Genomic DNA, 67,712 nt, shown 5'->3' with positions numbered 1-67,712 from the left:
GCACTACATAACACAATGAATGCACTACATAACATGATGAATGCACTACATAACACAATGAATGCACTACATAACACAATGAATGCACTACATAACACGATGAATGCACTACATAACAAGATGAAAGTACTACATAGCATAGTAAATATACAACATAATACGATGAATGCAGTACATAATAACATGAATGCACTACATAATACGATGAATGCACCACATAACATGGTGAATGTACTACATAATACGATGAATGCACTACATAATATGGTAAATGCACCACATAACATGGTGAATGTACTACATGACATGGTAAATGCACTATATAATACGATGAGTGCACTACGTAATATGGTAAATGCACCACATGACATGGTTAATGCACTACATAATACGATGAATGCACCACATAACATGGTAAATGCACTAGGTAATGTGGTAAATGCACCACATAACATGGTGAATGCACTACATAACGTGGTAAATGTACTACATTACTTGGTAGATGCACTACATATTACGATGAATGCACTACATAATATGGCAAATGCACCACATAACATGGTGAATGTACAACATGACATGGTAAATGCACTACATAATACGATGAACGCACTACACAATATGGTAAATGCACCAAATAACATGGTGAATGAACTACATAACACGGTGAATGCGCCACATAACATGGTGAATGTACTACATAACATGGCGAATGCATTACATGGCACGATGAATGCACTACAAAACATGGTAAATGCACTACGTAATATGGTAAATGCATCATATAACATGGTGAATGCACTACATAATACGATGAATGCACCACATAACATGGTGAATGTACTACATAATACGATGAATGCACTACATAATATGGTAAATGCACCACATAACATGGTGAATGTACTACATGACATGGTAAATGCACTACATAACATGGTAAATGCACCACATGACATGGTTAATGCACTACATAATACGATGAATGCACCACATAACATGGTAAATGCACTAGGTAATGTGGTAAATGCACCACATAACATGGTGAATGCACTACATAACGTGGTAAATGCACTACATATTACGATGAATGCACTACATAATATGGTGAATGCACTACATAACACGATGTACTACATAGTATGGTAAATGTACAACATAATACGATGAGTGCACTACATAATACGATGAATGCACTACATAATGCGATGAATGCACTGCATAACATGGTAAAAGCACTACATAATATGGTATAAATGCACTACATAACTAGATGAAAGTACTACATAGCATAGTAAATATACAACATAATACGATGAATGCACTACATAATAACATGAATGCACTACATAATACAATGAATGCACCACATAACATGGTGAATGTACTACATGACATGGTAAATGCACTACATAACATGGTAAATGCACCACATGACATGGTTAATGCACTACATAATACGATGAATGCACCACATAACATGGTAAATGCACTAGGTAATGTGGTAAATGCACCACATAACATGGTGAATGCACTACATAACGTGGTAAATGCACTACATATTACGATGAATGCACTACATAATATGGTGAATGCACTACATAACACGATGTACTACATAGTATGGTAAATGTACAACATGATACGATGAGTGCACTACATAATACGATGAATGCACTACATAATGCGATGAATGCACTGCATAACATGGTAAAAACACTACATAATATGGTATAAATGCACTACATAACAAGATGAAAGTACTACATAGCATAGTAAATATACAACATAATACGATGAATGCACTACATAATAACATGAATGCACTACATAATACAATGAATGCACCACCTAACATGGTGAATGTACTACATGACATGGTAAATGCACTACATAATACGATGAATGCACTACATAATATGGTAAAATGCAACAAATAACATGGTGAATGAACTACATAACACGGTGAATGCGCCACATAACATGGTGAATGTACTACATAACATGGCGAATGCACTACATGGCACGATGAATGCACTACAAAACATGGTAAATGCACTACGTAATATGGTAAATGCATCATATAACATGGTGAATGCACTACATAATACGATGAATGCACTACATAATATGTTAAATCTACTACATAATATGGTAAATGTACAACATATCACGGTGAGTGCACTACATAACATGATGAATGCACTACATAACATGGTAATTCACAACATAATATGGTAAATGCACCACATAACATGGTAAATGCACTATATAATACGATGAGTGCACTACGTAATATGGTAAATGCACCACATGACATGGTTAATGCACTACATAATACGATGAATGCACCACATAACATGGTAAATGCACTAGGTAATGTGGTAAATGCACCACATAACATGGTGAATGCACTACATAACGTGGTAAATGTACTACATTACTTGGTAGATGCACTACATATTACGATGAATGCACTACATAATATGGCAAATGCACCACATAACATGGTGAATGTACAACATGACATGGTAAATGCACTACATAATACGATGAACGCACTACACAATATGGTAAATGCACCAAATAACATGGTGAATGAACTACATAACACGGTGAATGCGCCACATAACATGGTGAATGTACTACATAACATGGCGAATGCATTACATGGCACGATGAATGCACTACAAAACATGGTAAATGCACTACGTAATATGGTAAATGCATCATATAACATGGTGAATACACTACATAATACGATGAATGCACCACATAACATGGTGAATGTACTACATAATACGATGAATGCACTACATAATATGGTAAATGCACCACATAACATGGTGAATGTACTACATGACATGGTAAATGCACTACATAACATGGTAAATGCACCACATGACATGGTTAATGCACTACATAATACGATGAATGCACCACATAACATGGTAAATGCACTAGGTAATGTGGTAAATGCACCACATAACATGGTGAATGCACTACATAACGTGGTAAATGCACTACATATTACGATGAATGCACTACATAATATGGTGAATGCACTACATAACACGATGTACTACATAGTATGGTAAATGTACAACATAATACGATGAGTGCACTACATAATACGATGAATGCACTACATAATGCGATGAATGCACTGCATAACATGGTAAAAGCACTACATAATATGGTATAAATGCACTACATAACTAGATGAAAGTACTACATAGCATAGTAAATATACAACATAATACGATGAATGCACTACATAATAACATGAATGCACTACATAATACAATGAATGCACCACATAACATGGTGAATGTACTACATGACATGGTAAATGCACTACATAACATGGTAAATGCACCACATGACATGGTTAATGCACTACATAATACGATGAATGCACCACATAACATGGTAAATGCACTAGGTAATGTGGTAAATGCACCACATAACATGGTGAATGCACTACATAACGTGGTAAATGCACTACATATTACGATGAATGCACTACATAATATGGTGAATGCACTACATAACACGATGTACTACATAGTATGGTAAATGTACAACATGATACGATGAGTGCACTACATAATACGATGAATGCACTACATAATGCGATGAATGCACTGCATAACATGGTAAAAACACTACATAATATGGTATAAATGCACTACATAACAAGATGAAAGTACTACATAGCATAGTAAATATACAACATAATACGATGAATGCACTACATAATAACATGAATGCACTACATAATACAATGAATGCACCACATAACATGGTGAATGTACTACATGACATGGTAAATGCACTACATAATACGATGAATGCACTACATAATATGGTAAAATGCAACAAATAACATGGTGAATGAACTACATAACACGGTGAATGCGCCACATAACATGGTGAATGTACTACATAACATGGCGAATGCACTACATGGCACGATGAATGCACTACAAAACATGGTAAATGCACTACGTAATATGGTAAATGCATCATATAACATGGTGAATGCACTACATAATACGATGAATGCACTACATAATATGTTAAATCTACTACATAATATGGTAAATGTACAACATATCACGGTGAGTGCACTACATAACATGATGAATGCACTACATAACATGGTAATTCACAACATAATATGGTAAATGCACCACATAACATGGTAAATGCACTACATAATACGATGAATGCACTACATAATATGGTAAATGCACCACATAACATGACTGTAACAACACGTTGTTTAAATAAAAGTGTTGACGAGAGAGTAGTCTGAATTGAGTTATGGACTGGGTACCACCTCACAAATCGCACTCAAAGTTGCTAGCAATGGGACACTTGATGTCCACCTGATCTCATTATGAGATTTGAGGAGGCTTTGATCGTCTGCTTCGTACCTTGCCATGCCGTGTTTTCTGCTGTTCCACCCATCTCGGTTAGGACAGTTCCTGTCTCAGGAATATATTCTGCTTGTATATCAGACCTTCCCAGGGAAAGCAATGACATGCCTGTATGTATCCCCTAATGTGAGCATTCTCAACAACACATATTAATAATATATCTAACTGATACTTATAGAGAGTATGACAGTCACAAAACATATTCAGGTGAGAGTATGCAAATCATTAGTACGATAATGACTATTACCATTCGATGGCGCACTATTCACCTTCTAATACCGAAAGGAACCAGGCCAAATAATAGAATGACTAAGGTATAGATTTTTGCATAATTAAGTGACTTAAATTGGTTTTAGCAATTTTTAAAATATTAGCCTGTACATTTTACACAACCCACAATTACTTAATCCACACTGGACTAAACTGGCGAATATTTAATATATTGAATAATACGATGAATGCACTACATAACATGGTAAATGCACCACATAACATAGTGAATGCACTACATAATACGATGAATGCACTACATAACATGGTAGATGCACCACATAACATGGTAAATGCACTACATAGCGTGGTAAGTGTACTACATAATATGGTAAATGCACCACATAACATAGTGAATACACTACATAACACGATGAATGCACTACATTACAATGTGAATGCACCAGATAATATGATAAATGCACTACTTAACGTAATATTTTACGACTTCCATAGCTGATGGTCGATCACATGTTTAGTCTGCCATGCCTTTTATAGGAAGTATGCAAGACTTTGAAATAGAAGGGAACAGTCGGACACTACCGTCCCAGCCTTGTTTTAGGAATGAAGATAAACTACTAGTATCCGTTAATGAGCTATTGTGTATTTGTATCGGTAAAACCTCGCACCTTTCCAGTGTAGAAGTTATCTGCCAAGCGTGTCGAAATTATTACACGGCACGTTCCTCTCATAGCATATGTAAACCATAGACCCCGATCAAATGTAAAGTATATGTGTACGATGACGTTAGCGTCCGGCATTACAACCAATTACATTCCTTTGTTTTAGGCCGTCATGTAAAGTGTGTATCATAGAAATACCTAATACACTAGCATTTCAGGCCCGTAGCCAGCACTTTTGAATAGGGGGTTCGATAACAACAATACATTATATATTTGATGTGAAACGTGTGAAATTTATAATATTCAAAAAGTGTGTTTGAGCTCTGTTACACACATTTTTATATTCTCGGTTTTAAATTCAATTGGTTTACTTTGTGTTACGTTGGTAAGTTGTTCTACATAACATTTTTTAACTATTTTACCATTTTAGAGAAGGGGTCCTAGGCCATTCCCCACCCACAGACAAACACACCCACACCCTTGATCCATTACGGCAAAATGTTGTACACAAAAAAGAGAAGACTGTACGTATCTTAGCATTATTGTCTAATTATTTTAAGGTAGAATGCTACTAACGGGCTTTTTCACTCTTCACAGATGTTAGCGCACATAAAAGTGACACAATTTCATGTCGAAATCTGTCTACAATTATGCATTTTAGTATTAGTCAATTATGTAATTTTATTTCTGTACAGGGCCTCAGCCCATCGTACAAAATGTAATGGGTAGAAAAGTGCATATCACGTTTTAAACACAATACAACATCCATGTAAACACATGGTACTAAGTTAAGCTGAATTCATATTTATCTCGTCGCTTGAAAACTTTTAAAAGATACAGAGCTAGTTGATATATGGTGTGGCAGTTTGTGTAGCGACGAAGTAAGCCCAGACTGTCAGTATTTGCATAATTGCATAAAATTATTGACAAAAGATCAGCCCTTAGATCATTATAAAATGAACATTTAAAAACAAAGTGAATTTCAATTGTCTACCATGCTAAATGCAAACGTATCACTGCAAAAACTAAAAAATTATTGATCTAACTGTATTTTTGTGTGTCTGCCTAATTCAACATTATGTTTATGGCCAAAACAACGAAAACTCGTCAGTATATATTTTAGTCTATAATTGCTTGCCAATAAATCTCCCAGGTTATAATACTACTTTGATTTTTCCAAAAGTACACAGCCTGGATGATTGTGAAATTGAGGCATGCCATTCTTGCTGACAACAATTTTTTTATTCTTTGAGTAAATATCCCTAAGAAATTTGCAGTATCTGCAACTTGTTTTCAAACCAGGCAATGCCGAAACCATATTTGAACAGGAGATTTTTATGTGGGTTTCCCAAGTAAGTCTGTCGGTCTTGTCTAATCGTTTAAGCATGATATAACATGTTTTGGTGTTCCAGCTATTTATTATTTAATTTTAACCAATATAAGATACAACGCTTGAAATAACCACAGCATAATGGCAGCCTTCCAGATTCGTCCAACATCGCTACATTGTTTGTACAACTATTAATGCTAAGTAGATATCTGCAAAATGTTGTCTGTACCCTCTCAATTTCCGAATTTTGGTACCCCCATATCGCTACCATAAGAAATAGCTGGCACAATGATTGCATCAAACAAATTAAATGCACTAACCAATGGCATACTACCAAGTTTCTTGCAGTACGTAAATTTGTTGGTTCTCGATAAATCTGTTTTTAGAGGCCGGTAAAATAATATGCATATAGTAGCAGTTTAGTAGCGGTCTCAATAAACTTCAATGACTACATCTCCTTTTTATGAACCCACAAAAAATATAGAAAAAATTCTAAAACATCAAAAAAAAAAAAAAAAAAAACGTGTAAAAAAAAATATGTTTGAAAAATATGATTTATCGCATAGTTTCAGTGCTGAAGCAACACTGTGGGATACATTTTTGGCTGCAAGAAGCTTTTCGACCTATACAACTCGTGATGATAAATGTTTTCAACCCTTAGCTGTACACTATGTCCAATAACACTAAGGCTACACGTACTATTACAATAAGTTGACTACATTTGGCTGATACACTTTGAACAAAACAGTATATATGCCATCATTAACTTGAAGAATACAAAACTAATGAACCAATATGAAAGTACAGTGTCGTGTTGTCGTGTCAATCCCGTTCGATCTCCACACTTTACTAACTGAGCAAACACTAGCACAAGACACACGGACCTATTCAGGACCACCACATCCTTCAGAGAGTGACTACCATTACATTATTGGGGGCAAGGGTTATTTTTGTTCAACGTAATTGCAATATTTTTTTGTTCGTACAACGAAAATTGAAAAAATAAATTCCGTAATTCTGTAATCACAGGATAGACGTACAACGTAATCAATCAAATATTTTTTTCATACACTGTAAAAATGTGTTATTTTTTACGGTACGTACAAGAATTTACATCCAAATAAAAAAAGTCGTGAAGAATAATCCAGGTAAATTACATTTTCGAAACTGTAAAACTAATAGATGACACAATTCACTGCAAAATTCAATTTTCACTGTAAACTGTAAAAACGTCTTTTTTTCCTTGTAAATTTTAAAAAGCCTTTTTTATTTCCCGTAAAACTGTACCAGCTACCCCCTGCCCCCCATTATTGTTTCAATGTTGCTTTAATATTTAACATCAGCTGCTTGAACGCGATCTTCATTACACCATCGCGGAATCACCGAATAAAAGCTTGCCCATTTATAACAACCTGTTTTGATTGGCTGTTGTTGAACTGAGACGGTGTAACTTCACGATTGACATTTAAAGCTCGTTGCCACCTAAATGCTCATTACTATGCAATTTCTACCGAGTGTGATAGTTACTTCACTGAGTCAAGTGATTTAAACGATGGTAATTATTTAAATTAATACTGTTTGTTTTATTATTTTTCTAATCTACGATCATAAATCTATTCACTTCCAAAATTTAGGGGGTTCGACCGAACCCTCCTACCCCCCAAAACTACGGGCCTGCATTTGTTATTCCATGTCAAAGGGCCAATGTTACTTAACTCAGACTGAATTTCAGAAATAATCATTATAGCCAATATTGTGTTAATAAACCAGTCAGATTGTCCCATTTAGACTGGCCCAGCTGTGGTGATTTAAAAAAAAAATAAAATTGGAAAAACAAGTCATTGTTAATGACACAGTCTCCGTCCAAAATTTTGTTATCTGACATATCATTTTACACGAGAATTGGGCATTGGGCAGTGATATTGAATCAAATTACAAAAATAATGTTTATGTTGATGTATCTATTGGTATACTGTGTTTGTACAAAATGTAAACAGAAATATGCATTGATGGGAAAGTAGGCATGGGTATCATGAAAAACAAAATGGCCACCAGTCATATTAGTTTGAATCACAGAAACAAATATGACATGCAACTATAACCCAATATGTATGATCATCATACCAACTTTGATCCAAATTGGCCTAGTCATCTTTGAGAAACATCTCCGGACATGCAAAAATGACGATTTAGCACTTTTACATGAAAATTGGGTATTGGCCGGCCATATTGAATCAAATCACAAAAATAATGATGGTGTAATTGTATCTCTTGGTATAACTATCTTTGTACAAAATTTAAACAGAAACGTTCATGGCATTCAAGAGAAAGTAGCATGGGTACCATGAAAAACAAAATGACCGCCAGTCGGCCATATTTATTTGAATCACGGGAAAAGTATGACGTGCACTTATCACCAAATATGTATGATCATCATACCAACTTTGATCCAAATCGGCCCAGTCATTTCCGAGAAATTGCTGCGGACACGTTTAGGTATCAGAAATAGCAAAAAATGGCCGCCAGTCGGCTATTTTTGCTTCGATCATAAAGTAACTTGACGCGCATATGTAAGACACTATGTATTGTCTTCATGTAAAGTTTGAATGAAATCCGTCAATGGGTGTCCGAGATATAGCTCCGGACGTACGTACGTACGGACGAAACGAACCTAAATTAATAGTTTTGTGAAGGGTGGAGTGAACGCGAAACCACCACAGACTGGTCTTATTTGCAGCAAATCTGTTGCTATTATTTATTCATGATATCACCAAACGGGTACAGAAAAGGATTGGGGCGTGCGCGCTGCATAATAAGGTAAACATTGTATTCTTTGGAGAGTAACAGTTTTCTGTGAGCTAGAATGGTTTCCGGACTGCTGAATACCCAGTTGAAGCAAGGACGTACTAGTACTAGTACGTCCATGGTTGAAGTTACCTTGCTGAACGTCGTCTGGTATAGTGTTTGCATGAAAATAACACGCCTTTAGTCCAAGTTTCTGCAGCTTTGATACTTGCTATTGCATCAACGCAACCAAAGGAGAGATGAAAATTACTATGGTTATCAAGTATGCTCGATATCGACATGCAACAACACGTTGTTTCAATAAAAGTGTTGATGAGAGAGTAGTCTGAATTGAGTTATGGACTGGGTACCACCTCACAAATCGCACTCAAAGGTGCTAGCAATGGGACTACTTTCAACTATGACAACGACACGTGATGTCCACCTGATAACATTAACCGATGTTACCAGGCTTCGTGCATCTGATTCGTACCTTGGCATGCCGTATTTCTGTTTTCCTACCTGTCCCGGTTAGGACAGTTCCTGTCTCAGGAATATATTCTGCTTGTATCTCAGACCTTCCCAGGGGGCGTGAAAGCAATGACATGCCTGTATGTATCCCCTAATGTGAGCATTCTCATCAACACATATTAATAATATATCTTAACTGATACTTATAGAGAGTATGACAGTCACAAAACATATTCAGGTGAGAGTATGCAAATTATAATACGATAACGACCGTTTAGTTTTTTCGCCACCTGTATTTATATTTTTATTTGATGACGCAATATACATCCTATGACTCTAGAGTAATATTATAATATTCTTCATATCAAGTAATCAATATATTTTTTCCCAAAGAGGTACGTTAAGCGGTGCGCTAAATCGTCCGTACTTACCGTTCTAAAAGAGTATATTCGTGTATTAGTTTACAATATAATAATAACAGTTTCCAGTTGTTAACATTTATACTAAACTGTCATGGAGGGTTATGTCGGTCATGCTTACCTAGACCGTGATCTAGTATTGAAAATTAAACGATGACGTCACCAACCAGAGTTGTTATTTTCTTTACAATATCTATGAATGTGTCATTCAAGTATATAAACCAGAAAACTAGAGAGGGAGTGAATAAATTAAGGTCAACCGGAATTGTATCGAAGATACATGTCAATTTAAAATTCTGGATTGGTGATAGAGGGTAATACATTATACCGATCTTTGTTATTTTTTCAAGATATCAGTAATGTAACACAAGACACATTCATTTAATTATTATACAATCTCTCGTAAATCAATTTTTTTCAGATATTTTTGCAGATTGAGAACACTGTACATCAGAACTTCCTCTTGAGAATGTAATTGCTTGTTAGGGGCATGTACAAACGACATGTCATTAGAAAGTTCATTACCCTCAGTGTATTTGTTTTTCCATCTCGGCCATTTGAGCCTGCATTTCTTTTCGGTCCGCTGAAGCCAATGATACGTGACTCGGTGTTTATTATTAAAAACAATATAGTATTTATCAACCAATCGGAATGCCCCATTACTGGAGTTTATATACACCAACTATCCTGTTTCCAAGTCTGACTCATATTCTTAGTATGGCCGCAACTGGGATAAATTCTTCATTTTTCTGGTTACCGTACGTTACACCTTTTTTTTTACTCATTCAGTCAGTTATTCCCAATTTTACAAGAAATAAAAGAAAAATACGGTCTTTCAACAACATAAAAATCGGTGCCCGCGTGTGTAAAGTTTCGAAACAAAAAATCCAACATTTGTTAGATATAGTATCACGTGACAGAAGAAACCCGGACGTAAAATAGCGGTACTGAAGAGAAATTTATCACGATTGTGCAATTGATTGTCAAAGAGAGCTAATACCACGTAACTCGGTGTATATTACTGAAACGTCTGCACACCGTACACGCTGGTACTCGTTATCGTAAAGCTAGGGGAACCGGTGCTGACCATAAATGTATATCATAAATATAAAAGTGTATATCAGTAATCCTAGGCTCATATTGTCGGCACCAGCTCAGGAGGGTTAAATTTCCAGATTAATATTCGCTATCACTTAACATTCACAGACACATTATATGATGTGTCGTTATTTTTAAAGAGCGACTTATCCTATATGTACGCTAGGATAGCATTTCAGTCGCCAGGACTATCATATAAACCAATACGCCAGCCAACCAACCAACCAACCAACCAACCAACCAACCAACCAACTAACCAACCAACCAACCAACCAACTAACCAACCAACCAACCAACCAACCAACCAACCAACCAACCAACTAACCAACCAACCAACCAACCAACCAACCAACCAAACAAACATCATTTTTGTATAAAACACATTTTAGGAAATCCGAGAATAGAAACAATCGCCCAAATAGTGTATCTCTCGTCAATCACAGTAACGTCTCCTGTATCGATACTCAATATCGATTAGCTATATCAGCTATTCGATAATTTGTTTTAAAAATAGTACAATAATTAGCAATAGCAAGAAAAAAAGATCACACATGGGTTCGACCTCTGAACGATAGTTCAGTTCCCTAATATATCCTGAGTTCGATTTTTGACACTCGGATTATGTCAGACTATAATGTTTTTGTTAATTTGAGTAGCGATGGTGTATATGGGCACCTTGAAAAACTATACTTTTAGTGTGGCGTGTGGTTTACTTTTCAATTGTAACGGTTATTGTGTATGTAGGCAAATAACTGGTTTGTTCCCAAAAACGTGAGTTGTTATCTGACTGCCTTTTTAATTTGTTATTAATCGGCATTTTTTTTATTATTATTATGAAGCGCATTTTGGATATGATGAAAAACACGCCCAATGAGGTTGCGCAAAAATGTAATTGGTTGTGATTAAAATCGCCGAAGGCGGATGAAAGACGCAGGGGTGAATAGTTTGACGCCGGTTTCCCTCATGGCGTAATGGGATGATTCCATTTGAAAATAGGGGGTATGACCTTTTCACCAGAACGAAATTTGTACAAGGCTGTTGACAGAAGAGATTGATTGAAATGTTATAAATAGATGCGTGGCAGATGTTTACGTCAGATATAGCACCTCATCTCCTGGCCTCGTCCGGGAATGCAAATTATTACTACAGGCCGGATTTTATAGACCCGTACGATGAGTTCATTCAATACGTGAATGCAATACCCGAATTAATCAGAAGTTAAATATTGTTCTCATCGTTTTTATTTCACTTTTATATATCGTGAAACATATTTGTGTGACGTCATGTTATATACGCCAGTTGTGCCTTCAAGTATGACGGTCAATATTATGAGTAAATATTATGTAAATGTGATAACAAGCCATCAATATGGTATCATAACGTCTGAAATTGTTTTAAATGCAATTTCATTTTTTTCTGTTTATATTAATAGACGACATCGAATATTTTTTTATAATCTGACGCTCCAACAAACAAGACAATTTTATTTACGCGTTGTCGTCGCCTGATTATTATATCTAAATATAAACTGCGGATAACAACCCCCACCATATGTCAACGTGTTAGGTATACCAGCCCTTTCACACCCACGCAATTAGCATGACATATCAATAACACATTTAATATTCAAATTGATGTAAATGCCAGAATACACACCGAGTAGAGTCTACCCCAGCCCTAGGCCCCTATTTGACTTGTTCCAGCTGCTGAACGGAGCGTCGTGTGTGGGAGGACGATCGTAGACGAGAACAGCAATTACTTCTGGAGTGATCGTCGAAGGAAGTAGTTCTACCAAAGTATTGTGAAGCACAATTAGTGACGTGTAACTCTGCAAAAATGACCATAATAACAACATGCTGCTGTTGCATGAATACTCGTACTGGAACCATAGTGTCTGGTATCTATACTACGGTAAGATTGTTTTACCAATTTATTTTCAACCCGAATAAATGCACTATAGATCGATGAACTTCTGCAAGTATAATATTGCCTTGTGGTTGCCATAGCTACATATATGCCAAATGACACAGTAATCATCAAACGTTAAACACATTAGCTGTACATGCACTTTTGAGTTACAACTGTTCTTAGTAACCTCCTTTTTAACTTCGTAATAAACAGTAATGAACACAAACAGAATGCATACTTGCTGCAAAGTTACTCATTGTGGTGATTTTTAAATAACTTGCACAAATACATCAATTCTGGGACTATTTAAAATAACAAATTGTAAAATTCTTGAATTGGGAATTAAATGCAATACACCCTAATTGCCCCGAAAATTATGCTACTGTTACCACATAGCAATTAAACTAAATTCAAAATAATAATTTCTGGTTGAAAACTGACAAATGCTGTATTGTTTTTCAAAAAAAAGATAGATCATGAATTGTTTATGCAGAACTCTAAATCAGATAATTAATAAGCAGATCTCAGAATGTACACTAACACGAGGGTGTGTCTTGATGTTTCACCGCGAGGGCCTCATGTCACCCGATATGGATGCTTAGCATTGCATTACATTATTGTTAACTATGGGTGACCTCAGTGATTCATAGTTGTATCCACTCATTAACAATATTAAGCGATAATATTACTGCACAACAACTTTATTGGTTAGTTACACAAGTACTTCATTTCGATTGCACCTATTGCATATATACAAATACAATGCGGATAACGTTGTATATCTTTCGACCGAATGCAGCGAACATACTAATCATATATTACTAGCATTTAAACTGCAACAATACGTCGTTCTGATTGGACGAGAGCGTGTTTTAATTATTCAAGCCATGGTAAAATACACCGTATACAACGATTTTTCCTGTTTCGTGTCAGTAGAAGCGGTAAATCCTGTTTTCAACTGAAATGGACAAATCCATTTTTTTAGTTACGGGCGTATAACGTAATGGGTAATATTGCGACCTGTTTTGGTTTCAAAAGAGGTGCACGAGAATTATTTTAGAATTACGCAAACGACGCCAAAACAGTGGTTCGCGCGTGAAAACGCAATCTAGCGTGCGGCAACTTTTCGCCCGAGAGGATCACTTGTATTATTTATATACGGGTGAGCAAGGCACCAACCTTTAGTGAAAATCACGGCCCGGTAGAAAAAATTCCTTAAAAATTCGCCCCTTGAAACATACTTTCAAGAAAAACCCGCCACTATCATTGCAACATATCACCCATTACATGCATTATTAGTTTATCAACACAGCTTTGATTCTTGTAAAAATTGAAAAACAGAACCCCTTGCCCATTTTAATACATAATTTACAGTCCCTTGGGTGACTCGCATACTCGTTGATAGTTTTCTACCAAGTGACTACCCGGGACTAATCGGCGTTTGTATTTCTTTGAAAAACAAAACAAAACACATCGGGCAATAATATATATAGCATCAACATGGAACTTGACGGGGAGACAAATAGCCTAACTGAATTTGTCGGATGATTCAGCGTGACGTGTTATTCAAGTATTCCAGTTATTTGCTATTCGAACTATTTAAACCTATGTATGAGATGGCGTATAACGATCGTAATGGTATTTACAACTGGGATGCTATCAGTTACCTCGCCTAGTCGGTACTATGTCAACTGTCCACAATACAACGACTCTTTGTGGGTATCCACCAGTTGACGTGTTACCAGGGTAACTCAAAAGCATGATATTAACTACTTCAGTTGAGCATTTATGTAAATCCGAATTGCTTACATGACTAGACGAAATGTGATACCCTAGTAAACAAATTTAACTTACGTTTACTTAATTATACTTCAAATTCCTTGAACGAGGTAAATTAAAGCTAGTGCCCTTTTTTTGGAGAGAAACAATAGCTTTGAGAGTCAATTTACTGCCCATTTTATGATACAAGTAATATCAAATGTAAGTGTGCAACACGTCGCGGATTTATCTAAACATAACTGCTACTATCTATGACGCAGTTAACGTTGTGTACACCTGTTTAGCCACGCAGAAAGTGGATGAAGTTTTACAAACAGCTGTCACTTTAGCATAACAATGGTTGAATGTACGACCTTTCACAATCAGTACATATTACAAACATTTATCAACGAAACCTCGTAATGTGTATACAAATGTCAAATCCTTAATGTTATATAACACCATATTATTAATTTGTGACGTCACATTGTATAGTAAGGATTGTAGCATGCGGTGAAATACTGTATCATAACTAGATGCAATCACATCCAGTAATGTGTCAATTTCATTCATTACATCCATGTGCAAACTACGATCTATAGAATGCTTATATTCAAACTATATCAAAACACACTCAGAATTGTACACACAAAACGAATGTCAACGTGTTAGCACACACATGACGGCTATACATTTTTTGTATAAAAACAAAATATTATTGCAATTCAAAAGGCATCACCAAATCCTGTTTTTGTTAACAGCTGTCAACGTATTGAAACACTATTATGCCATTGATAGGCAGAACTGATTTTAGCGGCCATCATTTATAAGACTATTGTTACACTGATAGTCTTAGGCGTTTGTCTTAGATACCACAGACGAACTAATTAACGTATTGGTTGTATAGTGATTTATTTATGAATTACTCGCCTTTTGTTTCCCTTTCATTGTCGCTTTATATGTATTATATATTTATCTCAAACGGTTAAAATTCGCGACGGTTTATCAAAATGTCACATTTCACATCCAATCACTAACAAACGTATAGATCTGCCACAATTTGGGTTATTTGTTTACCATTGAGAGAAATCAATGTGTAGATAAGAGTATATATTCTACAACTTGTAATGTATACATCACGCATACAGTGCGTGTACTTTGAGGTCACTTGCACTTTTGAAATATGTTCGCTACATCACAAGAAGCTTATTAATTACATGTGTATTATTTTTTCCTGCCACATTGAAACAAATATGGCGATGAAATTTATTTAAAAATAATTTAACATTAAGAAGACTTTAAAATCATAATTACATCTGCAAGTAACTGACAGGGGTCAATGTCAGTGAGCATAGGCGTACCAACAAGGTACCCGGTAACGTTATTAGAAATGTACTAGGCTAATTACCTTGACACGTAGAACATAGAGGGAGAGATAACGTTGTAAAACAGTAGAAGACGTGCGTGGCAATAAAAAGAGTAATAAAGATATATTTAAATGCAGACTGTCAATACATAAAAGATACAGTGTACTTGTGTGTAGCTATGTAAAATGTTTTTGATGTTGCTTGAATTTATTTCGCAATGTTACTAATATTGGCCAAGTTCAATTATGCGGATTCGAAATAAACACAGGTGATGCAACTCGTTCGTACAACTTACAACTTACAACTTACAAAGATACATTTTTACACATGAATTTGTATGTGTCGAAATATGTTAGTTTTAAATTAATGAATTCGCCCTGAACACCTTATAGTAGGACATTTTGTAATAATTAACCTTTAAGAAGTTATTTTAAATGACACAGAAATCTGCTTTCAACTTTTGAAACAATAACTGCGCATTGACCAAAAATTGTTAATTTCCATTACCAATACAGCACATAAATGTACGTGAAATTGCCTGCATCTGAACTTATTATGTAGTACCACATGTAGTCCGAGTTTAACATGATTACACAGAATGTATTGTCGTCAATGGTTACACACTATGAATACAGGAATGCATATATCTAGTATCAATGAGTACAGTGCCAAATTTTATTTTCAAAAAATAATATTATTATTAAAGGGCAGTGGTCGTCGCGCAGCGCGTGTTCGAATTTCATAATAAACAATGTATTTTACACGCGTTGTATACGTCGCTATGACTCCCATATTGAACAGAACGTGGCGCGACAACCACCGCCCTTTCACAATTTTATTTCAGATAATGAAAGGAGCAGGTTAAATATGATTGAGGTAGACTTATATTTAAATCACGTCTGATGATGTGGGTTTAAAGGTTTGTGTCTGAGAGACAAACCGGAAGGAAGGATATCTTGAATGGATATTGAACAAGTTTGGGAAACATGTGACGAATGATACGTTTTTCTAGGAATGACTATCTTTGACATCATAAGCATATGAAATTGGCTATCTGTCATTTTATTTGAAAAGTTTAGCAAGAAAGGCATATCAGGAACAATAGATTTAAGAGTGATTTTTTTTGTTTTTGCTATTTATTATCCAAACAGTCTTGGTTATATTCTGTTAAAATTTTGTAGAATTGTGAATAGTGGAACATACTCAAAAAACGATTTTAAAATATAGATAACAGGTGCAAACATTCTCTCTTTTGAATGCTTAGCAAGATTTAGCAAGGCTGTACATAAGTAATAAAAAAGAAACATGGTGAAAAAAGAAATGACGGGATCTCCATATTATGCACTATATTTAACTTTTAACAAAACAATAATACATTTAAATTTGGAACTGTCACAGCCATTTTAATTATGAGCATTAGCAAACTTCTTACTGAGTGAATTGTTATGCAAATTAGCAATTATCTCAACTTCTTTTTAGTGCACATCCCACTACTTTAAAAAAATAGCTCCTAGACGCTTTGACCTTTGTTTTGAAATTTGCACAAATGATTGACAATGTGTTTATCTTCAAAACGCCGTCGGGGCATTGTTTTTGGTTGAACAGTGTTACAACAATCGTCCATAAAAAAATACTAAAAAAAATTAAAATTAATACAATAAGCTTTCCGAAAATATATAATTTTGTGGACAAGGGAGGTCATCTTGGTTTCCTAATTAACTAATTAAAATACCTGTCAGGTAAACTCCATCTCTACCTTAACTGATTTTGTTTGAAACATTCCTGACTATCAATATTGAATTGAAAAGGGCATTAAATTCCATATTGTACAATACCTAGTGATTGGAAAGAGCACATTTATGTTAATATCTATAAGTGGTAGTGGTTTGTGTTTTAAAAATTACCCCGAATTGTAAGCGTGTTTAAATGAATATCGTGAGAATCCAAACAGTTAATAAAACAAAGAACCAACTGTTACCAAAGATTTCCAGCATTTATATTGGAAGCAACAGAGTACTTCTATTGTAATTTTCAATTTTTCAAATTTCAATACAACAAACTGAAAATAGTCAATTCCCCATCAGTTCTGAAAGAAACATTAGAACACAAATGTCAATTTAATGTTGTAAACTGAAGACAATTTCAAAGTGACCGTACACTTATGGCTAATATTGTTCGTAATACCAAAAACCTTATATAGGTTCATATGAACCTTAAAACATATTTCACTATTAATAAAGTATGTATGCACTTGCTGAACAAAGAACTTTCGTCTACCAAAATATGCATATAAAAACTAGTTTCAATATATTAAAAATTAAGTATTTAGGTGAAGCAACAGCTGCTTAAATGTGTCCCACTAGAATGGCATTCAAATGTTTACCCTAACAAGCTTACAATAATGATAACTCAATTAAGTCTGTATGACAGTATAACATTAAGACATGATATTTACGCAGTGGGTGGACATTTTCTTGTTTATTTTAATTACATTGTAATGCAGTATGAATACTCCCGAACGCTGGAAACTAAATAAACCAATACATTCTGAAAAAAAATACGTTTGATACAATACAACAATATTGATAAAATATCCAATTTAACAATGTGTGGTTTTGACAAAATATATAATATTAAATTATTGTCTTTATATCATAGTCCTGTAATTGCTACACAGCGCCTGAAATAGAACAACACACGTGATATATATGTATGACAACGAGGTCACATACTGCAATATGAACTCGCTGCGAAAGGTCAAACATATTGGTTACAGTTGTATATTTCATACCCGTAACAATGCAAAACCAATGAAATGATATGGACTAGCTAATAATAATGACCAATGTTGCCGATTTCTATATCGAGAACGATTGTTTGTTGGATGTGTAATTAAACTTTATACAATTACGTTGTTTTGAAAGACTGACTGATATAGTCTATAGCACCTAATATAGAATTAAATCGTGTAACAGTAAGCAAGGCATGCCAATTATGTTTCATATATGTTATACTGTGAACTCGAACATATTGCTAATAGAAAATAATCCCGTTAATTTGTTTTGTTGCTATCGGGAATAAGTTAGTGGAGAGGGAAATGTCTTGTCATCGTCGTTGTCGTTATCCTTCTTTGTGGGAAAAACGTTTTTATGTGTCGGGTTTCAAATTATGATATGATGTTAAGTACTCTCAATCACGTTCAATTTTAGTATAATTGCATGTATATTTTTAGTGGTAAAAGTATGAATAAATTAATAATAAATGAATAGATTTCTTGTTTATACAATAACACAAGACATTTCTATTCGATTATTTTCAAACTTGGGTATTTCCGTCAACGGAACCAATACGAATGGTTTGAATAACATTCATATGCACTTTTCAAGGTCAGAACTGGTTAAAACAGATGAATAAATGCATGTACAAACAATATATACAACATACATCTTGTCACATATATACGTGTATTTGTTTTTACAATCCGATTCATGATGGCTGAATGACGGTCATTTTAATGTAAAAATTCATCAAAGTCAAGCATTTATGCCATTCTGGACCAAGATCTCAGTTACAAATTACACATGAACTTGATACATGCATTGAACCTATATATGCATACCTTTATAAGTTAACCTATATATGCATACCTTTATAAGTTAACCTATATATGCACACCTTTATAAGTTAACCTATATATGCATACCTTTATAAGTTAACCTATATATGCATACCGTTATAAGTTAACCTATATATGCATACCTTTATAAGAAAATACTTACATATAAACACGGTGATAATATATTTTATAACATTATGCACCAATATAAGTCGGAAGGATATTTCAAAAACAAAAGCACAGATGTGTAAAGTTTTATAGTCCTGGTATATGACATAGTATACCAATGTAGTCACGTTTATGGGGCACTGTTAAAGTTAAGTTTTGCTTTCAATGAAATCAACCAACCATCCAACTCATCTCAACATATACCTTCATTTCAGATACTAGCAGGTATTAGACTTATTATGATGTTATCTGCGTTGGCATCAGCGGGTGACAAGGCCGGAGGTAGGTTATCTTGTCAGCTCATGGCAGCACAATGCTGAATCGAAATGAGAGCACAATCCGGAGGACAGATGTTTTAATACGACTGAATACGAACACGGATGATCAACAATGACGGACGTGATGTCATACGCGTGACATAACCCCACACATTGCCTATTGTTGGGATAACATTACTCGCTCACCCTAACCGGATAATTTGGTCATGAATTGTATTTTTTTTTCTGCAGGTTTGATATCGTCCTACATTATAGATCTGTTGTTGCTTATTGGCTTACTGATAGTTTCCATTATTCTTATCTATGGCGCTATCAAGGTAATGTATTGTTTGCAAAACGAGGGGTTAATCGCTCCAGTCGCACGTTGCTGTGCCACCAAGACCAGTCCCAACATAACTTATGATAATAAGTAATACAGAGTGATATATCCTGACAACTAATTCATGGAGCATATCTCATACTTCACAAAATCATATTTATTAAACGAGTGTAGTAATTTTCATTTTACCCACGAGGAACAAATAGAAATTACAACACATGTTTAATAAATCTTGTAGAGTCACGAATTGGATGTCCTGTTTATTCCATTTATTAATTTCGCAGCTTTAAATGGCTACAAACCAACATGGTAATTGTAATTACGTATTCAAGACATTGCCGAGCGTCCTGGTTCATTTGCATAAACGATCGCCGTTCACGAATATAGATTACAACATATTGCCGTAGCAAAAACAGGATCACATGGGCATCACAGTTGCTTTTATGGGAATGGAAGTTATCCAGCGTGACATTGCCACATTTGAGGGCGCGCTTCAAAATACTAAAAGCGTACAACTAATACTATAAATAAAATAAAATGCTCGAGTGACCCAAGGTATCATGTAATTATGTGTGAAATAACCGCCACGTTGTTTACTTTCATTATAGGATAACCGTATTCTGTTGGTGCCATGGATGGTGTTTATGGTTATTTTCATTATTTTAACCTTAATTACTACAATTATAATCATTGTATATGCGGTAAGTATTGTATATGCCATTGCTTTCAAAGTACTTATGGCGCGGTAGCCATGGCTAATGTGACGGCCAAGGTAATATTCTAACATTTTGGTTTTTGACTTAATTTAAATTGATAAATTGGTGGTAAGTAACCACAATTTGGATTTTAGACGTGATTCTCAAAGTTATGCCTGTGGTGGCGACATTTAGTTTTTATGAAAAGAACGACAAAAATCAGAATCCCATTTTCAATGTGGGACGTTTCGTTTTATTATTGAATCGCTGGGGGCCATTTTCGGTTACTTCTACCTTTTTAGCCGACTGTGAGCGTAATAACAAAGGATTACAGATCAAAGACAAGCGCAAAATACGATGTTATCAGTCAGTTCTGTTCTTATGCTTCATTTACATGATGACCCCAGGATAACCTGCAATGTGACACTAGAACAGTGACATTTGTTTATTGTCTGTAATGCAATTTAATGTAATTTAGTTGTTTACCTAGAAAATACGTCAGCATAACGCTGGACACGTTCGAGTTATTTTCCGCTACGTTTTATGTTTTGAGGCAACGTGTGAAGGTTGTTACAGACTAGACATCAAAATTAACGAATACAAAACAAAAGTCGCCGTTCATACGCGGTGAATCATCCGATCGCTTGGTCGTCACGTGGCTATACCACAGCCACTTCATTTGTTGAATAATTGTTCACTGCGATTATCAATGTTATTCCATTTTCGAAATAGTTACTTCAGTGCTTGAAAGTGTTGAGTGATGGATTATTTCGGGGCTGTCATCGGAATTCACATAGTACAGTAATTCCCACAGTCCCATGATAACAAAACTGACTGGTAGTATTGAACTTTGCTTCTATCTTTAATCGCCGTTCACTAATCTGAAACTAACCAAAAAAATTCCTAGCGATTCAATAAAATGAAAACAGGATTTTCAATTTTGACGTTCACAGCTAAAGTCCAAATTGTCGTTACTTAGTAGCGGTAACATTTTAGAATGATTCCAGAAAGTCATTATCCATGGACCATTCATGTAGAAATTACAATATCACGTTTCTACCTTACATTGCGTGTATATTATCATTTTATTTGTACACTCCTTTCGGACATGATTCGATCATTTTATTCAGATATTTTATCATTTATTTCTAATTAACCATCATTTCGTATTTTTAAGTATTTCATTCATACAGTTTGCTTTGAGACAACACCCATTTTTCATTTGATTTACCACTCGTTTGAGTGCTACTTCCATTTGCGGGTAAACTATTCGACTTTTTTTGCTCAGTATTTCCTGCGCCTAGGAGTTTTTAACCAGAATCGTTTGCAAAGTAAAATATGGCGGACCAAACTCCGGCCCTTCGTTGTATGCTCGAGAGTGAAATATGGTGGACCAAATTCAGACCGACCGTCGTATGCTCGGGAGATCAGAAGTGCGATCGCGTCGCCGCCTAGGGTGTCATGGGCGCCTCTAGCCTGTCAAGTTTTAATCGAATGCTACGCGATATCACAACTTGAGCTTCTTTTTTACCGCCCTGGTCACAGTGCTGGGATGTTTTGTGAACAAGAACTATACGCTCCCCAATATCCCTATAGAGGGACTGTGCGTTCCCGTACTAACACGACTTACTCGGAACTCTTTTTTCTTCCACGGGTAGTGAAGTTCACATTAATTTGTTAAAAACCATCACAGAACTCGAAAAAAAAATAACATTGAAAAACAGCAATGGAATAATAACCCCACTTTCAATCAGGACAGTTGACTATACATTCTTCCGTCATATCACTCTCGTGGCATCCGAGACAGCGACGCGAACCGTAGACGCGCTAAAATGTTAAGATAGTTCAGGTCTAACCTACTGCAATGACTAGTTTGTTTAAATATTAACTCCGTTCGTGTAGAGCGGGTTCGCAGTTCGATATACGCCGTAATTTTAATCTATATATATTTTTATAATAAGGTTGCTTGAAGCTTGCATGGACTGTTTGAATATTATAGCTATATATTTAGTACATTTTTGTTACAAATTCGAATTCTAATATTCTGACAATGATATTCTAACCAATCTGATTAAAATAAGAACCTTCTAACTCCCGAGCATATGACGGTCGGGCGGAGTTTGGTCCACCATATTTTACTTTCGGGATTAGGCGCCAGAAAAATAATAATGAAAGTACATTTTGGGTGTTGTCTCATAGCCCGAACAAACTGTATCAGTGAAATATTTGAAAGAAAAGAAATGCCCGAACGAAATAATAGCATATCTGTATTAAATCTGTATTACAGAGGATCGAATGGAATGATTGAATGTACGAATGAAATGACGTGGTTTTAAGAAATTAAAACAATATTTTGATTGTTGTAACCTGTTTTCAATAAAACGCTATCTTTGTTGTTTATGGAAATCTAATAATCCATGAAGTGACTTCCGTCTCACACAAAGAAAGCATTGGCGCCATGTCTTCGTACTTAAAAACAAACAAACAAAAACAAAGTAATGCGAATGTTTGCTCGGCGGAGGGAGACACACATGTCGGTGTTTCATAATTGCCATGATGTGGTGTTTGGCTTACGTACTTGTTCAAAATAGGTGCTTCATTTCACCTAGTTCACATCTTGCCACTCAGTCACCCCTAGAGGCAGATCCGTGATGTTCATTGAGAGAAGGCGTACCGTTTCAATGACGTTATTGACGCGTTGCGTTGTGGGAATTAAGTGTAAGAATAACTGCGGGTTCAGATTGGCGCCCGCCCCTTGAACCCCCCCTGCCTTCACATACTATATGTGTTTGTAATGGCATGATGTACACAAAGTCGTTTAAAAAAACAACACAAAACATGCTACACTATGTTTATTAGAAAATACAATATTTTTTTCTAGAGCTTTAGTTCCTGGGTTACCTGGTCTAACATCATCTGGTTCGTCATCTTCAACACTATCAACGTACGTATTTTACTTAAAATTTGCAATACAACGCACCATTTTCTTCAGGCATACATCACGGCATATACCCAGTTCACATTATGCTTCACATTATGAGTGTCTCTTGTTGTCGGTGTTTACATGAATTGCCCCTATTTTTCTGATGAAACAATTAGACCGTAAAATTGTAAAGACCATCGATTAGATTTACTTGACAGTTTCCTATTCTGTGCCTAATTTTATTTCTAATCGAATTATGACAGAGCTGTTGTCTTTAGTTAATATTGATGGATTAGACTGACATTAAGAACATAAGAGAAATTCGATATTCAAAGGTGCATAGGTCACACCAGGACCATATCACTGTCACACAAGGACTATGTCACTGTCACACAAGGACTATGTCACGGTCACACCAGGACTATATCACGGTCACACCGGGACTATGTCACTGTCACACAAGGACTATGTCACTGTCACACAAAGACAATGTCACGGTCACACCAGGACTATGTCACGGTCACACCAGGACTATATAACGGTCACACCAGGACTATGTCACTGTCACACAAGGACTGTGTCACGGTCACACAAGGACTATGTCACTGTCACATAAGGACTACGTCACGGTCACACAAGGACTATGTCACGGTCACACCAGGACTATATAACGGTCACGCCAGGACTATGTCACTGTCACACAAGGACTATGTCACAAGGACTATGTCACTGTCACACAAGGACTATATCGGTCACACAAGGACTATGTCACTGTCACATAAGGACTATATCACGGTCATACAAGGACTATGTCACTGTCACATAAGGACTATGTCATGGTCACACCAGGACTATGTCACTGTCACACAAGGACTATGTCACTGTCACACAAGGACTATGTCACTGTCACACAAGGACTATGTCACTGTCACACAAGGACTATGTCACTGTCACACAAGGACTATATTACGGTCATACAAGGACTATGTCACGGTCACACAAGGACTATGTCACTGTCACACAAGGACTATGTCACTGTCACACAAGGACTATGTCACTGTCACACAAGGACTATGTCACTGTCACATAAGGACTATATCACGGTCATACAAGGACTATGTCACTGTCACACAAGGACTATGTCACTGTCACACAAGGACTATGTCACTGTCACACAAGGACTATATCACTGTCACACAAGGACTATGTCACTGTCACACAAGGACTATATCACGGTCACACAAGGACTATGTCACTGTCACACAAGGACTATGTCACGGTCACACCAGGACTATATCATGGTTGCACAAGGTCTGTGTCACGGTCCCACAGTGACTATGTCACGGTCCCACAAGGACTATGTCATGGTCACACAAGGACTATGTCATGGTCACACAAGGACTATGTCACGGTCACACAAGGACTATGTCATGGTGACACAAGGACTATGTCATTGTCACACAATGACTGTGTCACGGTCCCACAATGACTATGTCACGGTCCCACAAGGACTATGTCATGGTCACACAAGGACTATGTCATGGTCACACAAGGACTATATCACGGTCCCACAAGGACTATGTCATGGTCGCACAAGGACTATGTCATGGTGACACAAGGACTATGTCATGGTCACACAAGGACTATATCATGGTCACACAAGGACTATGTCACTGTCACACAAGGACTATGTCATGGTCACACAAGGACTGTGTCACGGTCCCACAAGGACTATGTCACGGTCCCATAAGGACTATGTCATGGTCACACAAGGACTATGTCATGGTCACATAAGGACTATATCATGGTCACACAAGAACTATGCCACTATCACACAAGGATTATGTCATGGTCACACAGGGACTGTGTCACGGTCCCACAAGGACTATGTCACGGTCCCACAAGGACTATGTCATGGTCACACAAGGGCTATGTCATGGTCACACAAGGACTATGTCATGGTCACACAAGGACTATGTCACGGTCACACAAGGACTATGTCATGGTCACACAAGGATTATGACACTGTCACACAAGGACTATGTCACGGCCACACCAGGACTTTATCACGGTCACACAAGGACTATGTCACTGTCACACAAAGACTATGTCACTGTCACACAAGGACTATGTCACGGTCACACCAGGACTATATCACGGTCACACAAGGACTGTGTCACGGTCACACAAGGACTATGTCATGGTCACACAAGGACTATGTGATGGTCACACAAGGACTATATCACGGTCACACAAGGACTATGTCACTGTCACACAAGGACTATGTCACGGTCACACAAGGACTATGTCACGGTCACACCAGGACTATATCATGGTCACACAAGGACTATGTTACTGTCACACAAGGACTATGTCATGGTCACACAAGGTCTGTGTCACGGTCCCACAATGACTATGTCACGGTCCCACAAGGACTATGTCATGGTCACACAAGGACTATGTCATGGTCACACAAGGACTATGTCACGGTCACACAAGGACTATGTCATAGTGACACAAGGACTATGTCATGGTCACACAAGGACTATATCATGGTCACACAAGGACTATGTCACTGTCACACAAGGACTATGTCATGGTCACACAAGGACTATGTCATGGTCACACAAGGACTATGTCATGGTCACACAAGGACTATGTCATGGTCACACAAGGACTATATCATGGTCACACAAGGACTATGTCACTATCACACAAGGACTATGTCATGGTCACACAAGGACTGTGTCACGGTCCCACAAGGACTATGTCACTGTCCCACAAGGACTATGTCATGGTCACACAAGGACTATGTCATGGTCACACAAGGACTATATCATGGTCACACAAGGACTATGTCACTATCACACAATGATTATGCCATGTCACACAAGGACTGTGTCACGGTCCCACAATGACTATGTCACGGTCCCACAAGGACTATGTCATGGTCACACAAGGACTATGTCATAGTCACACAAGGACTATGTCATGGTGACACAAGGACTATGTCACGGTCACACAAGGACTATGTCATGGTGACACAAGGACTATGTCATGGTCACACAAGGACTATATCATGGTCACACAAGGATCATGTCACTGTCACACAAGGACTATATCATGGTCACACAAGGACTGTGTCACGGTCCCACAAGGACTATGTCACGGTCCCACAAGGACTATGTCCCTGTCACACAAGGACTATGTCACGGTCACACCAGGACTATATCACGGTCACACAAGGACTATGTCTCTGTCATACAAAGACTATGTCAATGTCACACAAGGACTATGTCACGGTCACACCAGGACTATATCACGGTCACACAAGGACTGTGTCACGGTCACACAAGGACTATGTCATGGTCACACAAGGAATATGTGATGGTCACACAAGGACTATATCACGGTCACACAAGAACTATGTCACTGTCACAAAAGGACTATGTCACGGTCACACAAGGACTGTGTCACGGTCACATAAGGACTATGTCATGGTCACACAAGGACTATGTGATGGTCACACAAGGACTATGTCATGGTCACACAAGAACTATGTCATGGTCACATAAGGACTATGTCACGGTCACACAAGGACTGTGTCACGGTCCCACAATGACTATGTCACGGTCCCACAAGGACTATGTCATGGTCACATAAGGACTATGTCATAGTCACACAAGGACCATGTCATGGTCACACAAGGACTATGTCACTGTCACACAAAGACTATGTCATGGTCACACCAGGACTATATCACGGTCACACAAGGACTATGTCACTATCACACAAAGACTATGTCAATGTCACACAAGGACTATGTCACGGTCACACCAGGACTATATCACGGTCACACAAGGACTGTGTCATGGTCACACAAGGACTATGTCATGGTCACACAAGGAATATGTGATGGTCACACAAGGACTATATCACAGTCACACAAGGACTATGTCACTGTTACACAAGGACTATGTCACGGTCACACAAGGACTGTGTCACGGTCACAAAAGGACTATGTTATGGTCACACAAGGACTATGTCACTGTCACACCGGGACTATGTCACGGTCACAAAAGGACTATGTCATGGTCACACAAGGACTATGTCACGATCACACAAGGACTATATCACGGTCACAAAAGGACTATGTCACGGTCACACAAGGACTATGTCACAGTCACAAAAGGACTATGTCACGGTAACACAAGGACTATGTCACGGTCACACAAGGACTATGTCATGGTCACACCAGGAATATATGTCATGATCACATAAGGACTATATCATGGTCACACAAGGACTATGTCATGGTCACACAAGGAATATGTGATAGTCACACAAGGACTATATCACGGTCACACAAGGACTATGTCACTGTCAAACAAGGACTATGTCACGGCCACACAAGGACTGTGTCACGGTCACATAAGGACTATGTCATGGTCACACAAGGACTATGTGATGGTCACACAAGGACTATGTCATGGTCACACAAGGACAGTGTCACGGTCACACAAGGACTATGTCATGGTCACACAAAGAATATGTGATGGTCACACAAGGACTATATCACGGTCACACAAGGACTATGTCACTGTCACACAAGGACTATGTCACGGTCACACAAGGACTATGTCATGGTCACACAAGGACTATGTGATGGTCACACAATGACTATGTCACGGTCCCGCAAGGAATATGTCATGGTCACACAAGGACTATGTCACTGTCACACCAGGACTATATCACGGTCACACAAGGACTATGTCCCCGTCCCACAATGACTATGTCACGGTCCCGCAAGGAATATGTCATGGTCACACAAGGACTATGTCATGGTCACACAGGGACTATGTCACGGTCACACAAGGACTATGTCATAGTGACACAAGGACTATGTCATGGTCACACAAGGACTATATCATGGTCACACAAGGACTATGTCATGGTCACACAAGGACTGTGTCACTGTCACACAAGGACTATGTCATGGTCACTCAAGGACTGTGTCACAGTCCCACAAGGACTATGTCACGGTCCCACAAGGACTATGTCATGGTCACACAAGGACTATGTCATGTCACACAATGACTATGTCATGGTCACACAAGGACTATGTCACGATCACACAAGGACTATGTCACTGTCACACAAGGACTATGTCACGGTCACACCAGGACTATATCACGGTCACACAATGACTATGTCACTGTCACACAAAGACTATGTCAATGTCACACGAGGACTATGTCACGGTCACACCAGGACTATATCACGGTCACACAAGGACTGTGTCACGGTCACACAAGGACTATGTCATGGTCACACAAGGAATATGTGATGGTCACACAAGGACTATATCACAGTCACACAAGGACTATGTCACTGTCACACAAGGACTATGTCACTGTCACACAAGGACTATGTCACGGTCACACAAGGACTATGTGATGGTCACACAAGGACTATGTGATGGTCACACAAGGACTATGTGATGGTCACACATGGACTATATCATGGTCACACAAGGACTATGTCACTGTCACACAGGGACTATGTCATGGTCACACAAGGACTGTGTCACGGTCCCACAAGGACTATGTCACGGTCCCACAAAGACTATGTCATGGTCACACAAGGACTATGTCATGGTCACACAAGGACTATATCATGGTCACACAATGACTATGCCACTATCACAAAAGGACTAAGTCACGGTCACACAAGGACTATGTGATTGTCACACCAGGACTATATGTCATGATCACATATGGACTATGTCATGGTCACACGAGGACTATGTCACTGTCACACCGGGACTATGTCACAGGCACAAAAGGATATTGTCACTGTCACACAAGGACTATGTCATGGTCACACAAGGACTATATCATGGTCACACAAGGACTATGTCACGGTTACAAAAGGATATTGTCACGGTCACACAAGGACTATGTCATGGTCACACAAGTACAGTGTCATGGTCACACAAGTACTATGCCACGGTCCCACAAGGACTATGTCATGGTCACACAAGGACTATGTCACGGTCAAACCAGGACTATGTCACTGTCACACAAGGACTATGTCATGGTCACACAAGTACAGTGTCACGGTCCCACAAGTACTATGCCACGGTCCCACAAGGACTATGTCATGGTCACACAAGGACTATATCATGGTCACACAAGGACTATGTCACGGTCACAAAAGGATATTGTCACGGTCACACAAGGACTATGTCACGGTCAAACCAGGACTATGTCACTGTCACACAAGGACTATGTCATGGTCACACAAGTACAGTGTCACGGTCCCACAAGTACTATGCCACGGTCCCACAAGGACTATGTCATGGTCACACAAGGACTATGTCACGGTCCCACAAGGACTATGTCATGGTCACACAAGGACTATGTCACTATCACACAAGGATTATGTCATGGTCACACAAGGACTGTGTCACGGTCCCACAAGGACTATGTCGCGGTCCCACAAGGACTATGTCATGGTCACACAAGGACTATGTCATGGTCACACAAGGACTATGTCATGGTCACACTAGGACTATGTCACTGTCACACAAGGACTATGTCACGGTCACACCAGGACTATCTCATGGTCACACAAGGACTATGTCATGGTCACACAAGGAATATGTGATAGTCACACAAGGACTATATCACGGTCACACAAGGACTATGTCACTGTCACACAAGGACTATGTCACGGTCACACAAGGACTGTGTCACGGTCACATAAGGACTATGTCATGGTCACACAAAGACTATGTCATGGTCACACAAGGACTATGTCATGGTCACACAAGGACTGTGTCACGGTCACACAAGGACTATGTCATGGTCACACAAGGAATATGTGATGGTCACACAAGGACTATATCACGGTCACACAAGGACTATGTCACTGTCACACAAGGACTATGTCACGGTCACACAAGGATTATGTCATGGTCACACATGGACTATGTGATGATCACACAAGGACTATGTCATGGTCACACAAGGACTGTGTCACGGTCACACAAGGACTATGTCATGGTCACACAAGGACTATGTGATGGTCACACCAGGACTATATCATGGTCACACAAGGACTATGTCACTGTCACACAAGGACTATGTCACGGTCCCACAAGGACTATGTCATGGTCACACAAGGACTATGTCATGGTCACACAAGGACTATGTCATGGTCACACAAGGACTATGCCACTATCACAAAAGAACTATGTCACGGTCACACAAGGACTATGTGATTGTCACAACAGGACTATATGTCATGATCACATATGGACTATGTCATGGTCACACAAGGACTATGTCATTGTCACACCGGGACTATGTCACAGGCACAAAAGGATATTGTCACGGTCACACAAGGACTATGTCGCGGTCAAACCAGGACTATGTCACTGTCACACAAGGACTATGTCATGGTCACACAAGTACAGTGTCACGATCACACAAGGACTATATCACGGTCACAAAAGGACTATGTCACGATCACACAAGGACTATGTCACTGTCACACAAGGACTATGTCACGGTCACACAAGGACTATGTCATGGTCACACAAGGACTATGTCACGGTCACACAAGGACTATGTCATGGTCACACAAGGACTATGTCACTGTCGCACAAGGACTATGTCACGGTCACACCAGGACAATATCACGGTCACACAAGGACTATGTCATGTCACACAAGGACTATGTCATGGTCACATAAGGACTATGTCACGGTCACACCAGGACTATATTACGGTCACACAAAGACTGTGTCACGGTCACACAAGGACTATGTCATGGTCATACCAGGACTATATCTCGGTCACACAAGGACTATGTCTTGGTCACACAAGGACTATGTCATAGTCACACAAGGACTATGTCATGGTCACACAAGGACTATATCATGGTCACACAAGGACTATGCCACTATCACAAAAGGACTATGTCACGGTCCCACAAGGACTATGTCATGGTCAAACAAGGACTATGTCATGGTCACACAAGGACTATGTCATGGTCACACTAGGACTATGTCTCTGTCACACAAGGACTATGTCACGGTCACACCAGTACTATATCATGGTCACACAAGGACTATGTCATGGTCACACAAGGAATATGTGATAGTCACACAAGGACTATATCACGGTCACACAAGGACTATGTCACTGTCACACAAGGACTATGTCACGGCCACACAAGGACTGTGTCACGGTCACATAAGGACTATGTCATGGTCACACAAGGACTATGTGATGGTCACACAAGGACTATGTCATGGTCACACAAGGACAGTGGCACGGTCACACAAGGACTATGTCATGGTCACACAAGGAATATGTGATGGTCACACAAGGACTATATCACGGTCACACAAGGACTATGTCACTGTCACACAAGGACTATGTCACGGTCACACAAGGACTATGTCATGGTCACACAAGGACTATGTGATGGTCACACAATGACTATGTCACGGTCCCGCAAGGAATATGTCATGGTCACACAAGGACTATGTCACTGTCACACCAGGACTATATCACGGTCACACAAGGACTATGTCCCGGTCCCACAATGACTATGTCACGGTCCCGCAAGGAATATGTCATGGTCACACAAGGACTATGTCATGGTCACACAGGGACTATGTCACGGTCACACAAGGACTATGTCATAGTGACACAAGGACTATGTCATGGTCACACAAGGACTATATCATGGTCACACAAGGACTATGTCATGGTCGCACAAGGACTATGTCATAGTCACACAAGGACTATATCATGGTCACACAAGGACTATGTCACTGTCACACAAGGACTATGTCATGGTCACTCAAGGACTGTGTCACAGTCCCACAAGGACTATGTCACGGTCCCACAAGGACTATGTCATGGTCACACAAGGACTATGTCATGTCACACAAGGACTATGTCATGGTCACACAAGGACTATGTCACGATCACACAAGGACTATGTCACTGTCACACAAGGACTATGTCACGGTCACACCAGGACTATATCACGTTCACACAATGACTATGTCACTGTCACACAAAGACTATGTCAATGTCACACGAGGACTATGTCACGGTCACACCAGGACTATATCACGGTCACACAAGGACTGTGTCACGGTCACACAAGGACTATGTCATGGTCACACAAGGAATATGTGATGGTCACACAAGGACTATATCACAGTCACACAAGGACTATGTCACTGTCACACAAGGACTATGTCACTGTCACACAAGGACTATGTCACGGTCACACAAGGACTATGTGATGGTCACACAAGGACTATGTGATGGTCACACAAGGACTATGTGATGGTCACACATGGACTATGTCATGGTCACACAAGGACTATGTCACTGTCTCACAGGGACTATGTCATGGTCACACAAGGACTGTGTCACGGTCCCACAAGGACTATGTCACGGTCCCACAAAAACTATGTCATGGTCACACAAGGACTATGTCATGGTCACACAAGGACTATATCATGGTCACACAATGACTATGCCACTATCACAAAAGGACTAAGTCACGGTCACACAAGGACTATGTGATTGTCACACCAGGACTATATGTCATGATCACATATGGACTATGTCATGGTCACACGAGGACTATGTCACTGTCACACCGGGACTATGTCACAGGCACAAAAGGATATTGTCACTGTCACACAAGGACTATGTCATGGTCACACAAGGACTATATCATGGTCACACAAGGACTATGTCACGGTCACACAAGGACTATGTCATGGTCACACAAGGACTATGTCACTGTCAAACAAGGACTATGTCACGGTCACACCACGACTATATCACGGTCACACAAGGACTATGTCACTGTCACACAAAGACTATGTCATGGTCACACAAGGACTATGTCACGGTCACATAAGGACTATGTCATGGTCACACAAGGACTATGTCACGGTCACACAAGGACTATATCATGGTCACACAAGGACTATGTCACTGTCACACAAGGACTATGTCACAATCACACCATGACTATATCACGGTCACGCAAGGACTATGTCACTGTCACACAAAGACTATGTCAATGTCACTCAAGGACTATGTCACGGTCACACCAGGACTATATCACGGTCACACAAGGACTGTGTCACGGTCACACAAGGACTATGTCATGGTCACACAAGGAATATGTGATGGACACACAAAGACTATATAACAGTCACACAAGGACTATGTCACTGTCACACAAGGACTGTGTCATGGTCACACAAGGACTATGTCATGGTCACACAAGGAATATGTGATGGTCACACAAAGACTATATCACAGTCACACAAGGACTATGTTACTGTCACACAAGGACTATGTCATGGTCACACAAGGACTATGTCATGGTCACATAAGGACTATGTCACGGTCACACAAGGACTATATCGCGGTCACACGAGGACTATGTAACTGTCACACCGGGACTATGTCACGGTCACAAAAGGACTATGTCATGGTCACACAAGGACTATGTCACGATCACACAAGGACTATATCTCGGTCACAAAAGGCCTATATCACGGTCACACAAGGACTATGTCACGGTCACAATAGGACTATATCACGGTAACACAAGGTCTATGTCATGGTCACACAAGGACTATGTCATGGTCACACCAGGAATATATGTCATGATCACATAAGGACTATGTCATGGTCACACAATGACTATGTCACGGTCACACAAGGACTATGTCACGGTCACACAAGGACTATGTCATGGTCACAAAAGGACTATGTCACGGTCACACAAGGACTATGTCATTGTCACACCAGGACTATATGTCATGATCACATAAGGACTATGTCATGGTCACACGAGGACTATGTCACTGTCACACCGGGACTATGTCACAGTCACAAAAGGATATTGTCACGGTCACACAAGGACTATGTCACGGTCAAACCAGGACTATGTCACTGTCACACAAGGACTATGTCATGGTCCCACAAGTACAGTGTCACGGTCCCACAAGTACTATGCCACGGTCCCACAAGGACTATGTCATGGTCACACAAGGACTATGTCATGGTCCCACAAGGACTATATCATGGTCACACAAGGACTATGTCACTATCACACAAGGATTATGTCATGGTCACACAAGGACTGTGTCACGGTCCCACAAGGACTATGTCGCGGTCCCACAAGGACTATGTCATGGTCACACAAGGACTATGTCATGGTCACACAAGGACTATGTCATGGTCACACTAGGACTATGTCACTGTCACACAAGGACTATGTGATGGTCACACAAGGACTATGTCATGGTCACACAAGGACAGTGTCACGGTCACACAAGGACTATGTCATGGTCACACAAGGAATATGTGATGGTCACACAAGGACTATATCACGGTCACACAAGGACTATGTCACTGTCACACAAGGACTATGTCACGGTCACACAAGGACTATGTCATGGTCACACAAGGACTATGTGATGGTCACACAATGACTATGTCATGGTCCCGCAAGGAATATGTCATGGTCACACAAGGACTATGTCACTGTCACACCAGGACTATATCACGGTCACACAAGGACTATGTCCCGGTCCCACAATGACTATGTCACGGTCCCGCAAGGAATATGTCATGGTCACACAAGGACTATGTCATGGTCACACAGGGACTATGTCACGGTCACACAAGGACTATGTCATAGTGACACAAGGACTATGTCATGGTCACACAAGGACTATATCATGGTCACACAAGGACTATGTCATGGTCGCACAAGGACTATGTCATAGTCACACAAGGACTATGTCACGGTCCCACAAGGACTATATCACGGTCCCACAAGGACTATATCACGGTCACACAAGGACTGTGTCACTGTCACACAAGGACTATGTCATGGTCACTCAAGGACTGTGTCACGGTCCCACAAGGACTATGTCACGGTCCCACAAGGACTATGTCATGGTCACACAAGGACTATGTCATGTCACACAAGGACTATATCATGGTCACACAAGGACTATGTCATGGTCACTCAAGAAATATGTGATAGTCACACAAGGACTATATCACGGTCACACAAGGACTATGTCACTGTCACACAAGGACTATGTCACGGTCACACAAGGACTGTGTCACGGTCACATAAGGACTATGTCATAGTCACACAAAGACTATGTCATGGTCACACAAGGACTATGTCATGGTCACACAAGGACTGTGTCACGGTCACACAAGGACTATGTCATGGTCACACAAGGAATATGTGATGGTCACACAAGGACTATATCACGGTCACACAAGGACTATGTCACTGTCACACAAGGACTATGTCACGGTCACACAAGGATTATGTCATGGTCACACAAGGACTATGTGATGATCACACAAGGACTATGTCATGGTCACACAAGGACTGTGTCACTGTCACACAAGGACTATGTCATGGTCAAACCAGGACTATGTCACTGTCACACAAGGACTATGTCATGGTCACACAAGTACAGTGTCACGGTCCCACAAGTACTATGCCACGGTCCCACAAGGACTATGTCATGGTCACACAAGGACTATGTCATGGTCCCACAAGGACTATATCATGGTCACACAAGGACTATGTCACTATCACACAAGGATTATGTCACGGTCACACCAGGACTATATCATGGTCACACAAGGACTATGTCATGGTCACACAAGGAATATGTGATAGTCACATAAGGACTATATCACGGTCACACAAGGACTATGTCACTGTCACACAAGGACTATGTCACGGTCACACAAGGACTGTGTCACGGTCACATAAGGACTATGTCATGGTCACACAAAGACTATGTCATGGTCACACAAGGACTATGTCATGGTCACACAAGGACTGTGTCACGGTCACACAAGGACTATGTCATGGTCACACAAGGAATATGTGATGGTCACACAAGGACTATATCACGGTCACACAAGGACTATGTCACTGTCACACAAGGACTATGTCACGGTCACACAAGGATTATGTCATGGTCACACAAGGACTATGTGATGATCACACAAGGACTATGTCATGGTCACACAAGGACTGTGTCACGGTCACACAAGGACTATGTCATGGTCACACAAGGACTATGTGATGGTCACACCAGGACTATATCATGGTCACACAAGGACTATGTCACTGTCACACAAGGACTATGTCACGGTCCCACAAGGACTATGTCATGGTCACACAAGGACTATGTCATGGTCACACAAGGACTATATCATGGTCACACAAGGACTATGCCACTATCACAAAAGAACTATGTCACGGTCACACAAGGACTATGTGATTGTCACAACAGGACTATATGTCATGATCACATATGGACTATGTCATGGTCACACAAGGACTATGTCATTGTCACACCGGGACTATGTCACAGGCACAAAAGGATATTGTCACGGTCACACAAGGACTATGTCACGGTCAAACCAGGACTATGTCACTGTCACACAAGGACTATGTCATGGTCACACAAGTACAGTGTCACGATCACACAAGGACTATATCACGGTCTCAAAAGGACTATGTCACGATCACACAAGGACTATGTCACTGTCACACAAGGACTATGTCATGGTCACACAAGGACTATGTCACGGTCACACAAGGACTATGTCATGGTCACACAAGGACTATGTCACTGTCGCACAAGGACTATGTCACGGTCACACCAGGACAATATCACGGTCACACAAGGACTATGTCATGTCACACAAGGACTATGTCATGGTCACATAAGGACTATGTCACGGTCACACCAGGACTATATTACGGTCACACAAGGACAGTGTCACGGTCACACAAGGACTATGTCATGGTCATACCAGGACTATATCTCGGTCACACAAGGACTATGTCTTGGTCACACCAGGACTATATCATGGTCACACAAGGACTATGTCACTGTCACACAAGGACTATGTCACGGTCCCACAAGGACTATGTCATGGTCACACAAGGACTATGTCATGGTCACACAAGGACTATATCATGGTCACACAAGGACTATGCCACTATCACAAAAGAACTATGTCACGGTCACACAAGGACTATGTGATTGTCACAACAGGACTATATGTCATGATCACATATGGACTATGTCATGGTCACACAAGGACTATGTCATTGTCACACCGGGACTATGTCACAGGCACAAAAGGATATTGTCACGGTCACACAAGGACTATGTCACGGTCAAACCAGGACTATGTCACTGTCACACAAGGACTATGTCATGGTCACACAAGTACAGTGTCACGATCACACAAGGACTATATCACGGTCTCAAAAGGACTATGTCACGATCACACAAGGACTATGTCACTGTCACACAAGGACTATGTCATGGTCACACAAGGACTATGTCACGGTCACACAAGGACTATGTCATGGTCACACAAGGACTATGTCACTGTCGCACAAGGACTATGTCACGGTCACACCAGGACAATATCACGGTCACACAAGGACTATGTCATGTCACACAAGGACTATGTCATGGTCACATAAGGACTATGTCACGGTCACACCAGGACTATATTACGGTCACACAAGGACAGTGTCACGGTCACACAAGGACTATGTCATGGTCATACCAGGACTATATCTCGGTCACACAAGGACTATGTCTTGGTCACACAAGGACTATGTCATAGTCACACAAGGACTATGTCATGGTCACACAAGGACTATATCATGGTCACACAAGGACTATGCCACTATCACAAAAGGACTATGTCACGGTCCCACAAGGACTATGTCATGGTCAAACAAGGACTATGTCATGGTCACACAAGGACTATGTCATGGTCACACTAGGACTATGTCTCTGTCACACAAGGACTATGTCACGGTCACACCAGGACTATATCATGGTCACACAAGGACTATGTCATGGTCACACAAGGAATATGTGATAGTCACACAAGGACTATATCACGGTCACACAAGGACTATGTCACTGTCACACAAGGACTATGTCACGGCCACACAAGGACTGTGTCACGGTCACATAAGGACTATGTCATGGTCACACAAGGACTATGTGATGGTCACACAAGGACTATGTCATGGTCACACAAGGACAGTGTCACGGTCACACAAGGACTATGTCATGGTCACACAAGGAATATGTGATGGTCACACAAGGACTATATCACGGTCACACAAGGACTATGTCACTGTCACACAAGGACTATGTCACGGTCACACAAGGACTATGTCATGGTCACACAAGGACTATGTGATGGTCACACAATGACTATGTCACGGTCCCGCAAGGAATATGTCATGGTCACACAAGGACTATGTCACTGTCACACCAGGACTATATCACGGTCACACAAGGACTATGTCCCGGTCCCACAATGACTATGTCACGGTCCCGCAAGGAATATGTCATGGTCACACAAGGACTATGTCATGGTCACACAGGGACTATGTCACGGTCACACAAGGACTATGTCATAGTGACACAAGGACTATGTCATGGTCACACAAGGACTATATCATGGTCACACAAGGACTATGTCATGGTCGCACAAGGACTATGTCATAGTCACACAAGGACTATGTCATGGTCACACAAGGACTATGTCACTGTCACACAAGGACTATGTCATGGTCACTCAAGGACTGTGTCACGGTCCCACAAGGACTATGTCACGGTCCCACAAGGACTATGTCATGGTCACACAAGGACTATGTCATGTCACACAAGGACTATGTCATGGTCACACAAGGACTATGTCACGATCACACAAGGACTATGTCACTGCCACACAAGGACTATGTCACGGTCACACCAGGACTATATCACGGTCACACAATGACTATGTCACTGTCACACAAAGACTATGTCAATGTCACACGAGGACTATGTCACGGTCACACCAGGACTATATCACGGTCACACAAGGACTGTGTCACGGTCACACAAGGACTATGTCATGGTCACACAAGGAATATGTGATGGTCACACAAGGACTATATCACAGTCACACAAGGACTATGTCACTGTCACACAAGGACTATGTCACTGTCACACAAGGACTATGTCACGGTCACACAAGGACTATGTGATGGTCACACAAGGACTATGTGATGGTCACACAAGGACTATGTGATGGTCACACATGGACTATATCATGGTCACACAAGGACTATGTCACTGTCACACAGGGACTATGTCATGGTCACACAAGGACTGTGTCACGGTCCCACAAGGACTATGTCACGGTCCCACAAAGACTATGTCATGGTCACACAAGGACTATGTCATGGTCACACAAGGACTATATCATGGTCACACAATGACTATGCCACTATCACAAAAGGACTAAGTCACGGTCACACAAGGACTATGTGATTGTCACACCAGGACTATATGTCATGATCACATATGGACTATGTCATGGTCACACGAGGACTATGTCACTGTCACTTCGGGACTATGTCACAGGCACAAAAGGATATTGTCACTGTCACACAAGGACTATGTCATGGCCACACAAGGACTATATCATGGTCACACAAGGACTATGTCACGGTCACACAAGGACTATGTCATGGTCACACAAGGACTATGTCACTGTCAAACAAGGACTATGTCACGGTCACATAAGGACTATGTCATGGTCACACAAGGACTATGTCACTGTCACACAAGGACTATGTCACGGTCACAAAAGGACTATATCACGGTCACACAAGGACTGTGTCACGGTCACACATGGACTATGTCATGGTCACACAAGGACTATGTCATGGTCACATAAGGACTATATATGTCACGGTCACACCAGGACTATGTTACGGTCTGACAAGGAATATGCCATGGTCACATAGGGCCTATCATATCTAATAAATATGTCCGTCGCAAATGTCTACATTATTTGTCCCAGTTGTAATATTAGGATGGACATACGATAATTACTCTACACCTAGGAATATGCAAATATGCTGTTTAATAGTTACTAAATGCCGAGATTATTCTGATTTTGAAAAAACACACTATTTTTATAGCTTTCGTAACGAGTTTCATACTATAGCACAAACATGCATTGTTCTTCACTGCCTTGATGATATAATTGTATTAGCTGTATAGTAATACAGTAATCATTACATATGGCATGTAATGGTATTAACAATAGGCCTAAACTCTATTAGTAGAACAGCACAGTACTCATTGTCATAAGACGTATTAGTTTCAGCAGTGCATAACGTAATTGTATTAGTAGAAAAATACAGTATTCATTACATATAGAAGATGATCGTATCAGTAGTACTCACATGATATAATTGTGTTAACATTACAGTGCTGAATTCAATATGACACCAACATCTAACTTGATAAAGTCTGGCGTTCGTCATTATATACAAAGCACACACGATTCCATATATGTATCTTATTTTATTTACATACAAATGTAACATGTCAACTCTGGCTAGGCCGTGGTTAGACATATATAAATTTTATTACACTCCGTTTCTATCATTCAAAGTGGTATTTTGATACATGAAAGTGAAATAATAGTTGTCATGGGAATCCGTTTCACATCATTCTCCATCCTCCCTACACGCTTCTTTGCAGTACACACTTTCACGAGATAATCGAAACACATTTTCCAATCCCATTGTCTACAATGTAAATCAGATTTGTCACACGAACATCACATTTACTATACTAAGTGTACACTCATGTATACATGTATTTGTAATTCATTTAAATATATTTGTATCTGTAACCTTGTATTCCGATTCATTGCTATGTGTTATATTATACACTAGATTTACTGCTTGTTGTGTGTAATCTCTCAATACCAAGAACTGAAAGAAGGTCGTGGAACTGCTGACTACCATCGCCAGGTAAATACAGCACTAGTTTTCAACTCATTCAAGTTTCTTTTTAGATAACGTAAAACGCATCCTCAGCAATTGTACAATTAGATTAACAAAAACAAAATGATTTCCAGTTTTCATACGATGAAATTGAATCTTTAAATATATAAAAAAATAGTATTGCCTGAGCGACGATCGAACAACTTGTTAAACAAATATGTTTCAAAAACGGAAGGAACCACACAATATTTTCATTGATACCAATCATGTCCCCAAAACCACCACCACAATAAAATAATAACAAAATGACCGGTTTAAACTATGATTGATATGAAGTGTGTGGCGATTACAACACAAAATACAACTAAATGTATCTAGATTATATGGACTTATTTCATTTGTAATATTATTTTACTTCAAATCGCACCATTTACATGTAATATTATTGTAAAACAATGCACTCCTCTAATAATTATTCTTGGCTTTGATAACATAAAGTATTATTCTTTGTATACAGCTTGCTGCGTCCCGGGGACGTCCAGTTGTTGTCACTACAACCACGACCCCAGCCAGGGTAGAAAAGGCTTAAATATGCCGTCTTCAATCAACAACAATGTTGGATTATGTTTTCAGTTCACGATTATACACCGTTCTATTAAGTCACGCCCTCAGTCGGCGAATGAACTCTGTGACGTAAATAAGTACGTCGTTCACATTATCCATTATGATCTGCAATCCTTATAAGTATACTGTTTTTTAGAGACTTGCATTATTCTCAAAAATGAACAATTACACAATGAAACGGAGTATTTTTACAACAACATTGCTTACATCCATTTACGAAGTTCCTACGTCACAGAATCACTCTCTCGCTAGAGGGCGCGCCACATAGGGAACGTGTACTCATAACACTTAGCTGGAACACAAATTTACTTTTATTCTCTAATTATTCCCAGTCAAAGCATGTAATTTTGTTTATTTCAAACGTTATAGGATTACATGTGTTTTTTTTATCAACAATAGAATTAATTCATATACGATTGTGCAGAAACGATAAAAGTATTGTGCCTTAATTGGTTTTATTGATCAACACCTGCTAACCTTATAAAAGGTTAACGTCTGTTACATTCAGTTTATATCTCAAGAACCACGTTAGGGTAATTACGGGATTATATTAGTCGTAGACGTAAATATATACATACTATAATATAAGGGTAAGTAGGTGTATGTGTAGTTTATGCATTGAATTTAGTGTAAGGAAACATTAAACCAGAACAATATTCGTGCTATTTCTGCAAGAATATTTGCATATTAATCAGCCATATCACATGTTGCGTTAGTCATTCCGTTCGTTGTCAATTGAAAGTTGGTGCAGTGGTCAATAATATATATCAGTGGATTGCATTATTTATATATTTCATTTAGTCGACATATTTTCACATATTCTATTTAGTAACATTTAATTCAGTTCTTTTATTTCAATTCTTTTTTATAATACTTTATTTCATATGTTTTTATATACATTTCATTTAGTTTACATATTTCATTTAGTTCATATATTTCATTTGGTACGTATATTTCATTTAGTTTAAATAATATATTCCATTTGATCACATATTTCATTTAGTTCATATATTTCCTTTTAGTTAATATATTTCATTTAGTTTACATATTTCAATTGTTTCCCATAATTCATTTAGTTCATATATTTCATTCAGTTCATATATTACAATTGTTTCACATATTTAATTTAGTTCATAGATTTCATTAGGTCATATATTTCATTTAATTCACATATTCCAATTGTTTTGCATATTTCATTTAGTTCATATATTTCATTTAGTTCACATATCTCCATTGTTTCATATATTTTATTTAGTTCATATATTTCATTTAGTTCATATATTACAATTGTTTCACATATTTCATTTAGTTCACAGATTTCATTAGGTCATATATTTCATTTAAGTCACATATTTCAATTGTGTTGCATATTTCATTTAGTTCACATATTTTATTAATTCATATATTTCATTTAGTTTACATATTTCAATTGTTTCACATAATTCATTTAGTTCATATACTTCATTCAGTTCATATATTCCAATTGTTTCACATAATTCATTTAGTTCATATACTTTATTCAGTTCACATATTTCATTTAGTTCATATACTTCATTTAGTTCACATATTTCATTTAGTTAATATATTTCATTTAGTTTACATATTCCAATTGTATCACATAATTCATTCAGTTCATATATTTCATTTAGTTAATATATTTCAATTGTTTCACATATTTCATTTAGTTCATAGATTTCATTAGGTCATATATTTCATTTAGTTCATATATTCCAATTGTTTCACATATTTAATTTAGGTCATATATTTCATTTAGTTCACATACTTCATTTGGTCACATATTTCATTTAGTTAATATAGTTCATTTAGTTCATGAATTTCATTTAGTTCACATATATTCCCTTGGTTTGAATATTTTATTTAAATAACAATTCACCAAAGAGGCTTGAACCAGTGAGGCTTGAACAAATTACATACATGTTTTAATTTGAAAGTTTTTATTCTATTTTGTGAACCTTTAATATTATTTGCCCGTTAGACACATTGCTATTTTTCTACGTAGTAGTCCCGGCGTTGCAGTCTCTACGTAGTAGTCCCGACATTGCAGTCCCACCGTAGTAGTCCCAGCGCTGCAGTCTGACCGTAGTAGTCTCAGCGTTGCAATCCCACTGTAGTACTACCGCAGTGGCGGATCCAGCAAAATGTATTGGGGGGGGGGGGTCCAAGCTACGCTTAAGATATACGGAGCGTAAATCGCAGAGAAGCTATGCGTAATCCAGATGATACGAACCGTCATGCGTTTTGGGGGGGGGCATGTCCCCTGGCCCCCCCTCTGGATCCGCCACTGTACTACCGGCATTGCAGTCACACCGTAGTAGTCCCATCGCCGTGGTCCCTCCGAACTAGTTCCGGCGTTGCAGTCGCACCGTAGTCGTCCAGGCGTTGCAGTCCCACCTTAGTAGTCCCTGTGTTGCAGTCCAACTGTTGTAGTCCCAGCGCTGTGGTCCCGCCGTAGTAGCCCCGGCATTGCAGTCACACCGTAGTAGTCCTGAAGTTGCAGTCCCACCGCTGTGGTCCCGCCGAACTAGTCCCGGCATTGCAGTCCAATCGTAGTAATACCGGCGTTGCAGTCCCACTGTAGTAGTCCTGGCGTTGCAGTCCCATCGCTGTGGTCCCACCGTTGCAGTCCCATCGCTGTGGTCCCACTGTTGCAGTCCCATCGCTGTGGTCCCACCGTTGTAGTGCACCAATCATTATTCGGTGTTCATTTGCAGCATACAGTCGTCATATAGCTGCTGCCTTTTAATCTTTATCACTTTTTAATATGAACACTGAGGCAAATTATATGACTGTTGAGATTAAAGCACATGTTCAATAACAGTTCCATATTTTCGTATACAGTTTTTAAGAATCTATTTATTTAAATATCTCACAAATTTAGAACAAAATATAATGCTAATTAGTTCATGTTAAAAACATATTTGCTGTATGTTTCATTAATTATTCAAAATACATGGCATTATGCAAATGAGTTTACCAAAAAGTTACATTTCTCAATTTTGACGACCAGCATTATGTATTTCATGTGACATGAATATCATGTTATATAAAAAAATTTACGCAGTCAATATCTGCAATGTCGAGTTCAGTCACAAGCTGATAAAGAAATATATGCCATCGAAATACTATTCTTCAAGTCCCATTGCATAAGAGGATGCTCATAAAATAATCAGACACGTAATTTTAATTTCTAATAACACATCTAGTTGTTATTTGTTTGTTACTATTTGCAATACATTCTCCGCACGTTTTGGACAATTAGACTAATGGTGTCACACGTATTTCATTTTGCAGATGAATTTATCATCAACGTTTCAATATATTTGCTCGAGGCACTATATTTTACTGTCCAGCTGCTTAGTACGATAACATTTGTTTTATATTAGAGTGAACAGATATATTATTTTTGCCTGCAGATATATGCAACCAGATAGCGTTTATCGCGTGTGACTGCACGCATGGCCGCCGTGTGTGAAACACTTGTCTAATCGACCATTTTAAAACAGCATATTATATGATTGCTATATATTCCCACAGTGTAGTGACGTCACGACTCAGTTTGACATGCGTCACGTGATTTATTCACGAATTGACTCTTGGAACTCGGGAACGCTTTAAGTGTTTAATTCGCTGGATTTAGTACAGTCTGTAATTACGTAATGACTACACAGCATCTTTGTAACAACGAGACATACATATTTCATTTAATAACAGTGGTTTTAATAATATAGCAAAATAAACATTAATATTTTACGTGAACATTTGTGTAATTTTTGAGACATTTTAGTTATACGCCTGAAATAAATGCAAACTGTACATGGAATTAGTGTTAAGTAGCATGCAATGCAATACAGCCAAGTTTTAATTGTTTTAAGTAGTTTAAGAATTCTAGTATATTCGTATTTTCACATGCAATGTTATAGTTGACACCATTGTAGCCCCGTACAAACATAAATCTAAAAGCTGCCTACCCTTTGTAACAGCAATTGTCAACAGCTGCTTGCGAGAAGGCAATAATGTTTGGTTCATAATTATCAAATACACAATTGTGCCAGATAAATATAAATTAATCTGTGACTACCTCACGGACGTCGATGAGGAACACACTTTATTGTTTCCATCAAACTGGTAAAAAGTGTTTCTTTTCCCATCAATTTGGTTAATGTCGCATAAAATGTTTGTGAAGGCATTGTTAGTACTCAGTCTGTAACGCCAACGTGTCATGAGATGATTGATTGATGAGAGTCTGGTTATTCAGAAATGTAAAACCATCCCATGATGCATTATGCTATGATATTATTATGATACATTAAATAAGGAAATATATACTACTATTAAGTGTTTTCATACCTTGCATATTTTCCATTCAAGTTAACTTGTTTTTATTCGTTGGAAAGCCAGTTGTCATTAGGTAATTATATTAATTTAATAAACATTGGTAGTAAAAAAACAACGTGTGACGAGTGGTAATTACGATCAACACCGTGACTTTGCTTCGCACTGACCTTGAAGACAAATCAACATATTTACATTCGACTTTCACAATATTGAGACCAATAACCTGAAATGATATGTCAGTGGTTCTGTGTTTAATCTGAAGTGACTACTTAATTACTAGTCTGTAATGGAGAACAGGGAACCGGTACCATCTGCTAGAACCCGAAGGCTCTCGCTATTATACTATAGATAACTTGATGCCAGTGCACGGCGGCATTGCAATGTAGATGCTCACGAGTCAGCATTAAATTAAAGCAATCATAGGAAGTTGTTGCGATGACACTGAGCTCAAAAGAACAGTGGTTTACTTGTTGACTAAATAGATAATGGTGTTCTATTACACTTTGTAAGTTGAACACAATCTGGTACACAATCAACCTCCGACCGCCATGGTCAATTCTCAATGTAAAACACTCAATATCCACAGGCTTGATAACGCATAACTCGTACAGTCTGTCCCATTTTTCAATCAAGACTTTCTCCAGCACTGAATTCATTTAAGTTCAGGTGTACCTTGTAATTACGTTTGTCATTGCACACGCGAATGGATATCTTTCAATTAAAAATTGTCTCAGGAACTTCTCAACGAATCTCTCAGTTCCGAACGCCGTAATGAACCTGATTCCGATGTCAATGACTATCATGTGCCCTTATCGCCTACATGGCAGGATGGTGGGTTGTGTTAGGAAAGAACGGATATCGTGTAGTTTTGATATTTGTATGCATATACAGCGAGTAGATTTTCTTCAGAGACTGTGAAAATGCGAGGGAGATATTAATCGACTTCAAGACAAGTGAAGTTATGTTTGCTGCTCTGTGCATTGTGTTTAGCCATTTTAAAATTGTGTTTGCTGTCTTTGTAGTCATTTTCCCGTGACGCAATGCTTAATACGGCGAAAACATTCAAACTCAGACAACCAAAGTTTCAGGCGTTCGTATTCCGTATGATGTGAATTGAACGCACAAGTGACATCATTTGACGTGACGTATTCTGAATTGACATCACACGTGACTTCATTTGACATGACGTAATCGATATAATTTGAATTGACATCACACGACTTCTTTTGACGTGATGTAATCGATATACTGTGAAATGAAAGAACATGTGGCACCATTGACGTGACGTATTCAAAATATATTGACAATTACCAGCACACATGACATCATTTGGTGTGATGTTTTCTATGTAATGTCAATTGCCAACACACGTGACAACATTTGGCGTGACGTTTTCTATGTAATGTCAATTGCCAGCACACGTGGCATCATTTGGCGTGATGTTTTCTATGTGATGTCAATTGCCAACACACGTGACATCGTTTGACGTGATGTTTTCTATGTAATGTCAATTACCAACACACGTGACATCATTTGGCGTGATGTTTTCTATTTAATGTCAATTGCCAACACACGTGACATCATTTGGCGTGATGTTTTCTATGTGATGTCAATTACCAACACACGTGACATCATTTGGCGTGATGTTTTCTATGTGATGTCAATTGCCAACACGCGTGACATCTTTTGGCGTGATGTTTTCTATGTAATGTCGCTATGGACATATATAGTCATATAAATAATCACAGCATTTGTTCCACACTGGTGAGTTACTGGATTATGACATCATGCCCTAGTGAATGGTGTCACTCTTATAAACCCATTATTATCGCCAAAGTAATCTCTTATCAGACATCTATTTAGTTATGCTTCACGACAAACACATTAAACTTTTCAGGATTTTGTTGTGATGATCAAATACTGTGCGACACGTGATGAACAACGTACGCGAATCCCTGTGATTACGTAATTGTCTGGAATTTTGTGACATGTTTGATGCAATGATTATTTGTATCGTAATCACTATCATCCTGAGTACATGGCGAAGTAAACCATATCCAAATAAACAAATAAAGTTACTAAAGGGTAAATTTAACAGTGGTGAGTTTGAAATATAAATGGAAATCGTTCTCGCAAGTGAACAATCTTCTGGCCTGTTCAGACATTCCGTGGGGGCACACGATGCAGTATGGAACAGCCGGATATCTACTTTAAGATGCGCTGTGTCTATCTCTCTCTCTCTCAGATGATATCAAGGATCCGTTGGTGAGCAAGGCTGACAAGTATGGCTATAATTAACAAGTGTTGTTGTTGTAGTTTACGAAGTGGTAGCTTAGCAACGGCAGTATACACCCTGGTAGGTGACATTGTGTTATTTACGATTCCCTTACGAAAGATAAATACGGCGATTCTGGATTCAACCAAGTATGTTGTATCACAATCGCTTACACTCGGTCAGCATAGCACATATGTATAATTGTTCAAATGTATTATTCAAATGTTACAGTTCTTATGTTTTGCTAGGTAAAACAGATCCGTAGCATGCATAATCGGGTTATCATTTTGGATCGTTTCAAGAATAGAATACGGTCATTGAAGAGAGAGTATCAGGCAGTGACATCTTGTACAATTAGATACATGTTAGTCGAAGAAAAATCGTTTTCAGGATGTTCTAATACTATGACCAATACAACCCACTACACATCAAAATGAACACGTATCTATCGGAATTGATTTCTTTGCTTAATCACGTGTACTTGTCGCTTCAAGCTGAAACACATTGAATACCTACGATCAATACTGTCAGCAATGTATATTCCGTATTTACATATATAAAACATATTAACCCACTTTAAAACGAATAGCATTATCATTTATTGTATAAATTGATAATGATAGAATACAATTTTGTGAACTTTGTCTCCAATTTGTAAAGAACATATCACGCATAGTATGGTAGATAGTGCATGCATAGGAATAACGTGTAGACCGGTGCATGGTCAGGCGTATTGTACAGTACAATGGGTCAAACATACATATCAATAACGTGCAAGGTCTTTACCAGAAACAGGCTTGTTGTACCCTATATATGTATAGAATGGTGACTAAATAACAACACTGACAATTCCTGAAAATAGATCAAACATACAAACGATTACCCAATATGTTGTCTATAGCCACCCGCATTTTAATTCACGTTCATATTCTTGCTGTATTGTTTTGAAAGCATGATACGTATTGCAGTTATTATCTGATACTGTGTCACTTATTGTGCTGATATTCACCCTGTGTCCCACGGGAATCTACTTGATTTAGGTTTTCTAGTGAGTAATAGCTTTATTAAACATTCATTAAACGTTCGAACATCTTCACCAGCTATTTACTGTAATTACATTCATTGCATCCAGGCATAGGAATGGAACGGTTCATGTTGGACATAACATGGTGGACGGAATTTTCAAAAAAAATATTTGTTTTATTTCTATTTTGAACATTTTTTTTCATTTACTGGATTCGTACGTTTTGTGAGAGTTTAGTATTTTCTAGTTTATTACCTGAGTGTATGTGTTAACATAATCTGAGACATTATAGACCTGACGTCACTCAAGTACACGTCCTTTGAAAACAAATTTTGGAATTTTTAATAACTGACTATATCAATACAGTCAGGGTCACACGTCGTGGATACGCGGTCAGGCAGTCCACGAAGTCTGTGTAACGTGAACAGATAATCAATGCAGGCAGTCTATAAGCAGTTGACAAGAGCTGTTATACATTATTCAAGAAGAGTCAATAATCGGTGGGCAGCAATGGTTTGCGTGTATTCAGACTGGGAGGCCGTACTGACGTGTAGTTCTGTCACTATCAGCGATATACAGTGGTGTCGACAAACGGTCGATATTCAAATGACACTCTTATTTGCCTTTCAAGTACCATCAGTATGAGGGGGTATGCTAATTGTGCATATTGTACGCCGGTTCGCGTCATATGAAACCCTGGATGGACCTGACTGTGACAACAAATTACCACAGAAAATAAACAGAAGTATTGAGTATAAGATTATATAATATAGCGAGTTGTCATTTCTTCCTTGGTGACATTGATGATATCTCCTGGGAGACATACAACTGAAATTGGCAGTACTGAGCTCAGCAACTGTCAAGATAAACGGACTGTTTCTTGTAGTAATTGTAAATATTGTAATTATTTATATTATTAGAGGTATATTACTTGATAATTATATATGTTGTGTTGTTCGCAATAGACATAAATTGGTCATACTAAGTACATATGCAACTCACGAAAACACGGCCTGGTTTGCGTTGGGGCTTCATCTACAGCAACATTGCCTGGTTCACGATGGCAGTCGATTGATAGCAACATTGCTCCATTGGTGATGGGTCTCATGGAATCACGGTCTTGTTCGCGATTGGACTGGAACGTGGAACGGTTTGGGAAACACTGTCTGTTTCATGGTGGGATTCGCGGTCAGCGGCAACACTGCCAGATTCCTGATGGGACTTTTTCATGGAAATACTGTCCGGATCGCAAAAGGTTAAAACAAACGAACGTATAAACAATATTGTTCATTCGAATAGCTAGCGTGGCTAGGATTCTCACATGTAACTTCCCATGCCATAATTGACATAAATATCGACTCATACATTAAATACTATTAAATACATTAAAGTTGTGTAGTGTCTTTCGTGATTTATACACACAACCAAATCTATAACTTCTAACCCAAATATCTTGAAGTGAATACATAAGCCATATTGGACCAGAAATGGATACAAATGAGAACTTCATTCTCCAAAGATAGCTCAATACAAGTTGAATATTTTTTGCTTTAATCCGCCATGATTGAAGTGGTGAGATAATTTGTAATTTGTTTTGAGTGATTATTTTGTGCAATGTGTTTATGTTATAGAGTGACGTATTTAATCTAGGATACGTCTCCTGATGACTGTCTCTGGGTAACGGCCATGTTATTACAGCTGCATAACCGTCAATCTCATCCGTTGCTAGGAAACGCAAAATGTTATTTAGGCAAAGCTAAAATGACTAATCGAGACAAGAACTTATTGCCTTTAAACGACATACAAAATACATAAATACATTTTCAATAGATCAAAATAGTTTGAAAGACACGGGACACAACGTCTCAATTGCCAATATAACCTGAATATCACGACGGGTCAGCTACGGTAAGCGTCATATACGATATTGTATACAACGTGACAGCACACAGATCGACTGAATTGATATAACGTATCATAATATGTTTTTAAATAACCACGGATTAGTGTAATGCCCTAGTGTTATTATGTGAGATTTAAAAAGCAATGCTTAAGAGAGAATCTTGTATTTAAGCCTATTTCCAATGAAAATCTACATAAATATATAATAATAAATATAGACTACAATTAAATTTGTCTTGGTAGATAACAAAACATGAATATTATGGTAAAATTCTATACAATGTATTTGTCGTCGCACAATTAAGGCAGTGAAATAATTACATATGTGCCACAAGCCATACATTTCTAAAATGCCTAAAACTGCTACTGGATGTTTGAATTCACTGGATAAATTACGTGCTGATAAGTCCATGGGAATGTGCTCCAATTAGAAACAAATTTCTGCTGTCGTTTTCTTTTTTTTCTTTAGCGGGTACATTCTTGATTAAGTCGATAACACGTATTGAACAGCAATCACAAATTTGTTTTATTATTACAGCGTTGAAATGTATCGACCAATGAAACCGCAGAACGTAAAGCAAGATAATTTGAATAACATCAATATTTACAGCTATGTCATACTAAAAAAAATGTCAAAGTAGCGTTGTATGTTCTCCCCAAACCTTTATACACAGTTTTTGAACTTTCGAAACGTTTGCTGTCATATATTATGAGTTCTTGTGGATTCTGAAACTATTCCACAAATGACAAATGTTAAAAGAGTTAAATGTGTTCATGTGTCTTTTGGCGTTTTATTTGTCGCCCATATAAACTAACAAAGTATTGTATACGTTTTTATTTATTCTTATATAATACATAATTAACTCAGTTCGAGTATACGTACTTATACAAACAAATTGAATCCCCATCACATACACATTTATTCAATTGCGTTGATGTATTCATAATGATATGGACATGTCAACTAATTACCCGTCGTAGTCGTGCTTTATTTTGGAACATGGCGGATTCAGAATTAAGATTATTTGCGCACGGTTAATATAACGGTTTTACTCGACTACTTTCTATTGATTTTAAATAGCAGGATAAGTTATACATTTTATTAACCTAGTATCATTTGCCTGTGTGCCCGGGGAGGTTCAAAGGTCGTTACTCTCTGCTTCATTTATTATTTTAGTTGTCGTTAGTGTGTTGTATATTTTAATATGATTACTGTAACGTCACGGATTGTGTACTGTGAATATTGTAACGCCACGGATTGTGTACTGCGAATATTGTAACGTCACGGATTGTGTAGTGCGAGTATTTTAACGTCACGGATTGTGTACTGTGAATATTGTAACGTCACAGATTGTGTACTGTGAATATTGTAACGTCACGGATTATGTACTGTGAATATTGTAACGTGACGGATTGTGTACTGTGAACAGTATGACGTCACGGGTTGTGTACTGTTTTGTATTCATGCAATATTCATACACGTAACATAAATTATCAACTTTTCATATTACAGTGTATTTCTCTTCTGCACCTGGGATTGAATATATTTCTTGTCATTGCTGCTTCTTTCACCAAAGGTGACATTTTATTCCCACTTCTTTTCACTGGGTTTATATATAGTACAAGGTTGACCAATAGAAAACGATGCTGGGGTTGGGGATTGAAAAAAATAAAATCTGCATAAGACTATCCACTGGAAAATAATCAACACATCAAAGCATCAAATATATGAAAGATAACTATAAAATAATGATATTACAATAACCGATAATGATATTCTTATTGTTTGTTCTAGTCTTTGCCAAAAGCATATTACTATATACTCACTACTGGTATGCCAACAACAATAAAAAACAAAACAAGAAGACAAGAAAACTAATAAACACACACATATTTGCTGTACACATTTTAAACCTTTCAATCCTGATAATACACCAATAGGTTTATAAATAAGTTAATTTATAACATGCTGTCTAAAGCAACGTGTATGTTACTATAGATGCATAACTTATGTTTCTATAGAAACACATACGTCTCTATAAATAAGCAACACTATAGGTACACCAGTCTATAGACACCTATAGGACACTGTGGAAGTAAATCCTGTATGTGATAAAGCCTATGAAACATATACACTTTCTATAGTACTTAAGTTAATTTCTTAATGAACACGTGCGTTGTAACGAATAATGGAAGCTAAAATATAAGATAACAACATGTGAAAGAAGTAATATTGATTTAAGGTCGGATTAAGATTAAGAGTTCAAATCTTATCTCGGTTGAATATCAAATAAATTCGACACCAGTTCTGACTGAGTGTGCCAACGACTTCAAAAATAGTCATTCCACATCACAAGTTCAATTGCATTTCCGCTCTGTATTTTATGCAGATATTGTAACATTTCCAATTGATTAGTGAGAGTAATGGTAAATGATTGATAAATGATAATGTTGATTTGACAACAAATCCTTGAATATTATAGCATCGAAACTAACCTGTACTTAACATAGACAAAATCTCGAAATCGTTTAGAACAATGTTTGTGTTACTTACTTAATGTATATAAACAACTTTTATTACAGCAATGTTTTTCAGTTTTGTGACAAATTTGGTGACCTATGGAATGCTGTTTCTATTTTCAATAGTCTTAAAAATCGGAATTTGCAGGGTAAGCCGTTACCTTTTATGTAACTACTGCATACAACTATTATGTTTAATGTGCATACAATATTTAATATATATATATATATATATATATACTGGTATGATTACCTTCTATTCGTGTCTATCAAGTACATACGTGAATATCTACTGTGATATAAAAACTGCACATACTGCATATAACTATGGATTGATTCCGATCAATTGCCGTTACTGGCGATGCTCTGCATTTCAATTTATGATCCAACTCGTGTTGTAGAATATGTTGCATATATTCGCACTACTGTTAAATTATTCGAATTTGCTGGTCGCGGTGTTCATCACGCCCGACCTATTCGATATTGGATGTACATAGCCCATATAAAATGCCTTGCGACGACCACCACTGTCTTTTAGCATTAATACTGATACTATCAATTTTATTTTATACCCTATTTTTGCTTTTCTTTATTGTGTTCTCGTCATTTTTGCAGTGGTTTGTTTAATTCTATGTTAATTTTTATATCTATATGCTGTGCATGAAAAACCATTTATGGATGTAATGTTCTAAATGAATAAATTACAAATTACAATTACAAATCAATGCACTCTTATTACTATATGCAAATGAACCGGAAGTAATTCTGTTTTAGTGTGTATTGCCTTGTAGGACGTTGCATGGTTGTATCTGCCATGGATAATTTCAATTCTGATAATCACGCTTATACAGTTTATCATCAACATCATTCTGCTTGTTATAATGGTAAGACAGTACATTATTATTATTATTATTATTATTATTATTATTATTATTATTATTATTATTATTATTATTATTATTATTATTATTATTATTATTATTATTATTATTATAACCATAACGTAATTTCATAGACATTGCTTTATGTAATTTGTCTTGTTCTCAGGGGCTGACCGTTTTCACAGTCGGATGTTTAGCTGTATGGATTGTCTGTTCTTGTCTCAGCGTAAGTAATCATTACATCAAGCACATATTCGACCCATGTTGTTTGTCCTTTTTCGCTTAACTGCACATCAGTAATAGACACACATGTTGTAATTTCATCTATGTTAGACTCGTTTAGTGTATAACAGCACTTAGGCATATTTTTTTGTAGTGTAAGCGTGGGAATAGTGTGCGCTTCTGACATTTAACTGATTGACTCTGTTTTGAATTGTTTCCCAATGACAAAAAGATATCTATCAACATATGTGATTGTAATTTCAATTTGAAGTTAATTATTTGAATCTTTGAAGTATGCAATTAAGAAGTAAACAGCTTGTGGTACATTACCGCTGTATACATGTAGTCACACAATAGCTTATCACTTTCACAGTAGGACACCATGGTGTCATGCTGATTCGTTCACCAAATGTAAATCACGTGCAGGTATGTCCGCATAGGCAATTATCATGTCTAACCGTACACTAACACTAAAACACTTATACCCTTATACACATACAATCTATATTTGCAAATTATTGATACGAACTATTATATTTTCTCAGTGTGTCAATTTGATTAACATCACTTCCATATGTTATTGTGGCTAAAAAATGTAAACTAAATATCCTTCCCTCACCTTTTTAGACATTTCAATTTGAGAGTACTGAAGGGTTTTAGAACAAACATACTTACAATGTAATGGCCAGCATGGATACACACATCTTTCTAACTTAGTGTTTATTATTTACATAAATATTTACCTATTTATAATAGACATTTTGAAATTCATATTCTGCAGTTAATTTCTCCACAATCCCATAATTTGATGGTGCATGTATTGGTTAGTGGAAGGTACCTGACTTATTTGCAAGTGTAAATCAAAGCAATGGCGATCACAGCCCACTCCACCTAAAAAGCGCTAATAATTGAAATGGGCGTTCATGGTAAACTAAAACCAGAGCTGAAAAAATAAAACTCCAACCACCTCACTTGCAGGCACTTGCATTTACTGTTTGACAATGGCAAGAAAGAGAAGCAATCACTTTATAATATTAGGCAACGCATTAGCTATAAAGTTGATATCGCAAACATCTGACAATGTGTTTATCCACGCCAAATAATATACTTCTGGTTGAAAACAAAAACAAAAACTTAACCGAAAACGCAACACCTGATAAGTTTGTTGTCTGATGGTTGATGATGGTGGTTGTTTGTGTGCACCATGGAAAGACCAGTGGTTAAAAGGCTTTGTGCGCGGTAATGGAAGCGTTGAACCTAGAAAGTTGTTATCTCATACAGATACTCTCAAGTATCCAGATAAAGCATGTGAAATGTATGGTCCACCAAAGTATCCAAACAAAGTATACAATCCAAAAATAGTTATAAAATAGTTCATCTGTCAGTGTATCTGCCTGAATGATTTCGTGGTTATAATATATTTACCTGCTCACTCAATTTCAATAGGAAAGTTCGAATTTGTTTGTTGCAGTCATGGAAATTTTTTTGAATAGGATATTATATTATTTTCTCTATATTTACGTATATAGAGAAAATAAAATAATAACTTATTCAACATAACTATGCATATATATGCGACTTTTTTATTTAATAACACACTACAATGTACAAGACTGTTTTATGTTTTTCAGGTCTTTGGGTTTATTTGTGTGCTGTCACAATACCAAGACGTTAAATCAGGAAAAGGAGCCACTCGAGCATATCACAAGGTAATGTATTTATATTGTATAATAGCAGTGTTGAATAACAAATATGTGGTTCTGATATATCAGTATATTCGACTAAATATAATTCAACTGACTTAATATGAAAATATTAACACAGATTTTTTGATTCACAGAAAGACATAACATCACAACCCAATAAGCAATCTGAGACAGGCGCACTGACATCACATATCTATGAACAACCACCTGTGTACATCGGCAACCTACAGGCAAATAGTAAAGTATAACAAACTAACAACGTTAGGACATTGTTTGCTGACTTGATGTGTGACATGTGGTAACATTTTTCTAAAAGGGTTTTTATAACCGTTGTTATATGTCGTGGTGTGGTTTAATACGCTACGCTATGCTACAGGATGTCATAGGTGTGCACAGTGGACCATACCATGATTATAATAATACGTAGTTTAAACACATCCTATGCTGTGTTCACCGTTATATTATTATGTCATTCTATGCTACGCAATGCTGCATAAAGATGTACATATTCAAACTTTACAAATATGATTTAATGTAATAAAGTTCTCGCTGTTTATAATTATAATTAGTATGTCAACGTGATTTACTTCGAAATCACCATCATATTAATCTCATTATGGTATCCAGTCCAAAAGTGGGGAAATTTAGAGAAGGCTAATTTAAAAACATATAATATTAGCAAAATAATTCGTATTTCGTATGTTATTGCATCTATGGTGCAGCTGAGATCTCGATGACAGTTATGTTGTCACCCCTAGAATTTTAGTATTTTGTACAGACATTGTGCATAACCTCAAGTTGTTTATGAATACTGTGACGATTTCATTCAGGACAATGTAAATGGAACAACTGTAGATGAGGCAATAAAGCCCACATATAAATACAACAAGCAAATGCCATCCATATCCAATGCATTCATACACAGGTAATCAATTTGATTTATGAAGTACTTTGAATGCATCAAAATGTAACACTTTACTGATCTCTAAAAGCTTCACTTAGCAATGTTCTGTCTAGTAGATTAACAACAGTAAGACACAAAGACAATTCAATGTTTTATGTATCAGTGTCTTTGTCACCAATTGCCAAATCAGCATCATTAGATTCAGAAACATCTTTAGTTGTCTGCCATTTCTTGATAATTATTTTTTTTATACTGTGCTTTTTATCTGCACGCCCGCCCGATATAGATAAGCAGAATGAAATTACAAATGCAGAAAAAAAATAATTGGACAATAGACAATGGATAAATCATGACGTTCCTTTCCATTGATAGGGTCTGCGCATTTGTTTGAATTGAATATATTTTCAGATGTATGCCATTTGTATTGATGTCAAGCTATAATTAATCTTCTGAGTATTACGACATCTTCGCTTGGTTTAAAAGCTTTTAAACTAAATACGTAACTTACCCAGGTAAAGGATTCTTCTATGACTTTTTATGTGCATAAAAATGATTTAGTTTATACATATAGCCTTTCTCAGAAGGGGAAGAGACATATATAGCAATATATCTAGAATGCGAATTTATCTCCAAATAATACTGTGACACAGCTATTCGGCGACCTTCTTAGACACCTAAAAATCGTGCTGTTACCTACAGTGTATGATTAGTCAAGTCAACATTATTAAATGAATTCTAGACTCATTATGGCCGAATGACCGTCACATATGAGTAGTATGGAAATAAATGTTTCTGGACGAGGTGACTATAGTCAACGTGTGGGCTGGAAGTTAACACACTTCATTAGACACATTTTTCGGACGCATTTGTGTTAATTATCCATGCCTCAAAAGTCTATTTAACTGTATAAAAATGGAATATTCAACCCGAGTCGGTAGTTTTCAACAATGAATTGAATTCTCAATTCCCGCGATAGCTGAATGTTCACCTAATCCCGCCACTAGAGAACAGTCTTTTCGCTTCGTCAAATTGGAGATGGACAACAGCGTAAACAAGTCGACGTCATTTACATTTCAATTTACATTTCATGTCTATAAATTGAATAAAATTTAAATCCGTACCTAAAGAAAGTACATTCGTGTATACACCAGCGATATGGTACATTAATAGTTACATAGTTATATTAAACTATTGCTTGAGAACGTCTTCATCAACTATTGTACTACTTACCGTGATTATGGTCTGAACCAGCTCAGGAAACCAAACAGTGTGATGATGTCCATTGTTCTTTGCAAACGTAGCGCACACAAACATGTTCTAACCATGGTAACCTTCACGGAAACCACCTAAAACTATTCTGTGCGTGTATGATGATATGTTCCTTTCAAAATTCGTCCCTGGTTCTTTTATGCCCAATCACTATTGACGTAAGACCCGTCGTCTTGTAACGACACCAATCTGAATGATCTGCATTGCTTTCATGATCCGCGAAAAGAACTGCAACAATTGTGATATATTACATCTATTTCATTACAGTTTTGCAATTCCAATATATCGGGTGCTATATTTGGGCTAGTACCTATTTCTCGAATTACTATACAAACTTGAGGAATATTCATAATTATAAAAACAATTTGTATATTTTAGGTATAAATTACAAAGCAGTATGTCGAAGCACATGATTCAATACATATTATCCACATTGGGGAATAATCTTCCATATCTACGGTAGTTTATTTTATAATAAAATGAATGACAAACCTTGATATACAGTTGGGTACTAGTACCGGGCTTTGGATTTTGTGAATACAGTCTTACGTAGTTCATTGGGAGGCATTTATTCAAGATTATTTTTACCTTTCAGTAATTAAAGTATAACCTTAGGCGGTATTGTTGAATAGTGCCTGTCTCGTTACACATGTTAATGCCATTTGGAGGGCATTGTTCGTTCAAGCTCTCACTCTGAGAGTAACACAAGTAATGCAAGTCGCGGTTAGAACCCAAGGCTGTGAATAATGACGTCATGTATTCATTTATTCTGTTCTGAATTGATTTCTGTGCTCATCACTGGTTATCTTTATCTCATCTAAAAAAACCTTGAAGTAGCATTTCCCGTCCTAAATCTGACTGAATTATTTTGCAGTGGTTGTATTATTTGTCAAGCTTCAGGAATCAAAATCGACAGATTGACTGTATCGTCATTTTACATTATTTTAGTAGGGATTTGACTACATATGAATATACTTCTCCATAATCACATTATGTCAATGCAATCCATATCATCGGTTCAATGACAACATGATTCAGTATGCTATTTCATTCCATAATCGTAATTGTAAGTTGTTGGATAATCATGTTTCATGTTCGAGACTCATAGCAACGTACAAAATGTATAAATGATATTCGAACACGTGCTGCAACCACCGCCATTCAGGTTTTGGTACTTTGTTACGTTCAATATTTGACCAATGGGTTCACTATTTGGCAATATGTTTTATAGCAGAGGAATATAATAAAAAATTATTTGCATATATACAATTTGTCATTACCGGTAGAGAAGCGTGAAACAAAATTGTGAATTCGAAGCATAACAAACATTAGCATATTATATAAAAACAGTATATTTAGACAAGATTGGTCGAAACAATCCAAAGAACTACAATGATACTAGTATGTCATACATGCGAGCAGGTCACATAACGACGTCATCTATGAAAATAATAATTTCAGGCCAACCTTCGATCTATACCTTATTGAAAGATGATTAGACTAAATTAGACAAAAAAAATGACATACTCAATGTTTATTAAGTTCGGTGACATTATTGATCTAGGCAAATGACATACAAATACTAACGTCTGAAAGTAAGATTGGTCTTGGCCCAATCGCCCATAGTGGTGTTAAAATGTCATATATATCCACCTGCATCTGAGTGTAAGACCTCTTCAGTTATACGCCCACTGGCATCAAATTGAAAGATTATCAATAGCTTGTGCTATTGACCTATGCTTATTTGTCTACATTGTACGATATTTCGTGATAAACCCGATTACAACGATGAATTTTCTCAATTTTCTTAATAATATACTAGCACCAAAATGAACATCACATTCATCCCAAACTTTGGATGAAACACACTTATGCGTTGGGTAAAACACGTCTCAAAACAACAATATTATATCGGTTGCACAAATATTAATAGTTTACTGGGAACATTTAGAGAAATTAAATAAATTCCTAGTATTTATTCGAAAAAAATCTGCACTCAGCAAAACATAGTGGCATATGTGTGTGTTGGGATTTCTTTATTGTAGCATGATGTAGGATGATGGAAAATTGTGAAAAACAAAATTCCTTTACAGAAACAACGCAATTATAAGTACCTTATTTGTCCTAGGGTGGTATTCGACGATCAACTGAGCACCATTGAACAGATTCCTTACATTCACATACATTTCACAATCGAGTTATTTGGTGACCGACCACAGATGATGGATACCGTCAAATCCGCCTCGTCACATCGTACACTTCTAGCATAGATAAGTCATTAACTAACGACGATTGATTAGTAACGCCACATTCGTGAAAGTAATCTCCTGGAGACGAGTAATACCCTTGCTAGTATAGTGGTGGTCATATAAAAACCATACAACTATGTCACACCGACACTGTTGTATAATAACCTTACACGAACACAACTATCACTACATAGTTCTATAATAACAATACTAGTCTCAGTATATTTACTATTATTACCGATAATTACGACTACATACATACCTTTAGTGAACCCGTACTTTACATTTCCCTCGAGCGTACCACTTACATGGATCGGTACTTAAGAGGACGCTCCTTTTTGAAATCTCAGATCCATATAGACAGACCACAGTCGGTGTGGAAGGTATGACACAATAAACGTGGCCAGTTATATATTTCGAGACTAAATATACAAAATAAGCACAACCAAATGTGCCTACCAAATGTTGGAAATATACAGAAGACGTCAAATGTCCCCCTTCACTAACGCAAATTAGCACAAGCACATATTTAGTATTAGAAAGACTACGAAGAATGGTGGGTTCACTGGTTAGATTCCAGTAAATTGCAGGAGTGAGAGTTCATGACTGAAGGTAGAGATGCAGGTTTGTGGGCACTTGGGAGGGATTTTTTTTTGATTTGCTTTTTATTATCAAAACAGTCTTGGCTATAGACTGTTAAAATTTTGTAGAATTGTGAATAGTGGAACATACTCAAAAAACAACTTTAAAATATAGATAACAGGTGCAAATATTCTCTTTTTTGAATGCTTAGGAAGATTTAGCAAGGCTGTACATAAATATCAAAAGAGAAACATGGTGAAAAAAAATATGCACTATATTAAATTTTTAACAAAACGATAATAAATTAAAATTTGGAACTGTCACAGCCATTTTAATTATGAGCATTAGCAAACTTCTTACTGAGTGAATTGTTATACAAATTAACATGTATCTCAGCTTCTTTTTAGTGCACATCCCAGAACTTTAAAAAAAAATAGCTCCTAGACGCTTTGACCTTTTGTTTTGAAATTTTCACAAATGATTGACAATGTGTTTATCTACAAAACGCCGTCGGGGCATTGTTTTCGATTGAACAATGTTACAACAACCGTACAGACAACTAGCCTGGGTGTTAATTTATGCATAAACTTGAAGTAGTGAAATTTGGGCTGCTGCCATGCAAAATTGACAACTGGTAGACAGTTTTCAAGACGGCACTTTCTTCATAGTAAACAGATGTACCCGTAAACCAATTTTTATAAGCTAATTTTTTTAATCACTTTTGACCAAAAAAGGACATTTTTGTGCATATTTCAAACTACAAATTCATACAATAAGCTTTCCGAAAATATATAGTTTTGTGGATAAGGGAGGTCATCTTGGTTTCCTAATTAACTAATTAAAATACCTGTCAGGTAAACTGCATCTCTGCCTTAAACCACGAAGAAGAGATTTACAATCGGTTACATTGCCAGTGCACAGCGCGGAACGACGTATGCAATTTACCTAAATACATAAGATAAATTGCCTTGATATATTTGCTAATGAATAATTCAATTAATAACACTTTTTAACCCGTTTTTAAAATAACAGTAAAAATACTGAAAATACTTAGCAAAGAAATCTCCCTATAATTCTTAGAAAGGTTTGTGGAACAATATGCATGTTATCAAACGATAGTAACTTTGTATTTAGTAACATTGTACATAGTTCTACAGTCACGTGTGATACTCTAGTGTATCCCATCAATCGTTGTGATTTCTTGACATGGAAATAAAGTGACGTACCACAATATGCAAATAGACATACGTGTACATAAGAAATTGTTCGCAATTATCATATACACATATTTAGTTTAATTTCTGTGTGTGGACAAACTTATTATGTGCTCAAGTTATTTTTAACCGTATTTGAAATTTACAAAACTTATAATTATTGCATGTAAACGCAATCATGAAATTCACTGTATAGACAATTTATACTGCTATATTACACGAAAATGCCATAATATACGAGATCTCTGTTGACTTGCATAAGATTGAAGAAATCTCTGTTTTTCAAAAGTCGTATATATTTAACTTCGTCGACTTGACGGACTACGAGCCCAATTACAGCCAAATAATTGTAATTATACGCATTACAGATTTTCCCGATGTTTAGCAAGTAATGCACGAGGCATATTAAATATTCCATCTGCGTGAACAAAAACAATCAGACTGTTTATCTCATTTTTTGGGTGATATTCAGACAGACAGTAGTCTGCATTTTAAATTATGTATTAACAAGTTATTGTAAAGTCACCGTCAGTTATAAACCTGGAACTGCATTTGTTAAAACAGAATGGCATCAATTCAGTCATAGTAAATTGGATCATGGAACAAATATATGTATAATATTATGTGTATGTGAAGTTTTTCAAATAACACTTTCGTTAAAGCGAAGTGGGATACAACCACAGGTACAGATGAAATAGTTGTCATGCTTATTATATATTTTACAATTCTAATCATAGTAAAATGTTGAGTGAAATTTACTTCCTGGAAACGTCTACTCCACGTTTAATCATACATACGAGCATATATACCCCAACTTCGGGGACTTGGTCTATAGATTGTGTCACAGTGTAAGACCTGCTTCTAGCAGTGAAAGAACACCCTGTTCAGTGTGAGCTCTGTGGGTGCCCCTCTCATTTGCAATAAGCAGGCACTGTGACAGATTGGAGGAAAACATTTTGTTAAACTGCTTAATGTTCTGCAAGGTAATTACGTTTGAAGGTACTTGTGGATCTGACACCGTGTGGTTATTCCCGATTTCTCAATGTTTTTTTGGACAATACTCCGATATTGATTGCAACGATTGAAGAAGGTACTTCGACTGCCAGTAATATATATTTTCATGTAAAATGTTCCTGGGCGTAATCAACAATGCATCAAATGTCACTGTCTTGAGAGAATTTGGGCGTTACCCAATTTATTTGTTAACCGCAAAAAACATGTATTAAATAATATTGGGTCTAGTGATTAATATGCCAAATCATCGTTTCCCAAATAAATGCTACAAAATGCTTTATAATATTGAACTTTCGGCTGTACGTTTAAAACATACCTGGGTTAACGAGGTCAAAGAATTGTTATACTTATGTAATTTACATGATGTTTGGTAAACTCAACAAATCTGTAACATTCACGTTTTAAGGAAGTATTGTTTTCTGAATGGTCTTACAAAATCTCATCACTTGATAAATTGGTTACGTATCATAGTTTGAAAACCAGCCTAGAACCCGGAAGATATCTGTCACTTAAATATTCATTCTCACAGAGTAATGTTGTCACGTTTACGCTACTCCTGTCACCATTTACATATTGAAACTGACAGAAAAAATGATATTGAAAGACATGAACAGCTTTGCATCTTATGTGATTATAATGGAATTGAATACGAGTACCATTTTGTTCTTGTCTGCCCTTTTTTCGAGACCTTCAGATTTAAGTATTTACCCCATTATTACTTTCTGCCTCAATCAGTGCAAAAAATGCCCAATTAATGAACTCTGTAAATGACACTCTACTCAAAAGATTGTCAGCGTTTTTATTTCATTCTTTAAGACTAATACGCGATGTAAATAGTAGTTGACCAACTTTAGATTAAATTTATTTATTTATTTATTTATTTATTTATTTATTTATTTATTTATTTATTTATTTATTTATTTATTTATTTATTTATTTATTTATTTATTTATTTATTTATTTATTTATTTATTTATTTATTTATTTATTTATTTATTTATTTATTTATTCATTATTTGTGTATTTTGGGCCACTGGCCTTATAGTACAAATAAATACCGCGTATATATATCATTTAACGTCTGTCCATGTCTCCCAAATATTCAATCCTACATATGTTTGTCTTAATGTAATAGAAACACAACACGCATTAGCTGGAGACGTTTGTTTTTTGTTGATTCAATCATTTGTTGTTCAATAAAATTCATCATTGTGTCACTAGTCAAGCTATTTTGAATAGTTGCAAAGGACAAATATTTCATATATGTTACACAGTAAAATCAATAATATATATTTATAATTTCCTAACTGCTCGAATATTAGTACAATTAATTATAAATGCTTCATTATAATAATTTTCTGTGTCACACTCTGCTGTTAACTCCTGTTGTGTTTCCATCAAGCACATACTGTTGCTGTGGAAACAATGACAGTGCATCTCTACAAGGTCGTTCTCTTCTTATATCGCCATCCTAGTGAGATATATAATACAGTCAATTGAAATGTTGCAGTATAAATACGTACAAATAGCAATCATTTATATTTGAACTAACATATTAGAAACGTGTAGATTTATATACACACTTGGTTTATAGTGAATTAAAAATGTGCACAATATTTAATTTAATGGTACATACACATATACAAAGAGCATGTACGACTGAGACATATAGTGGTATATCACGTGTCTGCACACTTCCACATATACACATAGGCTTAAACATAATATACCTAGACAATTCTTGACAATGATTTTAACAATGAACCATTTCCAAGACATTTTGTTTTTGCATTTTACATTTTTTACCTAATTGGCTCTTTTCTCATTTGTTTTTATACGTGTTCAACCTATGTTAAACGTCGTGTTTAAAGTTTATTTAAATTTGTTAATATGAAGAACCAACCTCTCGGCAATGTGTGACTTGACTTCTCACTTCTTTTACATCTTCATAATGGGATAAAACACATATAAACCCAAACACCTAAATACGTATAGGAAAAATCAGATATCGTTGAAGCAGGAAAGAGCGAGAGAAAACAACTATTTATTATTTTGATGCCGTATGTAAAAACGTAAGACAAATATCTAGTAACAGGACAATTGATTTAACATTGTTCAAGTCCGAAGTTTACAAAGAAAACAGATAAGCTAGCACTTGTTCCGGAATCAAATGCAATGTTCCAGTCTCTTCATTCTAAATAATATAATTTAATTTAATTTGGTATGCAAATGAGCCTTTATCAATTTGATTTAAGAAAACAAAAATGTTAATTGTACGCTGGTCATTGTAAAAAAGACGGATACTTACATTAAAAGTACTGCTTAGAATCCACACACCCAATGTACTGATTGCGAATACAGTAACACCCTGAATCAAAACATAAAGTGTTAAATGATGAGTCATATCTTGAATGAATCAACAAAATCATTTATTTGATTTATATATGTTATAAATATTTTTACTTCACAAACATTAATACACAATGTTTGTTTTATGTTCTTTCAGTAATTTTCATCAACACATGTAGCCCACGAAAATATTATCATTTTAGTATTATTAT

General features: G+C 37.4%; 2 protein-coding genes and 2 non-coding genes across 6 annotated transcripts; 2 read left to right on the top strand and 2 right to left on the bottom strand.

The window, feature by feature from the left end:
* Window positions 1–4,300: 4,300 nt before the first annotated feature.
* Window positions 4,301–4,589, bottom strand: LOC146729513 (Nuclear RNase P). Its single transcript, XR_014928168.1, has one exon.
* A 5,193-nt stretch (window positions 4,590–9,782) lies between these two features.
* LOC146729512 (Nuclear RNase P) lies at window positions 9,783–10,096 on the bottom strand. Its single transcript, XR_014928157.1, has one exon.
* Window positions 10,097–13,128: 3,032 nt separating this feature from the next.
* On the top strand, window positions 13,129–43,482 carry LOC100378476 (uncharacterized). 2 transcript variants are annotated; one of them, XM_002737125.3, is made up of 7 exons: window positions 13,129–13,351; window positions 20,473–20,539; window positions 20,767–20,852; window positions 21,463–21,555; window positions 24,431–24,493; window positions 42,359–42,436; window positions 42,927–43,482. In XM_002737125.3, exons 1-7 carry the CDS (start codon window positions 13,277–13,279, stop codon window positions 42,996–42,998), a joined length of 534 nt encoding a protein of 177 aa, XP_002737171.1. In that variant the 5' UTR covers window positions 13,129–13,276; the 3' UTR covers window positions 42,999–43,482. The 2 variants fall into 2 exon arrangements, with proteins under 2 accessions (XP_002737171.1, XP_085350953.1); XM_085494827.1 differs by lacking the exon at window positions 24,431–24,493 and having other exon boundaries at window positions 13,146–13,351.
* Window positions 43,483–49,639: 6,157 nt separating this feature from the next.
* On the top strand, window positions 49,640–58,484 carry LOC144356554 (uncharacterized). 2 transcript variants are annotated; one of them, XM_085495164.1, is made up of 7 exons: window positions 49,640–49,745; window positions 54,104–54,167; window positions 55,174–55,259; window positions 55,902–55,994; window positions 56,158–56,217; window positions 57,845–57,922; window positions 58,054–58,484. In XM_085495164.1, exons 1-7 carry the CDS (start codon window positions 49,674–49,676, stop codon window positions 58,165–58,167), a joined length of 567 nt encoding a protein of 188 aa, XP_085351290.1. In that variant the 5' UTR covers window positions 49,640–49,673; the 3' UTR covers window positions 58,168–58,484. The 2 variants fall into 2 exon arrangements, with proteins under 2 accessions (XP_085351290.1, XP_085351291.1); XM_085495165.1 differs by having other exon boundaries at window positions 58,058–58,140.
* The last annotated feature ends 9,228 nt before the right edge of the window (window positions 58,485–67,712 follow it).

Source organism: Saccoglossus kowalevskii, chromosome 21, assembly GCF_978046115.1.
Source record: "Saccoglossus kowalevskii chromosome 21, keSacKowa6.1, whole genome shotgun sequence".
NCBI classification, from domain to species: domain Eukaryota; kingdom Metazoa; phylum Hemichordata; class Enteropneusta; family Harrimaniidae; genus Saccoglossus; species Saccoglossus kowalevskii.
The sequence above is the reverse complement of the archived record's forward strand: the minus strand, read 5'-3'. Positions and strand labels throughout refer to the sequence as shown.

Bases quoted from the DNA above. Each gene is read 5' to 3' on its own strand.
- LOC100378476 (XM_002737125.3), top strand. From the start codon at position 13,277: ATGACCATAATAACAACATGCTGCTGTTGCATGAATACTCGTACTGGA. The intron at 13,352-20,472 runs GTAAGATTGTTT...CCTTCATTTCAG, and splicing joins TGTCTGGTATCTATACTACG to ATACTAGCAGGTATTAGACT. The intron at 24,494-42,358 runs GTACGTATTTTA...ATTATACACTAG, and splicing joins TCATCTTCAACACTATCAAC to ATTTACTGCTTGTTGTGTGT.
- LOC144356554 (XM_085495164.1), top strand. From the start codon at position 49,674: ATGGCTATAATTAACAAGTGTTGTTGTTGTAGTTTACGAAGTGGTAGC. The intron at 54,168-55,173 runs GTGACATTTTAT...CTTTTATTACAG, and splicing joins TGCTGCTTCTTTCACCAAAG to CAATGTTTTTCAGTTTTGTG. The intron at 57,923-58,053 runs GTAATGTATTTA...TTTGATTCACAG, and splicing joins CCACTCGAGCATATCACAAG to AAAGACATAACATCACAACC.